The 72089-nt window shown below is 42.0% G+C and overlaps 2 protein-coding genes and 1 pseudogene across 2 annotated transcripts in view; 1 reads left to right on the top strand and 2 right to left on the bottom strand.

Annotated features, from left to right (window-relative positions):
• Positions 1-90, bottom strand: part of LOC109950837 (uncharacterized mitochondrial protein AtMg00810-like) — a 1269-nt gene extending 1179 nt beyond the window's left edge. The window contains exon 1 of the mRNA XM_020570978.1: positions 1-90. This exon is cut by the window's left edge and continues 1179 nt beyond it. Within this exon, the coding sequence (XP_020426567.1) occupies positions 1-90 (90 nt within the window).
• LOC109950836 lies at positions 29836-32434 on the top strand. Its single transcript, XM_020570976.1, has 4 exons — positions 29836-30113; positions 30433-30607; positions 30954-31245; positions 31605-32434. The coding sequence occupies exons 1-4, from the start codon at positions 29836-29838 to the stop codon at positions 32432-32434; spliced, it is 1575 nt and encodes a 524-aa protein (XP_020426565.1).
• LOC18768839 lies at positions 55326-60372 on the bottom strand (annotated as a pseudogene).

Raw genomic sequence — 72089 nt, 5'->3', positions numbered from 1 at the left:
ACCATGAAGAAAAGCATTGTTGACATCAAGCTGATGAAGGGACCAATTACGGGCGGCAGCAAGAGCGAGAAGGCAGCGGATAGTGGGCATTATGGCGCATTAAAAATACCCAAGTAAAGCGAGAAAAATCATCAACTATTGTAAGAAAATAATGGGCACCAGAAATTGACGAATGCTTATAAGGGCCCCAAATATCACAATGAATTAAATCAAATGGTTTGACAGATGAGATTGAACTTGTTCCGAAAGGGAGACGACTCTGCTTTGCCAAGGGACAAACATGACAAGCGTTATTAGAGACAAAAGGGAAATCTAGTAGATGCTTAGACATAAAATGTAATTTGGAGGAAGAAACATGGCCAAGACGACGATGCCAAAGGTCGGTAGTGGTGACAGTGTGATTGCAGGATGGACGGTGAGCGGGATTTTGGTGGGTTGTGTTGGGGGTTGTCTCCGCCAATAGTGCCACCAAGTAATAAAGCCCGTCATGTTGCTTACCCAAACCAATCGTCTTCCTCGTAGCAAGGTCCTGCAAAACGCAATAATATGGGAAAAAAGTCACTGAACAATTCAAATTTTGTGTAAGCTTACTCACAGACATCAAATCTACTGTCAAAGTAGGTACACATAGCACATCACGCAAAGTATAAGTAGAATTGAGAGGGAATGATCCTGTTGTAGTAATTGAAGCCTTCTCCCCACTAGGCATACGAACCGGTTGCACAGAATGATCAATATTACGATGAACCAACAATTTTGGAGAAGAAACAATGTGGTCAGTCGCGCCACTGTCGATAATCCAGCGCTGAAATTTTAATTTTGACAAACCTGTGTTGGTGGCAGCTGCATGGACCTGGGATTTCTTGTCAGAAACTGATTTGTCATGCATGATAGCCAACATCTGCTGAATTTGAAGGTCCGAAAGGCCGGACATAACAGACTGCATCGTATCCTTGGTTGGGCCTTCCGAAACATGATTGGAAGATGGACCATCATGCTTTTTCTTAGGTTTGTGGCGTGGATGACCTTCTGGATACCCATGAAGCTTCCAGCAGGTATCAATACGATGGCCATCGTCATCACAATGGGTGCAATGGGGTCGGTTTCTTGAAGATCCAGCGCGGCGATCATCACGGGTGGAGGTCTGGGAACGATTTTGGTCTGTCCTGTCAATGCTACGATCCTCACGATTGGTGGATCGATTCTGATTAGGACGTCCAGTTCGAACAGCCATGGCAGCAGTATCGGAAGTTCCAGCAGCAGCTCGTGAGGCTCCAAGCGTGCGTTGCTTTTCTTCTTGGCTGATGGAGGCATATGCTTGCCTAACAGACGGCAAGGGATTCATCAAGAGAATTTGACCACGAACAGCACTATAAGACTCGTTCAATCCCATAAGGAATTGCATGAGTTTGTTGCGATCACCATGGGTTGCACAGGTACATGTAGAAGAATCAGTGTAGGAAGCAAGTTCATCCCAAAGACCTTTCAACTTGGTGTAATAGGCAGCAACTGACAATTGATCTTGTGTCAAATATGAAGTCTCCCGTTGAAGTTGGAAGATACGAGGAGCGTTGCTTTGAGAGAATCGTTCACGGAGATCCTCCCAAATCTCGCGGGCCGTGGTACAATATATGACACTATCGCTAATTTCGGGATCAAGAGTGTTGACAATCCAGGAGAAAACCATGTCGTTGCAGCGCATCCATACCGCGTGTTCATCAGGAGTGGATTCCGATGACGGCTTTTTGAGAGTTCCATCAACGAAACCCAATTTATTCTTTGCGTTCAATGAAATAGTCATGAATCTGCGCCACGTTGCATAATTATCTCCATTCAAAGGCTTTGGTACAATTACCAAACCTGGATGATCTGAATTATTGATGTAGTAAGGACTTGAAGGTTCAACCTTGAATGTGCCAGAGGAATCACTCATGGTTTCCGGCAGCTGAAGTTATGCGGCACGAGAAGGTAAGGTGCCGTAGGAAAAGAAATATGAAGAGCTAGGGTTTGATGTCCTGCTCTGATACCATGTAAATATGATATTGGAAGAGAATGATTTTCATTGATAGGTACAATTGGTTTTATACAAGAGAGTTCTAAGTATACTAGGAAACGTGTCCTCTATTCTAGGGAACTTACTAGGAAAGTAAATCCTAATTACAACAGTATTGATATTAATTGATATTATACAAACTGATTTCCTACATCTCTCTCTCTCTCTCTCTCTCTCTCTCTCTCTCTCTCTCTCTCTCTCTCTCTCTTCCCAAAGTTAAAATGTTGATATTACATAACGAATTCACATGCAGGCAGGCAGCAGCAGTTTCTACAACAACATGGTAATATCTACCTTCAACAAATTCCTGTCTGAATTGCTCAAAATTACTGGACTTAATTGTCTTCCTTACTGAGCGGAATAATCCTAGATAATGGTGAGTACTATGTCTGCAAAATCAAAGGACAATTTGATGATGATGATGACAACTATGGATGATGATAACAAAGATGAATAATGATGATGACATACATTTCTAGTAGAGTCTGAGCGACATTGAGCAGGTGAGTGATTTAAGCTTTTGTATGATTCTTGCATGTATAGCAGTTACAATTTTCGACAATTGGTGACATATCTTCCCTAAAAAAGCAAAACATGTTGCAAAGATAGTGGGTGGAGCCCACATATTGGATTCTTTGTCAGCCACGTTTTGGAGGAATTTTCTACACATCCACATGAAGCTTGGCTGCTTCCATTGAGTTAGTCTATGAATAGGCCATCCTCACTACTTGCAAAGACAAAAAAAACACTATCAGAGAAGAAAATGAGAGCCCTGGAAGGGAGGAAGGAATAAGGAAAGGAGAGTGAGAGGAGAGAAAAGATAGCATAGAGAAATTCTCCAAGAGAGAAAAATCAATGAGTCAGAGAGATTGTAAACACCAAAATTGTAGTCCTATTTTTTTTATATAGTGGAAAAGTTACTGCTGCTACTCCTGGAGGATGTAGGCATGGCTGAATCTCATTAAATATTGTGTCTCATTTACTTTACATGCAGCACAATATTCCGCATATACCGTTTATATTACAACACGTTATTAGCACGAGAAGTTCTCAAGAAGAAAAGTAGAGAAGCTGTGGTCTACTAGAGAGAGGGAACTGCTGACTTTTACAGGAGACAGATATATGAGCAAAGCCACCAAAAAATGATAAGCTCTATGTCTTTTTACCTTATTCATTTATTTTATTGATATTCTATACTATTCAATACCATTTCCTCATGCTTGACCATACAAAGAGAGTTTGTACTAGTGGCAGGTGAGAAAGCAATAGGATTGGAAGCATGCGCATATGCACAAAGACTATTTCCATATATAATATTATTATAGTATGATATTAAAGCATACATCTTATTTTATATAAGGACTTCGGTGGTGGTTTTATTCCCATATTTACTTTATTTATAGTATGGTGTAGGTTTATTACCCATATAACAGTATTTATTTGTGGCACAGGTTTATCGTCCACACAACTCCTTTTACTTTTTATTTAAAGTATGGAGTAGAATTTGTACTCATATAAGCACATTTACTTTATTATTTAAAGTATGGTGTGGAATTAACGTCCATCAGCAAGCAATTTAATTTATGAATTTATTTTACTTCACATTTACCTTTATTTAAAGTATGGTGCGTGTTTATCGTCCACACCAACAATTTATTTACAAAAAATTTATAGCAATTTATTTTATGAATTAATTGTGTGTTATGATCAGTTTTATAGCATACTGAGATTAGGACCAGAAGTTCCTTGATCCTCATCATACAACTACATCAGGACCTGAAGATCCTTGATGATGATAATGATATGAGAGCTGTTAGTCACTCTAATACTATATTTGTAAACAAGTGATTGGATATGAAGATCCTTGATCCTTGACATGTAAATAAGGACCTGAAGTTCCTTGATAATGTAATAGTACTGTATACGTGAAAAGTGCTGTACACATGAATACATGAAGTTTTGGGTATATAGTAGTTAATGCTCTTCACTACTAGTTAATGCTCTTCACTACTATATTACAATATTATGGCTTTTCCCTCAATTTATATTTCATGCCCATTTGAAAAAGGCAATTAAATTATGAGGTTGTGTTTAACGCGAGCTAGAAGTTCCGGACTCATATGCATTGAAATATATAATTTGAGAGAATTTATGTAGTTATTTGAACTTATAAGGAACCAGGTTCTAAACCGTCATTTTGAAAAGATGTGCAAACCCCATGGGAAAGTTTAAGAATTTGCGTAATTATTATGACAGGAAAAGAACATAAAACAAATATATTCTTTTCACATGCAGGGAATGAGTATGGTTTGTAAAATCTATAAAATTTCATTATGATTTGGAAGACTCTAGAGAAAGAGAGCGATGCCTCTGGAACCTAGCCATGAGCCTCTCTTGGTCTTCCAGAATCTTTTCATTTGAAATCTATAGCATGTCAAGCCTTTTCTGCGTGTATATGGAGTATGAACTCACCAGTTTCAATAAAGCCTTATTTTCATTTTTAAGGTTTTCAACCTCTTGCTGTGAATCATAAAGTATTCTCCGAAGAGATGAATTTTCAGAGCTCAGCTCCTAAATCTCGATTGCTCTGGCAAGCAAATGATGAGCCATGTTAGAAACATAAGCAACACTCTGAATGTTAAAAACCACTAAGTCATCAATAGCCTTTTCTTCAGACCTTCTTGTTAATAATATTTCATCCATAGGAGTAAGGAAATTCCTAGCTACTATGATAGCAGTTGTATCATTCATCAACACAGAATCATTAATCGTAAGATGACAATTTTGGGATACAATGGATGGATGCTAGACTTTGGTGTCATGAGTTGTTTTAGGAGCAACATTTAAATCCAAATGGAAATATGGCAACATTTCCAGGATCCCAATATAATCTCGGATCCCAATATTTCCTTTTTCTTTTCCAGATTTCAAAACTTCACATGGCCTTCATTAAAGTCTGTCGACAATTCAGGGGTCATAAGGACAATTATTGTCAACCGATTATTATCCTTAGGGATTTCACGGAGTCACTTTTCCAAAAGTCTCTTGAGAACATTAGAAGTTTCTATAGTTAATTTGAGATTCACCAGAACAAACTATTCCTCTAACTTGTGTATAAATATGTTACTAACAAAACTTCTTTGCAGAAAACATCCAGTTTTCTCCCTATCTAGTGATGCAATATCCACTCGTTTTTCCTCTCAGTGAGCGCTTGATATGCTTGAGAGGCAAGACTATCTTTGATCATTTCTTTAGGAAGCAAGACTAGGGACTGTAGGGCAGGCAAGGATGAGCACATCGCTCTAATCTCCTGAAGTTCTCGTAGGCTAGGAGAAATGAGAGTTTGTTGTCTATTAGCTCACCAGTTTCCTTCCCTGATTGCTTACCTACCTTACAATCAATATAATAATTCTTTGTATTTTTTCTTTCTTTTTATAACTCTCTGTTCCTAAGGGATTTTGTTTCTTTAGAACCTTCATTTGATGAATAAATCCATGTTTGAACCTAACACTTAGGGATATTTTTTGACAGAGACAAAAGAATTGTGATTTTTGCTCTGTAGGATATAACTAGATCATCAAGCGTTTCATTATATTGGCTGCGCCGATACGAGCTTGAATGATACTTGAGCAAAGTTTCTCTCACCTAAGGATGTAAGCAATACTTGTGTTATTTCATGCTTGTACTCTTATTAGTATTTTGATATTTTGTACGATATCTTTAGTGGTAACCAAATAGGGAGATATGGCCATTCCAAAAGAACATCTTGCAAAGGACCATTCCTGAAGAATGATTTTCATTATAGATTGTTCCAGAAGAATGACTTGTATTATGACCATTCTAGAAGAATGACTTGTATTATGACCATTCCAGAAGAATGGATTGTATCAACCTTGTTGATGCTCTTTTTGGGAGGGTCAACTTAGAGATGTGTAGGATCTTTAGCAGGGAAGAAGGTGAGGACCTTTGAAGTTTGAAGAACCTGCAGAAGACAAGGAAGAAGAAGTAGTCGTCAAACTTTGGGCACCGGTGTGGTGCCTGCCTAAGGCTCTCCGATGCTTAAGTCAGCTATATGTGGTAATTTTGGCAGAGCAACAGTAAAGGTGAGAAAATAGTTACCCTTTTTACTCGAGTACTGCTCCCCAGGGAAGTGAAAATAGGAGTCTTGCACAAAGTTTCGATGTGGGACTCCATGCAAGTCGTTGTGGTGGTGACACGTGTCCCTGGAGATTAGGTTCGGTAGTCGGGAGCTTCAGCAGGTGGCTGCCGCTTCAAAAGAGTATCTTCTTTCGGCATGTCGGAAGGTGGTGATGTCAGTCACTTTCTAGGGATTTGTTTGCGTGTCCCTTTGGGGTATTTCAGTAGAATAGAAGGCGTGTCTGCCTTGGTGCCAGTCGTTTTGACGCTGGATATGCTCGGTTGATTATGGTGTAAACAGTAGTCCTCCAAGTTCGCGGTCAAAAAGTAACTTATGGGTTGGGAATTTCTGAGATTTTTGTGTAATCATGACCAAGCATTCTTGGTTTGGTAGAGGCCGTAGGGCATTCCCTAGTCCCCCAAGTTGGCAAGCTAGAAGTTGCGCCAATCTTTTGAAGGCATGGTAGGAGTTGTGTGAGCCCACTAAGCCTTTGGCAAAGGCCATGATGTTCGACAAGAGCCCATGTGGGCTTAGGGCCTGGCATGAACCTTTGACAAGAGAGAATTGTTGTGAGGCCTCTGGGCCTTCAACATCAACCCTACCATTCGGCAAGGGGTCGAGGTTTGTTTGGGCTAGGCATGAGTATTGGCCATTGAGAGCAAGTTTGCGGGTCTTTTACACGACCCTTGCTATTCGGCAAGGGGTCGATATGTGAATTAGGTTGGGCTGTTAAAATACCTTTGGCAAGTCTTGGTTGTAGTTTGGGCTAGCGGAAGAGCGTCTCGACTTGGGCCTCTTGGGTCTGGGCATGAGAGTGGGTCTGGGCCTAAAAAGATTCGGCAAGGGTCCTAAAAGGAGTTCGCGAGCATACCCCCGATATTGGTATGGCCCTTGCCGTTCGGCAAGGGTGTTTTGGAAAAGATTCTTTCGCGAGCCCACCAAGTCTTCATCTCAAGTCTTGCCGTTCAGCGAGGTAGATTTGAAGGGTTTTTGGTATGGGACTTTTAAGATTTCGGCAAGATCTTTTGGGTTTGTCCTTCGGCAAGGAAAGAGTTGTATGCGGCTTGGAGCTAGGGCTCTTGGATTTTGGCATATTCTTGGATAAGGCGCTAGGGTTTTTGGAAGGAGGGCTGCGAGCCCCTTGAGGAAGGAGGCTATACAAGCGCGAGCACCTCCTTAGCTTTTGTACAGCCCTTGTCGTTCGGCAAGGGTGTGTTGGGGGAAAAATTTGAAGCGTAGGGCTGCACCTATCCATAGCTTCGGGCATTCGGCAAGGCTGATTGGGAGCAAGTTATGTGAGACCTAGTTTGTGGTAGGTGCGTTTTCGAGTGCGATCTTCTTGTAGCACAGCCCTTGCCATTCGAGAAGGGTGTCTGAAAGTTCTAGATTTAAGTTTGGCAAGGGGTAGCTGGGAGCTAGGGACCCTCTTGGCAGTTTCAGTAGGAATTGTTTCGTAACCGCCATCTTTGCCTCTTGGTTCAGCACGGTAGGGTGGTTGGGGGATCTTCGGGGAGGATTTTTCGTGGGCACGCCTGGTTTTCAACACGGCCCTTGCCGTTTGGCAGGGCTTGGAGCGATTACGGTAGCGACTTTGGTACTCGAGATTTGGTTTGTAGTGATCCGATGCTGGGCCTCAGTGATGTCGGCGAGGGGTGGCACGGTGGGATTTGAGGATTTTGAGAGTACGCGAGGTGTTCCTTCAGTAAAAGTGATTCGGAGTCTTCCGCACGCGAGTACGCTCCGGTTTTCAGCAAACCTTGTCGTTCGGCAAGGCAGGTTCGAAACCCCGTTTCTTTTTTTTTTCTTTTTTTTTTAATGTTGAATTTTGAATTTTGAATTTTTGGTGCAGGTACACGAAATTCGAGACAGAAGGTGAAACGGTGCTAGGGTTTGTAAATAGGGTCTTTGGTGAAGAAGGCAACACACTTGAGACTTTTGAGAGAAAATTTTGGGAAAAGTGAGGAGGAGAAAAGGAGATTTCCGTCTTGGTACTCGTGGTGGTGCGATTTCTGACATCCTTTCCGTGGTGGTGCAAACAAGGTTAGAGTTCATTTCTCTTGAAATTTTGGATTGGAATGTCCTTTTTGGTACGAACATGTTGAATATTGGGATGAACATATTGATTATGGATATGAACTTGTTAAATGTCGTTCGTAGGGCAAAGAGCATGTAGGTGTGCCATCCTTTTTTTTTTTTTTTTGTTATTGTGTTTCGATCCTTCTTGCATGTGGATTAGTTTATTTTTCTTGTTTCTGCATATTGTAGATGTCTGAGAGTTCTGGTAGAGAAAGTCAGGACTCCCCTGCTTTTGGGGGGGAAGAGACTGAAAGTGATGAGCCGAGCTTGTATGTATGTTCTGAAGGTGAGAGTTCCCAGCTAGAGTATGTGGTAGAAGGTATGATAGAGAGTAGGATGGTAGGGCTTGAGGGTAAGAGGAGGGGAGCCATAAGTGGATTCTCGAGAGGCTGAGTATAGGGAGATGCACAGGAATTATAGTGTGCTAGAGGCTATGGCTGATCGGGTTCTGGCCATCCCTTAGATACCAGAGGTGAGCTAGAGCAATTAGGCAGGACTATCAGGGTCAGTGGAGGTAGCCGTGGCTTCTGCTTCAGAGGGGTTGGAAGTACGAGTTGGTGTCCCCTTGACAAGGAAGAATACGCTGACAGAGGTAAACCTAGAGGAAATTCGGTCAGATTTTAGTGTCCCACCTTTCGGTGGGTTTGAGGCTACCCACGACGGCAGATGTGGTTAGATATCCTCCAGAAGGATGTGTGCTTATTTTTACAGATATGTATAACCATGGCTTTAGACTACCGCTTCATCCATGGGTGCAGATGATGTTGGCCAAGCTGGGGTATGCGTCAGGGCAATATAATCCCAACTTCTGGATTCTACTACATGGGGTATATATTGTCTGGTGGTTGGCAGGATTGGGAGAGCCGAAGTTTGAGTAGTTCATGTATCTTTACTCAGTTTCTAGGCAGTAGGGAAACTTTAGCTGGGTGCAAGCCAATTGTCGAAAGGCAAAAGAGAGAGGTTACTTCAGTAGTCACTTGCCTTCTTCTTAGAAATCTTGGAGGAACAGGTGGTGTCTGGCCTATGGTGACTGGAAGTGTCCATCGGGGAAGACCGTCTCCAAACACGATCCTAGCCATTTCTAGTCTGTAGGTCCTTGGTCCCCTCCTTCAAGATTGACTGTTGTTTTGTTGTGTTTTAACTGTTTTCATTCTTGGTTCTCCAATGTTGTTTGCTATTGCAAGTACAAAGGTTTGAGTGGTATATTAACTCTGTTGCAAGTTCGGTGAAGTAGAGGCCTACCTCAAAGGAGAAGGAAGACGAGGTTGGGAAGGTGAGATCATTGCTTTCAGAGACTGATTGGGAGTACTGAAACTTAGTTACACCGAAGAATCTACTGGAGTCCGGACTCTTGCAAGGGAGTAAGTATTTGAGTTACTGTTGTTGTTTGTCTTCTTTTTCCTTTTGGGGTTATGACTAACTTGGCTTTTGATGTGCAGTGGCAGGTGTCATAAAAGGATCGACGAAGGTGGTCGGGCACATTGATGAAGCGCCATTGAGATGATGATGAGGGGCTTGTCATTGAATCCTTGGCGAGGAAGAGGAAGGCTTTGGAGAAAGCCCATCATAGTGTGATGGGGACAGGACCGAGGCTTTCCCTTTGATTTGCAGGCACTGCCAAAGCTTCCCTTTGGTATGGAGGAGGTTTTTGCTGAGGGGATGAAGAGGGTTGACTTCGGCGGGCTGCGTTGGCACGAGGTACCCTTGGTCAACATCTTTCTGGAAGGCATCAAGAGTGACCTCGATGCCTTGGCGAGGATGCAGACCTCCTCCTTTGTAGAGCGGGCACAAAAGACAATCCTTACGTCTACCTATGTAAGTTATGTATGTTTAAGAATTTCTTCTTGTCATTTTGGTTTTGCTTTGACTGACGATGCTTTGTTTTGCATGCCTTTGGCTAGATATATGTCAATCTAGCTAAGGCAGATAAAAAGATCTAGAGGATAAAGAGGCGTGAGGAGATGGCCAACGACAAGATAACATCGGCGCAAGAGGCTATCCGAGAGTGGAATGCCCTGCTTTTGCAGAAGGCGGTGCTTGCCAATGAGGTGAATGAGCTGAAGGAGAAGATGGCGTCTTCTGAGCGGGCATTTGTAGAGGCGAAATAGAAGAAGGCAGAAGAGATAGCTGCTACCCAAGCCAAAGCAGTGGAGTCATACTGAACTTCGGAGGAGTTGAACAGTTATATCCTGAACCGGTTGGTGGATGAGTAAATCCAATAGGAGGAGACCTTTGCAAAGTTCAACCATTCGCTTGAGATTAACTTCGATACGAGTGGTGTGCCACCTTCAATTATTACTGCTGCCGATGTCATTGCAGTTGCCTCGCCAGTTAAAGAGACTGCCATCACTGCTCCAGAGCCTGCCACCATAGGTATGCCGCCTGCCGAGGCCTGAAGTCGTTTCCTGCCTTACATATTTTGTTTATTTTTGGAACAGCTATATGTAATCTTTGTTTTGTATAAACATTCTGCCTTGCCATGGGGTAAGGTTGCCTTTATTTTCTACGATATTAGACTTGTTTTCTTTGGTATCCATTGTGTTGGCAGAAATGATACATGTGATGATATAACGAAGCCGAAGTTAGGTGTTTCATTAGATAGATGCCGAAAGGAAAAAAGTGCATAGTGTGTTAGCCTGAGGCCTAAGATAGTGCCGAGGCATGAGGAAACAAAGAACCTTACTTGGACACAAAACAAGAAGCGTCTCGTGATCACTTGTGGTAGTACTTAAGGTGATCTGCGTTCCATGTATGAGGCAAAGTCTTGCCATTGGGATCAAGGAGATGATAAGTGCCTAGGAGGCAGACCTTGGTAACCTCATAAGGGTCTTCCCATATAGGTCCCAGGGTACCCTCGGTAGAGTTTTTGGTGGCCAAGGACACCCTGCGCATGACCCAGTCGCCCATCCTAAAGGCACGAGGTTTCACCCGGGAGTCGTAGTACCTGGCAACACGTTGTTTGTAGGAGGCGTTGCGCATGCTTGCCTGGTCACGAAGTTCTTTGATGAGGTCAAGGTTTAAGGCCAACTGCCCGTCGTTGGCTTCAGCATCATAAGTGGAGGCTTGGTATGTGGGCTAGCCAATCTCTACCGAGGCAACGGCTTCAGTACCAAAGAAAATGGAGAAAGGTGTTTCTCATGTGGAGGTATGAAAGGTGGTGCGGTAGGACCAGAAAACCTCTGGGAGTAATTCTGGCCAGCAACCATTGGCATTGTCAAATTGTCGACTGTTGTCTGTGACATTGGTGTGGGGGATGCCGAAGCGACATACGATAATTTGCCAGACGAATGTTTCGATGCGAGTTGCGATGATGGTAGCTAAGACTTTGGTCTCAGCCAATTTGGTGAAGTAATCTACGACGAAAATTGCGTATTTTAATTGGCCTTTGCCCTCAAGCATAGGTCCGATGAGGTTCAGTCCTCATTGGGCAAATGGCCAAGGACTGACTATGGCAGTCAATGGTTCTGCTATGAGCTGTGGGATCTTGGCGAACCGTTAGCATTTGTCGCACTTCTAGGTGAAGTGAGGGCCAGAAGTACCTTTGCCGAATGACGTTGTGTGCTAGTGAGCGAGCGCCTGAATGGTTACTGCAGATGCCCTCATGGATCTCCCGAAGGACATAGTTACCTTCCTCTGGGGTCAGACACCGAAGGTAGGGGAGGCTGAAGCCGTGTTTGTATAGAGCGCCATTGATGATTAGGTGGGGTTGTGGTCAATGGTACAAATGGTTGATATCTGAATGCTTGGCTGGTCCAGGAACTCCATGTAGATGTTGCGACCAATGCCCTGCTCTACGGCCTAAGCTAGTCTTGCCAAAGCATCCGCATGGCTGTCTTCATATTGTCTTCGGCAGGTGCCCGTGCTCAGTGCTGAAGACCTGATGTGCTTAAGAAGAGCAGACATAGTTCTTGATGAAGTTATTGGAGGTCCCGACCAATGTAGGACCACCACTGATGGTGGAAATCATGTTGATCTACCGTTGGTGAGGATTCAGGGGAGGTGAAAGGTTGTGCACATACTTGTCTAGTTTCCCCTCACGAATGAGACCTTCAATGATGTTGCGTAGTGCTATGTAGGATTCTGTATCATGGCCAGTAAACTGGTGAAAACTGCAGAACATGCCTGTGTTCGGCATAGGCTTGTTGGTCGGTTTCCAGGGGAGGTTTGGGTATAATGAGTGCCTTATAGACCAAGACATTTTCATAAGTGGTGTTGAGGGTGGTGAATACTTTAAACCTGGGCTTGGGCTCGATGGGGAATGGGGCACAACCATTTGTCCTTGAAGGGTTGTTGCCGCCGGACTAATGGTGGCTGCCGTGTCGGCCGCACTTCCCATTGCTGAATGTGTGCTAGTAGCAATCCTTCCTCTTGGGATGCTGGGTACCCTGATTATCGAGGGTAGGCAGAGAATGGTGAGGTTTGGCTGGGGTGGGTGCTGAAGCAGGCGGGGGATGACCAAAAGTGCTCTGTGACGAGTTTGCTGGGCCACGCTTGGAGTTAAAGTATTCGGCTTTCGTATGGACTGCTGCCTGCTTCATGAGTTCGGCGTAAGTGTTCCACGGGTTGCTATGGATGAGATAGTGGAAGTTGGACTCGCAAAGACCACTTTTGAAAGCAACGAAAGCATCTCGGTTATCTATCGCTGGGCAGCGGGAATACTTGTGGCTGAAGCGGGCGGTATACTCCCGAAGGGGTTTTTCCTTACCCTACCGAAGCATATACAAATCGTCTGCAGAGTACAAGCGATTAGTCTGGATCATAAAATGGTCTAGGAAGGTTTGCTTCAAGCTATCGAATGAGTTAATAGTTTGGGGGTTCAGCCAATAGAACTAGTTCAGAGCAGCGCAACTGAGTGTAGAAGGGAAAAAGAGGCACATGCCTTCATCACTGAGACCCTTGCATCCGAGGGCGGACAGAAAAGAGTGGATATGGGTGAGGGGATCCTCCATCCGGAGCGACTGAATGTCCTTCTCTTGACGATAGTTGAGGATACGTTCAGTGAAGGGGCCAGGGCGTGGTTTCGTCCGGAGGGGCTGATGGCTGCGGCGCTGTTCACTCTCAAGGCGTATGACTTTCTCAAAGAAAAGCCTCATGGCTGGGTCGGCATAAGGAAGAACACCGGGTGCTGAAAGCTTGGGGTGTGGGTGGGTAAGGGTTGGGTAAGCTTCCAACTCCTCGAACCCTTTGGTATGGTAAGACTCCCAGTCTTCAGGGTGATAAGGTTCCCAGTCATCGGAGTCCCCCGCACCTTCCCCGGTAGATAAGTGGGTGGGCTTCGGAAAGAGGCCTAGGTGTGCGACCTGTGGGTTGTCGAGGTTGACTGGGATAGGGATAGGCTCTGGCTGAAGCTCCAAGATACGGTGCTTGCATTCTTTGTAGATCTTGGTAGGGATATGGGGCAGATCCTTCGGTGGGGAAATGTGGAGAAGCCGTGATTTGGTCGTCTCTGGATGAAGGTGGCCTTTGCCTTTGCCGAGCCTCACCTAGATCGGGGCGCTATGACAGGAGATCACTGGCTGGTTCGGCTGGGTGTGTTCAACATCCTAGGTAAGGTCTTGATGGGCGCCTTGGTGGTGAGTATTCTCCCAGTTACGCTTCAGGGCGCAACAATCATGCTCCAGCTCAACATTCTTTGTACAAAGGTGTTCATAGGTCTCCGTCATCTTGGCCATACTAGCGCAAAGGTGCTCCACCTCTACCTAGAGATTCCCCTCCACCGAAGGTTTCTTTCGAGAGTAATCCCCACAAGGGGTGTGGCACTGGGTATCGAGGCTGGCCTCGCTCAGTATAGTAGAGTGTGACGAGAAGTATAGGCTATAGGGCTTGATGGGGAAGGGAGCCAGCGGGGCTGGTAGAAGGAAGTGGGATTCAAAAGTTGTTTTCCACAGATGGCGCCAAATTGTTGATGCTCTTTTTATGAGGGTCAACTTAGAGAAGTGTAGGATCTTTAGCAAGGAAGAAGGTGAGGACCTTCGAAGTTTGAAGAACCTGCAGAAGACAAGGAAAAAGAAGCAGTCGTCAAGCTTCATACACCAGTGTGGTGCCTGCCGAAGGCTCTCTGATGCTTAAGTCGGCTATATGTGGTAATTTTGGCAGAGTAACAGTAAATGTGAGAAAATAGTTACCCTTTTTACTCGGGTACTGTTCCCCATTTATAGGGAAGTGAAAATAGGAGTCTTGAACAAAGTTTCGATGTGGGACTCTGTGCAAGTCGCTGTGGTGATGACACGTGTCCCTAGAGATTATGTTTGGTAGTTAGGAGCTTCGGCAAGTGGCTGCCGTTTCAAAAGAGTATCTTCCTTCAGCACGTCGGACGGTGGTGACGTCAGTCACTTTCTAGGGATTTGTCTGTGTGTCCCTTTGGGGTATTTCAATAGGGGAGAAGGTGTGTCTACCTTGGTGCCAGTCGTTTTGATGCTGGATATGCTCGGTTGATTATGGTGTAAACAGTAGTCCCCAAGTTCGCGGTCAAGAAGTAACTTATGGGTTAGGAGCTTGTGAGATTTTTGCGTAATCATGACCGAGCATTCTTGGTTTGCGTAAAAAATGTATTATCAATGTATTCAACCGAGCATTATTAATGCAAATTTTATAGATTGCAAGTTGAATACATTGATAATACACTGCATAGATTAAAGACTCAGAAGGACAAAACATGGGCATAGCAGTGATCAATGCGATGCATGCCTACTGCGCAAATGAAATGGCATGAGGTCCCAAAAGGACAATCCATTAACATGTCAATTTATATGGTTTAAAGTCATAAAAGGACAATTTATTGACATGTCTGTATTAATCTGTGGCATGCTTGTAGCATGACAGATATATGAGTTTTAAATATTCGAACTCCCTGAATGGAGATTACCCAGGCCCTATTATAAAAAAAAGCTCCATTGGAAGTTATGATTCAAATTCTCACATAATTCATCTTACAAGAGATGTCTGCCTGGAAAGAGACAAGAATGGCCCCTAAAGTGGCTTCGGTACCCAAAAGCAAAGAAATACTTATAATTGATGCGCAATACACATGAGAATGGTGGAATCACGAATTAATGAATGATAATTTTTAGTTTTAGAGTAGCTACTCAAATCATCAATGCGCTGTATTGATTGGAACCACGTCCTATTATTAAATGTAGACAAAATCAATCACCAAAAAGGATAAAGGTAATTCCATTACAGATGAAAAAAGGTAATTCCATTACAAACCCATAGTACGAACCCCGAAAATATGTTCAGAATAAAGAGGAATATACTCACTTTATATGACATAACGTTTTTGGTAGAAATAAGGAATGTTGAGGTTCTCTAGATTTTCGGATGCAATCACGCATTCTTGTTGCACATTTACGGCCGCCAACATGCTATCTTTAAGGGTTATTGAAGGAAACATGCATCTATTGCTTAGGAAATGAACTTTAGTAATAACGTATATAACAAAACATTCTAAATGGCGGATTCATTTTGTTTATACTAGTTGAGCTAAACCTCTTTCATTTTAAACCAAGTATCTTAACACCCTGCCCCCGGCTCCTAGAAATACGTGCACTCATTTTAAAGTTACTCTTATGCCCACATTAGCTTTTTAGACAGTTAGAACGACCTTAAGAGACCCGAAGCCTTACTAAGCGATATACTGCCAGATCGACCGATCCCGGACCCCGTGGGTCCACGGTCTCCGATGGCCAATCTGGGCTCCAGTGAAGGTTCCTTACAGAGAAGGAACCATGTTCTGCGAGTTTGGTCCGAAACGGACGGTCGGATTAGCCAAAATCGCGTTATCGCTTAAAATCCAAACCCTAGCCCCAGGGTTCGCGATTTCGGAGTATCCGGGACTCCGATTCGCAATCCGTCGAATCCTACACGATCCTGAAATCATGTAGACCGACATATCCGAAATTCAGCGTGATCCGACGATTTGACGACACTGCACCCAAGGATCGCGCGATATGGAAAATCCGTTCGGGGCTCAAACGGACTCCGAATCGAGATCCGCGAAATCCTACGCGCTCGTGATGACACGAGGATCTCAAAACTGCCCAGAGTTACTCCACCCCCTCGTCCACGCGCCCCAGCACGCGCGGGCAGATTCGGGTGTCTAAAGCGATACCGAGTGGCCGAAAAATCTCGGAACCAAGACTCCAAACTCCTATCCTAGGTAAAACACCCCATTTGGAGTCACTTTTGTTCTTGGACATACCCCAAAAAGTGATCGAAAACAGTAGATCACGGCGGCCGAAGTTTCGGCCAATTTTCAAGTCGAAAAATCGAACCCTTTAGAGCTAAACTCGATCGAAACCCATACATCCATTAGCTAGAACACGAAAAGGAGCTGAGAAACCATACCTTACTCGATCGATTTGGTGGAGAATTGAAGGAGAAAATCGAGCTCAAAGTTCAAATTGGAAATCCGGCGAAAATGGAGTTTTCCGGCGAGCTCCGGCCACGGAAACTCCGGCGAAGGGTCAAGAAACGTCGGCGGTCGAGTGGTGGATCGTTTGGTACCAACGGCGGAGATCGGTTCCAAGTGTGGCGGCCGTGGCGTCAAGGAGAAGGAGGAAAGGTCGGGCGGCTAGAGCAAAAATCGGGAGGAGAGAGAAATGAGGAGAGAGAGAAGGAAAAAGGGTTAAAAATCTGACTTTTGGCCAAATTACCATTTTGCCCTTCACGGTATTTTGATCGTATCTTCTTCGTTACAACTCCGATTCGGGTCTACTCCGTGTCTACGGACTCCTCTCGCCGTGCTCTACGCAACGGTGTATGTGGAATTGTCAAATTCCTTTTCGGTCAAAAAGTCAACTTTGAGTTCATAATTTAGTCAAAGGGCAAAATTGTCTTTCCGCATAATAAATTACTAATTACATGTGAATTTTAGGTTTGGGTCATTACAACCTACCCCCCTTATACAAATTTCGTCCTCGAAATTTACGCACCTGTCACTCGGAGAGGTGAAGGTACTGTTCCCGCATTTGGTCTTCAGGTTCCCATGTAGCCTCTTCTACAGTATGACTCCTCCATAAAACTTTCACAAGTGGAATCTCTCTCGATCGCAACACTTGCGTCTTCCAATCCAAAATCTGAACTGGTTGCTCCACATAGGTGAAATCAGCCTCCAATTCTACTGGTTGCTCCTCTAATACATGGGAAGGGTCGGAAATATACTTTCGGAGCATGGAGATATGGAAAACATCATGCAATCGAGCTAGATCTGAAGGCAAGGCAAGCCTGTACGCTACTGGACCCACACGCTTTATAATCTCATAGGGTCCAATGTAGCGAGGACTTAGTTTCCCTCGCTTCCCAAATCTCACGACACCTTTCCAAGGTGATAATTTCAAAAATACCCAGTCTCCAACTTCAAACTGAAGATCTTTTCTTCTATTGTCCGCATAGCTCTTTTGTCGGTCCTGGGCTGTCTTGAGTCGTTCTCTAATGATTTGCACTTGTTTCTTGGTCAGTTCAACATCCTCAGATACGACCAATCTGTGTTCACCCACTTCATCCCAATAGAATGGAGTTCTACACTGTCTCCCATACAAAGCATCAAATGGAGACATTCCGATACTTACTTGATAACTGTTATTATATGCAAACTCCATAAGTGGTAACTTCTCATCCCAATCACCCCGAAATTGAAGTGCACAAGCTCTCAACATATCTTCTAGTGTCTGAATGGTCCTCTCAGACTGACCATTCATTTAACTTTGTCCAAAACCGGGATGTAAACCGTGGGTCTCGATCTGAAACAATGGATACTGGTACTCCATGAAGTCTCACGATCTCATCTATAAAAATCTTCGCTAGTTTATTCAAACTATAATTTGCTCTCACCGGCAGAAAATGAGCGGACTTGGTGAGTCGATCCACGATAACCCATACTCCATCATGCTTACTTTGTGTTCGGGGCAGCTTGAACACAAAATCCATCGTAATCCGCTCCCACTTCCACTCAGGAATTGGAAGTGGTTGCAATAGCCCTGATGGTTTCTGTCGCTTAGCTTTCACTTGCTGACAAATTAAGCATCTTCTGACATACTCTGCTATTTCTTTCTTCATAAAAGGCCACCAGTAGTGCTCTCACAGAGTATGGTACATTTTTGTGCTTCTAGGGTGCATTGCAAACGCTGATTCATGGGCCTCCTCAAGAATCTCCCTTTTTAAAGCTTCATTAGGGACATATAACCTGTTACCTACCATTAACGCTCCATCATTTCTTACAGAACAATCAGTTCTGTCGCCATTTGCAACCTCTACTCGCAGTGTGCAAATCAAAGGATCCTGAGATTGAGCTGCGAGTATTCGTTCTACTAGCACTGGTCTCACATGGAGAGTAGCTAACAGTGCTCTCTGATTATCCACATCTAGCCCAACTCTGAGCTTCCTCATTTCCACCATCAATGGTAAATATCTCCCTCGAAGATAAGCTATAGATCCTGAAGATTTTCTACTGAGTGCATCAGCAACAACATTAGCTCTTCCTGGGTGATGCTCGATGGTACATTCATAATCTTTTAGCAACTCTAACCATCTTCTTTGCCTCAAATTTAATTCCTTCTGAGTGAATAAATACTTTAAACTCTTGTGATCTGTAAAGATCTGGCATGTTTCCCCATAAAGATAATGCCGCCAAATCTTTAAGGCAAACACTACTGCAGCAAGTTCCAAATCATGAACAGGATAATTCAGCTCATGCTTCTTCAGTTGTCTAGAAGCATAGGCGATCACCCTACCATGCTGCATCAGTACACACCCAAGTCCGTGTTGAGACGCATCACTGTAGATCACAAAGTTCCCACTATCATCTGGAAGTGCTAAAACCGGAGCAGTGGTCAGCTTGGTCTTGAGTTCAATGAAACTCTCCTCACACTTATCTGACCACACAAACTTAACTCCTTTCCGTGTCAAATAGGTGAGAGGTGCCGCTATGGTGGAGAACCTTTCCACGAAGCGACGGTAATACCCGGCTAACCCCAGAAAACTTCGTATCTCAGTAACACTGGTTGGTCGTAGCCAATTTACTACTGCGTCAATCTTTTGAGGATCAACATAAATGCCCTCTGCAGAGATCACGTGTCCCAAGAAACTCACTCTGTCTAACCAGAATTGACACTTGCTGAATTTGGCATAAAGTTGCCTCTTTCTCAGAGTTCTCAACACAAGGTTTAAATGCTTCATATGTGCCTTCTGACTCTTTGAATACACCAGAATATCATCTATGAACACAATCACAAAGCGATCCAAGTAACGTCGAAACACTCTGTTCATGAGGTCCATAAATGCAGCTGGCGCATTCGTTAATCCAAATGGCATCACCAGGAACTCATAGTGCCCATACCTCGTTCGAAACGCAGTTTTAGGCACATCCTCTTCTCTAACCCGTAACTGATGATATCCAGACCTCAGGTCAATCTTAGAAAAGACCTTGGCACCCTTCAGCTGATCAAACAAGTCATCAATGCGAGGCAAGGGATATCTATTCCGCACTGTGATCTTGTTCAGCTGTCTGTAGTCAACGCATAACCTCATGGTGCCATCCTTTTTCTTAACAAATAAAACTGGAGCACCCATGGAGAAAAACTGGGGCGGATGAAACCCTTATCTACCAGCTCCTGCAACTGAGTCTTTAATTCCCTCAACTCTGCTGGTGCCATTCTATATGGTGCTTGAGAAATAGGATTTGTTCCTGGAGCGAGCTCAATAACAAACTCAATCTCCCGCTGAGGAGGTACTCCAGGAAGATCCTCAGGAAATACATCTGGAAAGTCCTGTACGACTGGAATATCCTCCAATCGCAGCCCATTATCTCTGGTATCAATGACATGTGCTATGTATCCTGAGAACCTTTTTCTCAGCAACCGTTTTGCCGTCATAGCTGAAATAAGGCAAGATGGAAGCACTCGGCGTTCGCCATAAAAAGTTACTTCAGGTCGTCCGGGACTACGGAATACAACTTCTTTCCTGAAGCAATCTACTGAGGCACGATGTCTGGCTAACCAATCCATCCCTAAGATGACATCCAAGTCAACCATGCCCAAGGGAATTAAATCTGCCTCCAAAAACACATTTCCCACCAGCACTGTACTATCGCGATACACGGTACCTACCCTAAAAATCTCTCCTATAGGTACTGCGATCGCCAGTTCAGTCTGCAGAGCCGAAAGTCTAACGTTGGCATTATGGGCAAAACTAGGTGTGACAAACGAGTGCGTAGCCCCAGGGTCAATCAAAACTCTAGCAGGAATGCCAAAGACCGGTAAAATACCTGTAATTACGTCAGGCGATGCATGTGCTTCCTGCTGGGACATGTTATATACTCTGCCTGTGGCTCTGGAACGTCCACCACGTCCCCTCTGCTGACTACTACCTCGACTGGCCACACTGGTTTGGGCACCACCACTGGACGAAGCCTCCACAAACGGTGGTATCTCCTGTGATCGACCCTGCATAACTGTCCCTGGAATTGGCGCATCTGTGGTCTCTCTAGTCTGCAGGAACAAAGGGGAATCCTTCCGAAAATGTCCAGGTTGTCCACAGTAATAACATCTAGTAGTACCCTGCTGGCAAGGCCCAGAATGGTACCTACCACATCTAGCGCATTGGGGGCGACTCCTCCTGCCAGATCCTGACAGCAACTGTCTTCCAGCACCTCTTGCACTACCCCCAGAGCGGTTTCCAGAACTGCCACTTTGGTTGGAACCTCCGCTGGAGCTGAATCCAGGTCGGTAACCTCCATAGCTGCGACCACTGGATGATCCCGAACTGTAACTGCCTCTCTTAGATGATCCCTGGCTAGGACCGCCTATTTCAAACTGCTGCCTATGGAGTTCACCCCGTGGTTTGGCCATCATCTGGCTGCTTTCAATCAGCGAAGCCGACATCACCACATCACTAAAGTTGGTCAACCGCTGACTGATCACAATATCTCTGATAGAGGCCTTTAATCCCATAGTGAACAGCTGACACTTCTTACTTTCATCCTCCACCAGTGGAAGACAATACTTAGACAGGTCATGAAACCTCTTCTCATACTTTAATACAGTCATCATCCCCTGTTCTAGCTGCAAAAACTCTTGTATCTTCAAATTCTGGTACGCTTGTGGGTAATACTGACTGTCAAATGCAGCTCTGAAGGCTTGCCACGTAATAGCTAAAGGATCCCTGTATCGCCTCTTGACTGAATCCCACCAATGTCTGGCATATGTCTGGCATTTTTGATCAAGAAGAAGGTGGCCAAAGTAACCCTACTGTTCTGTGGAACAGCCATGACCTCCATGATCCGCTCCATCTTTTCAATCCACTCCTCAGCTACTGCTGGGGTACCATCACCATCAAAGTCAGTGGCCCCTATCCTCTTCGCTTGATCAGCATATCCCAGGGAGGGATCTCTGGGCTGCCCAGTTCTGGCTAAAGCCTGCGTCAGCAACTCTAAGGTCTGCTGAAAGTGGGGATCTCCCTGCATAGGAGGCATAGCAGGTACGGATCCTGACGAACCTCCAACAACAGATTGCTCTACCGGTTCAGGTACCGGTGCAGGAACAGGAACGTCCTCCTGCCCGAGCTGGGGATCCTGTCCCCTCTGTCGGGACGACTGTCTAGTCCCTCTACGGACACCACCACGTTTAGGGCCCATGTTTCTGTCACAAGAAACAGATGTTCAGGAAAACAAGGATGCACAAAGTGCGAAGTCTACAGGAAATTAAACCTAATGCTCTGATACCAAGTTGACAGGACCCGATCCAAATTCCACTTTGGAATCCGAGCCAGACCCTGTGTGTGTCCGACACCTGGCAAATGTCGGGCACAAATGACCTATTTTCCCTACTAAACAAAACACGATAAAAATAATAAGGTTGACTTCTACCGAAAAACCGGCAGAGTTTCCCTTGTATCTGGCTCAATACCAAAATCTTTACACCTGTCAAAACAAGTATATATATACAACCAACTGCTAGCATATGTATATATACATTCCAAGAGATCAAAACTCAGTCTAGGGCAAAACATCAGAGCGACTGCTAAGAATTTACAAAAGAGTGAATCTTTGTACAAAATACAAATCCTACATCAAAGAAAGGCGCGGAAGATGGGAAGTGGCCCGGTGGTGGATTCCTATGCACGTCTACTGCCTGGGGGCGCAAAACAACAAGAAGGGTGAGTGGACCCAAAACAAAGCGTAGAAAATAATATATGAACATACTAACCCCACTGTAAAAACAGTTATACAAACTAACTTATTTTCTTTATTTCTGAAATCAATGCATGTATAAAACTATACATTTGAAAACAGTTGAAAACTATCACCTAGGTGTACCCCTATTTCCGTCAAATCCTTATATCCGTCAATTCCTTGCATCACCATGGGTGACACATACTCGCAGGTCTCAGTGACACGAAGTCAGTCTGAGCAGCAACTCGCAGGATTCAGGGAACCGTAGTCCACCTTTATCCGCATTACTCGCTCCACACGAGTTTGAGTATCAAGGAACTCGTGGGGCAACTGTCAAGCATGCTGACTAAACCGAAGGTAACAAATATAAACCGAAGGCAACATTTAATAACTGGGTACAAGGTGATTTAAGAAAATATAAAGTTTCTGAAGAAAAGTTGTTGAAGAATTAACTTTCTGTAACCTTTAAAATTCTGCTGCCATTTATCTGATAATTAACGAGAATATCTGTTCATACAAGCTTTAAAGGAAATTGCACTCGGCAGCATGCAACATAAAATAGTTAACAGCATAAAACAGCTTATAACTGAACTGCTTAAATTCATTTATTAAAACAAAGAGTCCACTCACTGATGGTCCGAGCTAATTGGACCCTTCGAACGTCCTTCCTGCAGGTCGACTGGACCTCTGGTGCCTGATTATCCATGAATAATAAATCAATAAACTGCTGAATAAAAAGAATCAAATTAAACACCCTGCCCCCGGCTCCTAGAAATACGTGCACTCATTTTAAAGTTACTCTTATGCCCACATTAGCTTTTTAGACAGTTAGAACGACCTTAAGAGACCCGAAGCCTTACTAAGCGATATACTGCCAGATCGACCGATCCCGGACCCCGTGGGTCCACGGTCTCCGATGGCCAATCTGGGCTCCTGTGAAGGTTCCTTACAGAGAAGGAACCATGTTCTGCGAGTTTGGTCCGAAACGGACGGTCGGATTAGCCAAAATCGCGTTATCGCTTAAAATCCAAACCCTAGCCCCAGGGTTCGCGATTTCGGAGTATCCGGGACTCCGATTCGCAATCCGTCGAATCCTACACGATCCTGAAATCATGTAGACCGACATATCCGAAATTCAGCGCGATCCGACGCGCTCGTGATGTGGAAAATCCGTTCGGGGCTCAAACGGACTCCGAATCGAGATCCGCGAAATCCTACGCGCTCGTGATGACACGAGGATCTCAAAACTGCCCAGAGTTACTCCACCACTCTCACCCACGCGCCCCAGCACGCGCGGGCAGATTCGGGTGTCTAAAGCGATACCGAGTGGCCGAAAAATCTCGGAACCAAGACTCCAAACTCCTATCCTAGGTAAAACACCCCATTTGGAGTCACTTTTGTTCTTGGACATACCCCAAAAAGTGATCGAAAACAGTAGATCACGGCGGCCGAAGTTTCGGCCAATTTTCAAGTCGAAAAATCGAACCCTTTAGAGCTAAAATCAATCGAAACCCATACATCCATTAGCTAGAACACGAAAAGGAGCTGAGAAACCATACCTTACTCGATCGATTTGGTGGAGAATTGAAGGAGAAAATTGAGCTCAAAGTTCAAACTGGAAATCTGGCGAAAATGGAGTTTTCCGGCGAGCTCCGGCCACGGAAACTCCGGCGAAGGGTCAAGAAACGTCGGCGGTCGAGTGGTGGTTCGTTTGGTACCAACGGCGGAGATCGGTTCCAAGTGTGGCGGCCGTGGTGTCAAGGAGAAGGAGGAAAGGTCGGGCGGCTGGAGCAAAAATCGGGAGGAGAGAGAAATGAGGAGAGAGAGAAGGAAAAAGGGTTAAAAATCTGACTTTTTGGCCAAATTACCATTTTGCCCTTCACGGTATTTTGATCGTATCTTCTTCGTTACAACTCCGATTCGGGTCTACTCCGTGTCTACGGACTCCTCTCGCCGTGCTCTACGCAACGGTGTATGTGGAATTGTCAAATTCCTTTTCGGTCAAAAAGTCAACTTTGAGTTCATAATTTAGTCAAAGGGCAAAATTGTCTTTCCGCATAATAAATTACTAATTACATGTGAATTTTAGGTTTGGGTCATTACAAAAGGTACCCCTTGCCGAAGGTCCACAACCCTCTAGTCCTACTGAAGACTCCATACTTCTTCTATCTAAGTTGAACCCAATTTTGGACATCAACAGTTTGGCTCCGTTTGTGGGAATTGACTTCTAAATGTCACATTTCTATTAGCCCTGCTGGCTATTTCACCTATCAGACCTCATCGCCTCTTTAGTCTATCACACCATGTCACGTTGAGCGAAGCTTTCCTTGGCATTCAGCATCACACCTCCATGTGGAATCCACCAAAAGGAAACCTTTAATTGATGTGCATCTTCAGGCCGAAGTGGAGTGACTTCGTGCCGATGTTGCCATAATGACAGAGAACTACGACTACCTCCGCACAAAAAAAGTCAAGTTGGAACATGACTCCTGAACCTTGAAGCACAACTGGGAGAACACTTGCCACCAATTAACCCAGCACGATGTCACCCAAGGTGTCAAGCATACCCTACCGCATCAGCCAGCTATCTCCCTTCACAATGCTCCAATGCAGCCTTGGCTTGACAAAGGCAAAGGCTACTTTCATCTTGAGGCAGCCAAGTCACGACCTCTCCAAATTTCCCCACACAAGGACCAGCCTTATGCCCCAATCAAGGTATATAAGGATTGTAGGGATCTCATCTCTGAGCTTTAGCCAAAACCTATTCAGATTCCAGTAGATCTCGAAGACCTACCTGTCGCTCAACTTAGCCCTCTGTCGAAGCCCACACATCTCCCTGCCCAGGCAAAGGTTGGTGATTTTGAAGATTAGGAACCTTATAATCCTGAGGACTGGGAGCCTTACCATTCCGAAGCCTTCGAGGAATGGGAAACTTATCCGCCACTACCCCTTCGACACCACCAATCTTTAGCACCCAACACCCTTCCTCACACCAATTCAGACATGAGACTTTTTTTTAAGGAGGTTCTTCCCCTAGAGGATGAGCAACAACGAAGTCATTAGCCTCTTTGGATGAAGCCACTCCCTGACCCCTTTACTGAGCAAATCCTTACCTATCGGCAGGAAAAAGACATTAAGCCACTTTGCATCGTCTTCTATACTGGTAAGGAAGACCCCTTGACCCACATCCACTCCTTCCAGTCTGCCCTAAGGTGCAAGGGTCTTAGTGATGAAGGCATGTGCCTTCTCTTTCCCTCCACCCTTACTGGAGTTGCCTGGAACTGGTTGTATCCAATGACTGGAACCATCAACTCTTTCGACTGCCTGAAGCAGATTTTCTTGGATTATTTCATGATTCAGACCAATCGTTTGTATTCAACGGACGATCTATACATGATTCGGCACGGTGAAGATGAACCCATTCGAGAGTATGTTGCCTATTTTAGTCATAAGTATTCCCGCTGCCCAGAGATTGATGACTGTGCAGCCTTCGGTGTGTTTGAAAGTGGCCTTTGTGAATCCAACTTGCTATACTTGGTTCACAATAACCTGTGGAACACCTATGCTAAATTAATGAAGCAACCTGCCATCCACACCAAGGCCGAATACTTCAACTCCAAGCTTAACTCTGTTAACCAGTCATCGATTGCCTTCGGTAAACTGCAGCAAGCTTCGACACTCGCTGATCCCTTATACGCTCCTTATTTTGTGATGAATTATCCCAAGCTCATCTGTTACACTCCTACAAACGAAACCCAGGGTGGAAAGCTTTTCAAAAGGAAGGATTGCTACCAGTGACCCTTAGACAATAGCAAACGAAGCAAGCAGTTTGAGAACTATCGTTCTACCGACACCAACCCTTATAAGACAAACGATTGTGTCCCCCTCCCTCTTGAGCATAGTCCAAAGTTTGAGGTCTTCATGATTCTGAACACAACTTACAAGCATGGTTTGGTTGATTAAACATCCATCATACCAAGCCTTTTGCCCAAAGGCCCAACAATAAGCCTATGTCGAACACTTGTATCTTTTGCTGATTCCATCAATTCAATGACCATGACACTGAATCTTGCATCGCCTTGGGAAATATCATTGACAACTTAGAGAAGTAAGTGCACAACACTCCAAATCCACTAAACCATCATCAGCGCCAAATCAACAGGATCTCTATTATCAGTGGTGGTCCTACTTTCGTTGGCACATACAACAACTCTATCAAGCACTATGTTCGGTCTTCCTATGCACACCAAGTTTTCAAACTAAGCATAGACGCATGTCAAAGATGCCCATGGCTGGTTAGGAGCCTATTACCTTCAATGAAGAGGAGGAGTGAGGTGTCATTTTTCCCCATGATGATCCGTTGATCATTCGGGCATATATTTTGCAACTTCGATTTTGGTTATATCCTTGTTGACACTAGTAGCTCAATAAGTGTTATGTTTGTCGAAGCCTTCAGGTCCCTGACAACCTGCTCAACCAAAGCATCATGCCTCTGGTGAGTTTCTCAGTTGACGTTGACCAACCCATCAAATGTATTTACTTGCTGAGTGCCATCAGTTCGACACCCCAGAAGGCTATGCTCACCAACTCATTTCTAATTGTAGACTGCCCTACGACATACAATGTTATCTTGGGACGCCCAACCTTGGCCCAAATGAGGGTATTCATTTCTACTCATATTGCTCATGCTGAAGTTTCCTACCCCTTCATGGAATGGGCACTATGTGAGGTGACCAACTTGATGCTTGAAGTTGTTACGCTTTGGCATTCAAATCCACCTACTAGGCCCCACGATGTGAAGCCCTTTCGGTAGCCACGACTCTACCTCTTCCCCTACCATTACCGAATGACCCGAAGATCTCTAAGAGGAATCGGTTACCCCTCAAGCCGAACCAGTGGAAGATGTTGAACTTGTAAGCCTTCACGAAGAGTTCCTAGATCGTCATGTGAAAATTGGCACTTCCCTTCTCTCTGATATCTGTTCAGAACTCATTGCCTTCCTCCATCAAAATTCTAAAGTCTTTGCCTGGTCTTATAACAACATGTGTGGCATCTCTCCCGAGGTTATCTCTTATAGATTGGGCATTGATCCTAACATACGTCCCGTTCGACAGAAGCGTCGTGCCTATGACCTCGAGAGATACGAAGCCATGAAGACTAAAGTTGAGAAGCTGAGCAGCATTAGCTTCATTAAGGAAGTTGATTATCCCCCATGGTTGGTGAAAGTGGTCATGGTTCACAAGCCCAAGTGTGGTTGGCGCATGTGTGTTGACTACACCAATCTCAATCGTGCTTATCCCAAGGATAGCTTCCTTCTCTCTCAAATCGACTAGCTTGTTAACGTAACGGGAGGCCCTGAGCTTCTCAGCTTCATGAATGCTCATTCCGGGTACAACCAAATCTTCAAGAATCCTGATGACTAAGCTCACACCTCTTTCATCATAGATCGGGGACTATATTGCTACAAGGTGATGCCTTTCAGCCTAAAAAATGTTGGAGCAACTTACCAGCACATTGTCAACCAACTCTTCGCCTCGTAGCTCGGACACATCATGGAGGTATACGTTGACAACATGTTAGTCAAGAGTCGCACGACTGATCAACATATCACTAACTTATCTACTATGTTTGACGTGCTAAAGCATTACAACATGCGCCTCAATCCCACAAAATAGGACTTCGGCGTTGCTTTAGGGAAGTTCCTTAGCTTCATCATCAGCCATAAAAGCATTGAGGCTAACCATGAGAAAATCCAAGCTATCTTGATATGAAGGTGTTGAAGACAGTCAAACATATACAGAGCCTTATTGGACTTGTGGCAGCCTGACCAGGTTCATCTTCAAGGCTGCAGATTGCTGTGCACCCTTCTTCAAGGCCCTAAAGTGCAACAAACATAACATCATCTGGAATCCTAAATGTGACAAAGATTTCACCAAGCTGAAGGAGTGTATAAGCCAGGCACATTTCCTGTCCACATTTGAGCCTGGTGAGATCCTTATGATTTACAGTATCCTCCACTGCAGTTAGTTCGGTGTTGATTTGGCAACCATCTGAGGCTAAACACGTTGTTTACTATGTCAGTAAAGCACTATAAGACGTTGAGGCTAGTCACTCTGACATTGAGAAACTTGCCCTCGCCTTGGTTGTTTCAGCTCAACGGCTTTGGCCATATTTTGCAAGCCCACACCATTCATACCCTCACTAATCAACCTTTGAGACAAGTTTTGAAGAAGCTTGAGACGTCTGGCAGGCTGATTAAGTGAGCGATCGAACTTGGAGAATTTGATATCCACTTCAAGCCATGACCATTTAATAAGGGGCAGGCCGTTGCTGATTTCATCTCAGAGTTCACTGAAGCCATACCTTTGGCCTCTTCTTAAATTATTGCTGAACTTACGCCAACCTCGAATCTCGTCCACCTTGATGTTGTAGGCAACTTTGACCTCAATGAGCTATTATGGACCCTCCATGATGATGGATCTTCAAACTTCCAAGGCTATGGGAAAGCATTGGTCCTCACTTCTCCAGATAAGGTGGTTCTTGAGTACGTCATTTGCTTCAACTTTTAAATCACAAAAAACGTGGCAGAATATGAAGCAATATTTGCCAGTCTACGACTAGCCAAAGAGATGGGAGACACCAACATGAACGACAAGCCTTATGAGTAGAAGACATTGAGAAGCTTGTGAACGACCGACTCTGAGATCTCAAGGTTAAAAGAGACTTAGAAAATACCCTATGTAAGGAGGTAGACCAAGTAAACTCCTCTCATTTCACTAATGAGATCGAACCAGGCTGCTCTCTTGACGTAGTTCTCAACACTGTCCTTTACACCATTCAAAGGGGATTCTGATCTCGAGAGTCATCTTAAACATTTCAAGAGCGCCATGATCCTTTATAAACATGAAGATGTGTTGATGTGCAAGGTCATGGTGTTTGCAATGACCTTACGATGAGAAGCCCAGGACTGGTTTCACACCTTACCATTTGGGTAGATCAACAGCTTCAAGGAGCTGACCTTTGTCTTCACTAAAGAGTGCACCTCCTGTATGACAGTAAATAAAAAATAAGTTGACTGCCTGTTTAACCTGTGCAAGAAGCCTGATGAGTCCATCTAAGACTACATCAAGAGATGACTGAATGACGTCCTCTACTTTCTAGAAAGGCTTGCCAACCAAGCACGACCTATATTGCAAGTTGACTGTCACTCCCAGCTAAACACTCGTAGAGGTTTCGCAACAATGGAAAGCTAAGAGCTTTGGGATGACGATTGAGTCACCGCGAAAAAGGCTGCCAAGTAAGTCAATGAACCCACCAAGCAAGCGGGTCAGATGAATGATAGGTTCAGCATCAAGAACAACGTCAAGCGCAAGGAGTGACCCCAAGAAGGAGCACCGACAAATGAAAACTACACAAAGTTCACCATCCCAATACATTAGATCCTGGCTTGGTGAAAGAAAAACTCTGATTGAGGAGCCTCCGCCTTTGAAAGGGGATCCTGATAAGAGGAATACCAACAAGTACTACACCTTTCATGGAATGCACAGACATGAAATGGTCAACTGCCAAGCCTTAAAAATGCACCATGAAGAGCTGGTGAGAGAATGCCACAGCACAGAATTCGTAGCAAAGAAGGCCATCCAGCAAATCAAGGACCGCGATGCAGCTAAGGAACCTCCGTAGAAGGTCATACAGATTAACACAATCCTGATCGACTTTGAGGAAAAGAAGAGGAAGATTAAACATGCCACTGTTATCACCCAAGTCTTAACCAGCTGCCCAACAATAGAAGACAATCCCGTGATCGGCTTCTAGAAGAAATACCTGATCAGACTTGCCTAAGACATGATCGACCGAATCCATGTAGATGAGGGCAGCGCATCTAGCATTCTACAGCTGTTGGTTATCCAGCAAGTGGGCATGTAGGCAAGATCAACAAGTTAGTCAGATCACTAGCTGATTTCAATGGCGTGACTTCGGTTACTGTGGGCACGATAGGTTTCAACGTCTACTCTCCACAAGTGATCAGCTCGCAAACTTTTATGATCATTCACGAAGCCTCCCTTACAATGGCATCCTAGGCAGGCCATGGATTAGCGAGATCGACACCATTACTTCCGCCACATATTACCTAATTATTGGGGGCGGTGTCAGGCAGATCAACAATAATCAGGTAATGGCAAGAAAATGCTCAGCCCAAGGGTTGAAGAGAAGCAAGCAGGCCCAGTTCATACATGTAAGCAGGATAGAACAAGCAGGGGAGGAAGAAGATTGGAAGGGAAAGGGAAAAGCCATCCCCCAATAGTAATCAAAGTGCCAGTTCGGAGGCTTTTCCTGAAGAATGATGGAGGCCTGAAGAGGATATTGAATTAGTACACCTTGATCTTGACAAGCCAAAGAGAATAACCCGGATTAGCTCGCGCCTAGGCCCAGAAGAGGTGGAGATGACCACCTTCCTCTAGAGAAACAAAGACATATTCACATGATCACCGTCTGACATGCCTGAAATTGACCTGCAGACCATCTACCAAAGGCTACATGTCAACCTAGCCAACAATTCAGTAGTGCAGAAGAGACACAACTTTTCTCCCAAACAAGTTGCAATCATTGAAGCCGAGATTGATAAGCTCATAGTTGCCGGCTTTATTGAAGAAGTCTCTTTCGTAGAGTGGCTAGACAACATTTTTCTGGTGGCAAAGAAAGACCAAGACAAGTGGAGAGTTTGCGTCGACTACATTGACCTCAACAAGGCATGTCCAAAGGACAAATTTCCACTGCCAAGAGTTGCTCAACTCGTAGATTCTACTTTTGGTAATCAGCTGCTCAACTTCATGGACGCCTACTCCGGCTAGAATCAAATTATGATGCATGAAGACGACAAAGCAAAGACTTCTTTTATAATCAAAAGAGGCACATACTGCTACAAAGTCATGCTCTTTGGGCTGAAGAACACCTGAGCAACCTACCAGAGGCCAGTAAATAAGATTTTCAAGGAGTAGATAGGCAAAACCATGGAAGACTATGTCGATATGCTAGCTAGAGCTCTCGAAAGAGCATATCACATCTAAAACCTTGCCAAATCCTTCAGCCTACTTCGAAAATATTGCATGAAGTTGAATCTGAGCAAGTGCACATTTGGAGTCTCATTCGGTATTTTTTGTGATACTTAGTCACCCAAAAGGGCATCGAGGCTCCTCCAAATCAATTCAAGGCCATCCTCAACATGAAGTCACCTGCCACCATGAAGAAGATCCGGAGTTTGATAGGTAGAGCAGCCACTCTCAACCGATTCCTTTCGAGATCTACCAAAAAGTGCAGGTTATTCTTCAAAGCCTTGAAGAAAGGACAAAGAGACAAGTGGGATGAAAAATGCGAAGTAGCTTTTCAAAACTTGAAGACCTACCTCACTTTACTTCCCTTGCTCTCGAAACCTATACCAGGAGAAGATTTGTTCATCTACATGGTGGTGTCCAACTCAAACATCAGCTCAGCTCTTATCAGAAAAGTGTTGGGGGCCCAACATTTGGTATTCTACACCTCAAAAGCTCTCCTCAATGCAGAGACTCGCTACTCCAAAATGGAGAAGCTTATTTTGGCCCTTGTAGTTTTCGCAAGAAAGTTAAGAACCTACTATCAAGCTCACCAGATCATTGTCATAGCTGACTTTCCTTTGAGATCGATTCTCCATAGCCCCGGCGCTTCTCAGCGACTCGAGAAATGGGCTATAGAATTGAGTCAATACAAACTCCTCTACCGGTTGATGACTCTTATAAAAGCCCAGGCTTTAGTAGATTTCGTTACACAGTTCACTTCATCAGCCGAAGAAGTGAAGCTAGTCATCAAAAATAAGGAAACTCCAAAAAACAAGAACTCCTCAGCCGATCCTGACCTGCCCAAAGAGATGTGGCAGTTGCTCATAGACGAAGTGTCAAATCACAAGGGAGCTGGAGTAGGCATTAACATAATCATCGAGACGGAACCTTGTCGATTAAGAGGTTGACCATCTATTCAGACTCCCAGCTGATCACTAATCAAGCCTCAGGATAGTACATGACAAAACACCAAAGAATGATCCAGTATCTAGACAATGTCCAAAAACGTTTGAAGGCATTCCCTACCTTCACCATCCAACAATTTCCTTAGGTAGAGAACAGTCATGCAGATGCATTGGCAAGCCTAGGATCAACGCTGGACACCCAGTTAAGGCGCTTCATCCCCATCTAGTACCTTGATCAGCCAAGCATTAATGAGGCAGAGTAGATAGATTCATTGCGGATCGAAAAGGACCCCAGTTGGCAAGACCCCATCATCGACTACCAAGTGAACACAAATTTGCCAAAGGACAAGTACGAAGCTAGGAAGATCCAGTAAAAAGTCATGAGGCACTACATGAAGGACAACCAACTTATTGGTAAATCATATTATGGTCCACATCTCACATGCATTAAGTACCCTTAAACCTTAGAGGTGCTCTACAAAATCAATGACAATGAGACACTCACTGAGAAAGCTCTGAGCATAGGCTACTTTTGGCCTACCATGCTCCACGACTCTACAAAGTACGTTAAAAAATGTGATTGATCCCAACAATGCAAGCCGGTTCCTAGCTTACCTACTGAGGTGTACCATCCACAGAACAGCCCATGTCCATCCATGCAATGGGCAATTGACTTAGTGGGTCCCATGCTACCAGTACCTGCCAAGAAAGACATGATGATCGTTGCCACCAACTACTTTACTAAATGGATCGAGGCTGAAGCTCTATGTTCTACTAAAAAGCCAATGTGGAGCGATTCATCTGGAAGAACATTATCTGTTAGTTTGTCTACCAATAGTTGTTGGTCACAGAAAATGGGTCGCAGTTCATTGGCAAAAAAATCATAGGATTCTTTGCGAAGTATGGCATCAAGCAACACTTGTCTACTCGAAGATATCCACAAGCCAATGGCCAAGTAGAGGCATCCAACAAAATTGTGATGGACTGTCTAAAGAAAGACTAGAAGAGGCTAAGAGGAAATGGGTAGATGAGCTCCTTAGAGTTCTATGGGCATATCGTACTTTGGAAAAGAGATCATTGGCTTATGGAACAGAGGCGATCATTCCGCCTCACGTCACTAGCCCCCTCCATAAGCATTCAGGTGGGTAGCATTGACCAGAATTTCGAACAGATAAAGGTCAACCTTGACCTACTCGAAAAAGAGCACGAAAAGACCATTGTCCAAGTTACAATCTTATAAGCAACAATTAAAGTCTTACTACAACGATAAAGCCAAGATCAAACAATTCCAACCTTAAACATGAACACTCATTTATAGGCCCAAACGGGCATGTACATCGGATTGCAGACCCAACCTTGTGTGCACATTGGTATTGGGACCTAGCCTCGAATGGAGACTAGATCTAGTTTAGTCTGGGCTTACAGATGCTTGTGACATGCATGGGTGCTGAGCAGCACGCTTTTGTCCTTCTCTTGCCTGCTTGCTCCTACTCAACCTGTCTGGGACCTCTTGAACTACCTACCCGTGCACTCATCCATCCTTCTCTCTTTGCCTTGGGATCCAAGGACAAGGTCTCGGACTAAGGCTGATCCCACAGTTAGCCTCCACTTTCAAACCTACCAACTTGCGCAAAAAGAAGAATGGTAGCTGCAACTGCTGACGTAGCTCTGACTCAACCACCAGCATGCGGCTTGGTCTTACCGCAACCACCAGCCAGCTGGTTCTGACCTCAAATAGCAAAAAAAAAAAAAAAAAAAAAAACACATGTTCAAGTCATCCACCACAGTAGCCACCGTGACAACCACCGATGTCTGCCACCTCCGTCGCGTCACAACGACAACTTGCTAGGCTAGCCAGCTAGTCCTCGTCGAGAAGAAAAATCAAAGATAAATACAAAAAAACCAAGTGTGACCTACCTTGGTGTGCATGCCAACTCCTCTCCTTGACAATAGTACAATCCTCCAAGGTCTCTCTCACAAGCTAGAAAGTAGAGGAAAATAAGTTTGCAATATGAAAAGGAGTGAAGAGAAGCCCTGTATTTATATTGGTTGGGCATCCTTCGACAAGAAAGAATCCTACTCCAATTAAGAGCCCAACTCCAAAAAGAAATTAAAAGCCTCATCCAGTCAGGAGGCCAGCTTATAAAAGGAAGTCCAGACGCAGTTGGAAAGCCCGATAAAAATTTCTCATCTCCTCCATGTCACGCATGTGCCATGGAGAAGTTGTGGGGTATTTGTGGAAGTAAATATTTCGACAACCATTCACAAAGCGCCATGTGGGCAATGAAAATATTTCTTAGGTCAACAATTGTGCTCAATTTAATTGGCCAATTGTTTAGACTTAAGATAGGGATAATACCATAAATTAGGGATTTGATTTTCATTAAATCTCTAATTGATCCAATCTCTCCATTTAAGGGATAGAATAATTCAATTCCATATGGGAATTATTGTCTGAAAAACCCTAGAAGGCAAGAGCACTATAAATATATGGTTACACCACATACATGAGGTAATTCGAAAAACCCGAAGAACTCTCTCTCTTTCTCTCTCGCCACACCCTTACTATCTCTCTCTCACGGCCCTAGCTCTCTAGTACGGTAGAGAAAACTTCGACCCTCTTTGTTATTTTCGTATCTTCCTCAAGAGCATCTAACTGACTTAGATATCTGAGGGCCTTTGGCCAACACCCAGTGGCAGATCTATGAATTTTTTCGGAAATGGAAAATTTTAAAAGGCTAAAAGCTCAATATGAAAAAATTTAAAAGGCTAAAAGCTCCATAAAATTATTTAGACAATATCAAATACCCTTGAATTTAAACAATACTAATGTCATTCATAAATCATAGAAAAAATAACATTACAAACAAATCTTCAATGAACTTGCTTTTAATATCTAAAGTGGGAGAGAATATCTCCTATTCTCAAATATCTAAAGAGATCTCATCAACTTGCTTTTAATTTGTTTGGCTATGCTTGGAGTTTTTTAAGTCTAAAGTGACAATATTTTGAAAGGCGAGGTATAGAGGGTAGGCATTTTTGGTCCCTTAAAGTGAGGCATAAGCCTTGAGACGTTGAGGCGTAAACCTTTTGAACTTGAATTATTTTAAAAAGGAATATATAAAAAGATATGTTACCCATCTATTTAACACTACAACATGTAGATGACATAACTATTAAAAATAAAAAATAGAGATGACCTTTTTTTTATTTTTTTTTATTTAGAAAAGAGATGGCTTATTAACAAGTATTAGATATGCTATCAAGTGGTACATATAATAAAGTGAAAAGACCAGCAATGAAAGACTACTATATTGACAGAGAAGAGAACAGAGTGGGAAAAAAGGAAAAAAAAATATTCCACAATAATCAGACGACAGTTTTTACAAAATAATCGTCGCATAACATAGATTAAGACGATGGCCTGTATATTTACCATCGTCTTTAAGCAAATAACAATATATTTGTTTTCTTTTTGAAGAACAAGTCTGGGTTATGGTCGCAACAACAATGGTGGTAGTAAATAAAAACCGACGTATAATAAACATGTAGACGACGATTGGTTTGGTGGGAACCAACCGTCGTCGTGGTTTACAAAAAACCAAAGCCTAATTATTCCATCCCCATTCCATTTCAAAGAACCCTTAACAGAATGCAAACATCAAAACATAAAAAAACCAACATATAGCTCCCAATCAAGAACCCATAGCTCCCAAAACATAAAAGAACTAAAGCTGAGAGAATATACAAACTAACAGAATATTTAGAGAGATCTAAGAGAATATACAAACTAAGAGAGTGCTGAGAAAATATATACAAACTAATAAGAAAATATTGAGAGAGAGCTGAGAGAATGTACTTACATGGATATTGAGAGAGAGCCAAGAGAAAATATCAAATGCTTGAGAGAGCTCAAAGAATATACCCAATGCTTTGAGAGAGAGCAAAAACTTTAAGACAAATTTACGTTGAAGAGAGAGAATAAAATACTTTAGAGTTAAAGGGAAATTATGAAAATTTTAAATCCCGGTAAAAAATTTCAAAGAATCGCATTTATTAAAGACGACAGTAAATACAACACAATAGTCGTTTAATTTCAAATTTACAACGATGGTTATGTTACAATTACGCCGTTCTATAACGTTTTGACGTCGCTCATACAAAAATCGACGTCTAAAATATTACATAATTAGCTTTGGTGTGCGTTTCCTGGGATTCGAATGCGAGTATTGACCAAAAAGAGCGAAAGCAAACCGGCGTCGATTCAATAAAACCAAAACCCTAAACCCTAAACCCTAAATTTTTCAAAAATTATATAAAAAATACAGAAGTATGAGAAAAATGAACCGAAAATTGCTACAGACTCCTTACAACAATGCCTTCTATATTAGTAGGCTAAAATCTATATTGAAGAATTTTCAATTTTATGACCACCAATGGATCACATAACCTTAGGGTTATGTTATGGAAAGTATAATGACTATTGTGCTTTATCTCTAAATCTTTTTCACTTTTGTTATTACTTGTAATTTTGAAATCAAAAATTAAATTTTCAGGCTTGAAGGGGATAGATATTGTCTCCATGAGTGCATAGAATTTGTCGGTTTATTTTTCGGATTTTTTTTGAATATATTATGAATATTAGTAATTAAATAGAAATAAAAATATTTTATAAAGATTTAGGGGAGATAAAATTTTCAATGAGTGCATAGTAGTTGTCAGTTTATTTTATGAAATTGGTTTGAAATTATTATGAATATTTGGAATAAAATAAAAAAGTCATAAAAAAAATTAAATGACAAATATAGATAACTGACGTTGCATCATTTTACAACGACGTTAAATAAAACATAACGTCGTCCTAGAAAGCATTAGACGTCGCAATGTAATCACCAACACGGTTAGAAAGTTACAATGTCAATCGTATTTCAATAACCGACGTGGGTATAGTTTACACTGTCGATTATTTGTAAATAAACGTCGTTGTTTATAAATACAACGTCATATTTAACCTGAAACAGACGTTGTATGTCTCTACAACTATTTTCGTAGATTACAGTTTTATAAATTAACTGACATGTATATTAACCTTAAATGACGTTTTTGAGATATGCAGTCGATGTTTTCTTTCCCACTATATAAGACGGCGGTTTTCTATATATATGAGATGTGTAAATAAAAACAAGACGTCGGTTTTTTTAGAACAATTTAAATTTTTATGATTTATTTTCATTATGAATATTTGTAATTAAATACAAATAAAAATATTTTTAACATTAAATTTTTTAAAGATTTATAGGACATAAAAATTTTCAATGAGTGCATAGTAGTTGTTAGTTTATTTTATGGAATTTGTTTTGAAATTATTATGAATATTAGGAAAAAAATATAAAAGTCAGTAACCGACGTTGCATCAGTTTACAACAACGTTAAATAACACACGACGTCGTCCTAGATATCATTATATGTCGCAATGTATCACCACCGGGGTTAGGGAGTTACAACGTCAACCTTTTCTCAATAACCGCCGTGCGTATAATTTACACCGTCGAGTATTATGTTGATAACGACGTTGTTTATAAATGCAACGTCATATTTTAACCTATAACGAACGTTGTATGTCTCTACAACTATTTTCGTAGATTTCGGTTTTATAATTTAACCGACGTGTATATTAATCTTAAATGACGTTTTTGAGAAATGTCGTCGATGTTTTCTTACCGTTATAGTAAGACGGCGGTTTTTTTTTTATATATGAGACAAATAAATTAGAATGAGACGTCGGTTTTTCGGAATTAATTTAAATTATTAAGATTTATTTTCATTTTATTTCATTCCACGACATAAATATTTTTCACAAAAAAAACACTAGAAACAAAAATATATTTCATTTGATTTTTTTGATGAATGTTTAGTTAATTACCAAAAATATGTTTATATACATTATCAAAAAATTAAAATAAACCTAAACATTTTAAAAATAAATATATACATTATCACTTATATATTGTTCTGTAATTGCTTGTTCATGAATTCTGCCCATTCCAGCCTGACTTCGTCAATATGTTCTTGAGTATAGACAACTGGTTCATTTTTCTTTTCAAACTGCAAATAAAGAACAAAAATCGACGTGTTACAAGTAATAAAACGACGGTTTTGAAAGAAAACGTCGTGGTATTAAATAAAGAAATTATATCTTAAATTTTATCTTCTTCTCTCATGAAATGCATCACGTAATAGCCACACTCTACATTTGTTGGTTGGCTAGGAGTGCCTTGTAGATTTTTCCATATGGGTGATTTACGTGATGATTGTTTTCTTGTGTGAGAGTTATACATTTTCATTTAACTGTTTCAAGAAAACAAAATGTAATGACCCAAACTCAAAATTCATATTTAATTAGTAATTTATTATGAGGAAAGACAATTTTGCCCTTGGAATAATTTCTTAATGAAAAGTTGACTTTTTGACCGAAATGGAATTTGACTATTTCACATACATCGTTGCGTAGAGCATGACGAAATGATTTCATAGACATGAAGTGGGCTCGAATCGGAGCATTAACGAAGAAAATACGATTAAAATATCATGAGGGGCAAAATGATAATCTGACAAAATCATGTTAAAACCTAATCTCTCTCGTTCTTTCTCTCTCTCTCTCTCTCTCTCTCTCTCTCTCTCCAGTCGACATTGCTCCAGCCGTCATCTTCCAATCGCCAGAACTCCCGCCACCGACCACCCCTGCCCCTGCCGTCGGTGCCAAAAGGACCAGCTCGGTTCCGTCTTCAAGCCCTGACCACTCCCCGTCGCGGTCAGCAACTCCAGTCGCCGGAATTTGCAGAAATCCAGTGGTTTTTCCTGAAACTTCAAACTGTTCGTTCTCCTTCAATTCTGCTCCAAATTTGTCGAGTAAGGCATGGATTTCTATCTATTTTCCATGCTCTAGCTGATGGTTGGGTAGGTTTGCATCGATTTTGACCGTAACTAGCTCGGTTTTCAAATTGAAATTTGGCCGGTTTTCGACCTCCGTGTTCGGCCACTTCCGGTCAGTTTTTGGGGTAGGTTCAAGAATAAAAATGGTTCCAAATATGGTGTTATACTTAGGGTAGGAGTTTGGAGCCGTGGTTTTGAGATTTTCCTGCGATGCGTAATCGCTTTGGACACTCATCGCTGCCAGCGCATGCGGCGGTGCGTGGGCGAGGGTAGTGTAGTGGCACTGTGTCTTCATACGATCCTTAGGTTGTCACGAGCGCGTAGAAATTCGCGGATCTCAATTTGGATACCATTTGAGCCTCGAACAGATTTTCCATATTGTGCGATTTCTGGGTTTAATACAGTTGAGCCGTTGGATCGTAATCTTTTTCAGATATGTTACTCTAGATAATTTCAGAATCGTGTAGGATTCGACGAATTGTGAATCGGAGTCCCGGATACTCCGAAAACGCGAACCCTAGGGCTAGGGTTTAGAAATTATGCGATTACACGATCGTGATCAATCCGACTGTCCGATCGACACCAATACCCTCTGGACATGTATCCTAGACATATTGGACATTCTAGCGGCTTCCGGATCATATTGGGAGGTCAGAGACCCGCAGGGTCCCAGATTGACTTTTTAGACTTTAGCGCTTTTTGAATCCCAAGATACTGCTAAACTGGAAGGAAAGCTTTTATGGGCATATGGATAACTTTAAGTTGACTCACGTACTTTTAGGAGCCGGGGGTCAGGGTTTTTAAGTTAATACTATATTGTATTAATAGAATATTATGGTCCTTGAATCAGGCACTTGGGTACCAGTTGACCCGCAGGAGGGACCTTCAAGAGGTCCAGCGAGCTCGGACTACCAGTGAGTGGACTCTTTGTTTTTATAAATGAATTTAAACAGTTCAATTTCAGTAATAAGCTGTTACATGTTTTTAAATATGTTATTTTGCACGTTGCCGAGTGAAATCTCTTTTAAAGAATATATGAAAAGATATTCTCATTAATTATCAGATAAATGGCAGCAACATTTTAAAGGTTACAGAAAGTTAAGTATTCAACAGCTTTGCTTCAGAAACTTTATATTTTTTTAAACCACCTTGTACCCAGCTATTAAATGTTGCCTCCGGATTATATTGGTTGCCTTCGGTTTAGTCAGCATGCTTGACAGTTGCCCCACGAGTTCCTTGGTACTCGAACTCGTGTGGAGCGAGTAATGCGGATAAAGGTGGACTACGGTCCCCTGAATCCTGCGAGTTGAGGCTCGGATTGACCTCATGTTACTGAGACCTGCGAATATGTGTTACCCATGGTGATGCAAGGAATTAACGGATATAAGGAATTGACGGATATAAGGAATTGGTTTATATACCTGTATAATTATATACGTGCATTGATTTCAGAAATAAAGAGAATAAGTTAGTTTGTATAACTGTTTTTACAGTGGGATTAGTATGTTCATATATTATTTTCTAAATTTTGTTTTGGGTCCACTCACCCTTTTTGTTGTTTTGCGCCCCCAGGCAGTAGACGTGCACAGGAATCCACCACAGGGCCGTTTTCCATCTTCCGCGCCTTTTCTTTGATGTAGGATTTTTGTTTTGTAAAAGGATTAACTCCTTTGTAAATTCTTAGCAGTTGCTCTGATGTTTTGCCCTAGACTGAGAATTGAACTGTTGACATGTATATATACGTATGCTGGCAGTTGGTTGTATATATATATATATATACTTGTTTGGCAGGTTTAAATGTGTTGGTATTGAGCCAGTTACAAGGGAAACTCTGCCGATTTTCGGTAGACGTCAACCTTGTTATTTTATCATGTTCTGTATAAAAGGGCAAATAGGTCATTTGTGCCCGACATTCGCCAGGTGTCGGACACGCACAGGGTCCGGCTCGGATTCCAAAGTGGAATTTGGATCGGGTCCTGTCACAAAAAGTGTTAATGACAAAACTAAAAATCAGCATAAAAAAACATTAACCGTTGTTGTGTATCATTCTAACGTCGGTGACGAAGAAAAACGACGTATAACCAAAGTTGTTTTTAAATGAAAGTTGAACAGGAAAAATTAAAACGTCCTAAAATGAAAAACACAAACGACGTGGTTTTTCAATGAAGACGACGGTTTCAAGAAAATACTGACGTTGTAAATGATTTCAAATGTCGGTTATAATATACCGTCGTCTTGTTTTTACTACAATGTCGGTATTTGAAAAAGCCGTTGTATCATTCAAATGCAGAAATAAAAAATCTTAGACTTTTATAAATAAACTTACGTATTCACTATATTTCTTATGTCCTCGTCAACAGAGCTGTTTGGCAATGAATCCATGTAATGGACAGTCTCCTTAGTTGGTCTCACAATTATTAACACCCAATGACCCCTACATAAAATGATCCATATAGAAGGGGACTAACCCTGGATTATAAGGCAGCAAGTAAAATTGATCCCCATCTGCATTTTTTAGGCGGTCTGAGATATATTTTGAACGGTGAGATAACGTTCTAGATTGAGAGTTGACTTGTCCAGGGTCCACGAGGCCAACAAGGTTTACCATATTTGCCATTTTTAAATAGTCAAATAGGTACCTAATTAAATATATGAAATTCAATTAAATTATATTTGAATTTAAAAGAAAGGAAATGTGAAAAAAAAAAAAAACAAAATTGGATTTCTAGAATTACCTCATGTATACTGTAATCACTGTAGATCCAATCTCAACCATGGAAGCAAACTGTAAAACGTCTTCACACAAGAGCCAAGTATCATGCTCAGTGCCAAAAATTTCCTCTGGCATGTGAATTGTAATGGTCTCGTTAGCAGGCTTCAACTTGGTCTTGACATATGGGCATAGGGCTAACAGAGGAGTTGGCATGTCAAGCTTTGAGAGATCCTGTAACAAGAAATATAAATAAAGAAATAAAGTTGGTTTGTACATGAAGTAAAATAGACGACTCCAATAAATAAACAAAACCGACGTGGTATATAATATCAACGACGTTTTCTAGAACATACTGAAGGGGTAAATGTTATAGACGACGGTAAATACATAACCGTCGTGGTGTAAAGGTTATAACGTCGCTACACAATAGAAAGTCATCTAGGTTAAAATAGACGACGGATGATAAATTTAAACCCGACGTCTATTTAAAATTTAAAAATCTGAAGAAAAAAAATCAAATGTTAGAGATTTTACTGTTTCATCTTGACGGTTTTCAACAGCATCAGCATCAACATCATTCGTGGGATTGTCTTCCTCCAATTGGACATCAGAGCAGCCTGCTTTGTCAGACATTGGATTTTTTGGGCTTTGCTCCAATTGAGGAATTGGAGGTATTGGAGTAATTGGAGTCATTGGTGTAGTTAGAGTTTTACGGAGCAAGTTGAGATCAAAGTTGTGAATTAGTTGACTGAATTGTTTCAACAAAATTTCCCTATCTGCTCTGATTGCCTCCAAAACACTTTGCTTTGCCCTGGCCTCCATCTTTTTTGGTTTCCTCTCTCACTGCTTCCATAACACTTTCCTTCAATTTGTCAGCAAATTTTACTCTTTGCTGTCTCGGCATATTGAAGAATTGAGTTGGGGAAACCCTTGCTCCAACACCTCTGACCCTCCAACCATGCTCAGGGGTTCCCAAAGCCAAGGTCAAAACATCATTGCTCCCAGAGACAGTCAGAGTGCCCTTGGAGACTTGTTTTTTCAAATCATCCTAAAAGTGAGAGAGAGAGAGAGAGAGAGAGAGAGAGAGAAGGTTAGTGAGTGAACAGATTGTAAAACTAATTAAATAAATTAATTAATAAAAATAATAACCGATGTGGTAAATAGGTTACGACGACGGTTTATTTCACAAATAGACGCAGAAAATTATTTAATACGTCGGTCCAAAACTACCATCGTTTTATGTATATTAAAACGTCGGTCAATGAAATAACCGTCGTTTATTTGACATCAGAAATAAAAACCCAACCAAAATATTCATTGATCCAAAAATAGTGTACAAACCAATTGCAGAGAAATAGAGAGGGAGAGAGTGTGTGTGCGTGTGAATATGAAGAAAGTTCAAAATTTAATTTTGAAAACCTAACACAAAAACAAAAAACCGTCGTCGTAATTTAATACAGACGTCAGTTTTATAAAAATACTGACGTTATATCTTTTTTAAAAGGCGGTAAATAAAAACCGTCGTGGGGTTTCATTTATAACGATGGTTAATAAAAAGATCGACGTCTGAATGAAAAATTAAACCTCTGTTTTATAGGTTTAGAATAGAATCAGTGAGACTTATGATTAATTTTGCCTTCTCTGCAACCTTTGGATCAGGGATGTTTCCCTGTTTATCTTCTCTTGCCTTCTTCCATAGCAGAGATCGATCGATCTCTTCACCGGGCATGGTTTCTTCCAATTGATCCTCTAAACCAATGTATCTTTTTCAAGACAACCTATGGTTGTACTCGCATTTCTCCTTTCTCTGTGACTGCTCAGAATGCATAGCCTCAAAATCTTGGGATAACCTTGAAACTACAAAGGCATCCCAGTGAGATTTCTCATGAAGTTATAAAGCTGAGGGGGCTCTTTTAACTTCTCCTTCTCGTTTGCGAATGGAAGGATAAACTGCCTAGTTAAGGTAGACTTAAAATCCTTCCATTTTTTGGCTACAGACGACAGCACAATCTTCTTGCCCCCTTCCCTAACAGCATAAGCCATTTAAACAGCTTCCCAAATCTGCTCCTTCAGATCCTTGTGCAATTGAGTCCATTTCTTGTCCACAAAAGGGACTCTGGTGCATGCCAAAACACCAATGTAACTCTGCATCTCAATAGCAGCCTTGCCATGTGGTCTGCCACTTTTATTGTACTCAACCACAGGTTTAATCTTCTGGATTTTTCTCTTCACAACACGGCTCATTATGTTCATACCGCGAGTCTATTTCGTCACTTCATCAAATGTCGTAGAGCTTGGGTCTTTCTCAGAAGATGAAGTAAATCTCATCTTCTTTGTGGGATTGCTCGGAACAAATTTGGATTCACCTATTTGTGCCTTTGAAACTACAGCGTGACAGGACCCGATCCAAATTCCACTTTGGAATCCGAGTCGGACCCTGTGTGTGTCCGACACCTAGCGGATGTCGGGCACGAATGACCTATTTGCCCTTCTATGCAAAGCATGATAAAATAACAAGGTTGACTTCTACTGAAAAACCGGCAGAGTTGTAACTGGCTCAATACCAAAATATTTTCGCCTGCCAAACAAGTATATATATGTACAACCAACTGCCAGCATACGTACTATATATACATTTCAACAGTTCAATTCTCAGTCTATGGCAAAACATTAGAGCAACTACTAAGAATTTACAAAGGAGTTAATCCTTTTACAAAACAAAAATCCTACATCAAACGAAAGGCGCGGAAGATGGAAAACGGCCCGGTGGTGGATTCCTGTGCACGTCTACTGCCTGGGGGCACAAAACAACAAAAAGGGTGAGTGGACCCAAAACAAAGTTTAGAAAATAGCATATGAACATACTAACCCCACTGTAAAAACAATTATACAAACTAACTTATTCTCTTTATTTCTAAAATCAATGCACGTATATAATTATACATGTATATAAACCAATCATATTCATGGTCAACATTACTTTTGAAAACAGTTTAAAACTACCACCTAGGTGTACCCTTTATTTCCGTCAATTCCTTATATCCGTCAATTCCTTGCATCACCATGGGTGACACATACTCGCAGGTCTTAGTGACACGAGGTCAGTCCGAGCCGCATCTCGCAGGATTCAGGGGACCGTGGTCCACCTGATCCGCATTACTCGCTCCACACAAGTTCGAGTACCAAGGAACTCGTGGGGCAACTGTCAAGTATGCTGACTAAACCGAAGGCAACCAATATAATCCGTAGGCAACATTTAATCTCTGGGTGCAAGATGATTTAGGAAAATATAACATTTCTGTAACCTTTCAAATTCTGCTGTCATTCATCTGATAATTAACTAGAATTTCTTTTCCTATATCCTTTAAAGGAGATTTCACTCGGCAGCATGCAAAATAAAATATTTAAAAGCATATAACAGCTTGAATAGAACTTATTCAAGATCAAAAACTGTAATTGAACTGATTAAATTCATTTATAAAAACAAAGAGTTCACTCACTGATAGTCTGAGCTCGCTGGACCTCTTGAAGGTCCCTCCTGCGAGTCAACTGGTGCCCGGGTGCCTGATTCAATGACCATAATATTCTATTAATACAATATAGTATTAATTTAAAAATCCTGACCCCCAGCTCCTAAAATTATGTGTGTAAAATTAAAGTTATTCCTATGCTCATAAAATCTTTCCTTCCAGTTTAGCAGTATCTTAGGACTCAAAAAGCGTTAAAGTCCCAAAAAATCAACCCGGAACCTCACGGGTCCGTAACCTCACAATATGATCCGGAAGCCACTAGAAGGTCCAATATATCTAGGACACATGTCTCGAGGGTTTGGTCTCGATCGAACGGTCGGATTGATCACGATCGTGCAATCGCATAATTTCTAAACCCTAGCCCTAGGGTTCGCGATTTCGGAGTATCCGGGACTCGGATTCACAATCCGTCAAATACTACACGATTCTGAAATTATCTAGAGTAACATATCTGAAATTGATTACGATCCAACGGCTCAACAGTGTTGAACTCGGAAATCGCACAATATGAAAAATCCGTTCGAGGCTCAAACGGTATCCAAATTGAGATCCGCGAATTTCTACGTGCTCGTGACAACCTAAGGATCACATCAAGATACAGTGCCACTTCACTACCTTCGCGCACAAGCCGCCGCCAACGCCGGCAGCGTTGGGTGTCCAAAGCGATTACACATCGCCAGAAAATCTCAAAACCACGGCTCCAAACTCCTACCCTAGGTATAACACCATATTTGGAACCACTTTTGTTCTTGGACCTACCCCAAAAACTGACCGGAAGTGGTCGAACACGGAGGCCGAATACCGGCTGAATTCCAATTTGAAAACCGAGCTAGTTACGGTCAAAATCGATGCAAACGTACCCAACCATCAGCTAGAGCATGGAAAATAGGTAGAAATCCATACCTTACTCGACAAATTTGGAGAAGAATTGAGGGAGAACAAGCGGTTGCAAAACTGTGCAAAACCGGCTCGATTTTTACAGTTTTCGGCGGCTGAACGGCGGCGGCTGGCAGCGGGCTGGGCGGGGTGTGGTGGTGGCGTGGCGCCGGTCATTTTGGCTCCGGTCTTGCTGCTTGGGGTGGCCGGTGGCGTCAGGTATGGGAGTTTGGAGGGCGACGGGAAGGAGGACAGCGGGAGAGAGAGAGAGAGAGAGAGAGAGAGAGAGAGAGAGAGAGAGAGAGGACAACTGAGGGAAGAGAGAGAAATGAGGTTTAAAAATCTGAGTTTTTTCCAAATTATCATTTTGCCCCTCGTGATATTTTAACCGTATTTTCTTCGTTAAATCTCCGATTCAAGTCCACTTTGTGTCTACGAACTCGTTTCGTCGTGCTCTACACAACGGTGTTTGTGGAATTGTCAAATTCCTTTCTGGTCGAAAAGTCAACTTTTCGTTAATAAATTATTCCAATGGCAAAATTGTCTTTCCTCATAATAAATTACTAATTAAATATGAATTTTAGGTTTGGGTCATTACACAATGTCCTTGCCTTGAACGTTTGACGCTTAAGCCTCCTTACTTTGAGATTTCGAAACCATGTTTAGAGGGAATTACAAACTGCAAGGAAAACAACGATGGTTAGGTAAACTACAGACATAAAATGAAAGTTCAGACGACGGCAAAACAAAATAACCGTCGTGCTAGCCCATAGAAACGTGGATGTGCTAATACGACGTGGTCATTAACTTAACACGACAGTAATTAAATAAATCGTCATTGTATTATAAGTTCATAAATACAAAAACCGCCCAGTTTTCTCTCTCCCACATTATCAGACGATGGTTTTCTCTTCAAATGTCGTATTTATTAACACACCACGTCGGTTAGTACGAACAGTCGTGCTATTGAAATAGCACGAATTTAATTACCGTCGTGGTGTGTCAACAAAAACATCAAATTCGAGAAAAACCCGTCGTCCTCACATGACCTGTGAGTGATAACAGTGATTGGTTTGGCAATTTCAAACCGCCTTCTTGTCTCAAACATCAATGGGACTCGTTCTTTAAAAAAAAAACTTCAACTGATAAGGAAAGTAAAGAAAAAAAAAGGAGTGAGAAAGTTGTCAAACCTTTGGCTTGCAAAGAAAGTTTTCTTCAGAATCAAATTTTGGAGACGAAGACGAGGAAGAACGTAAAAATTGAGAATCAGAAACGTAGCTTTTAGGAAATGAGAGGGAAACTGAGAGAAAACTGAAAATTTTAGAGAGAACGTAAAAGTTTAGGTCAGGTGACCTAAAAGTTTATATAGTGTCCCAATGATAAATACAACGACGGTAGTCATTGAAACCGCCCTAGTAAGTATTTATTACAACAGTAAAATAACATTAACCGACGTGGTTAGTAAAAAAGCTTTTTGACTTTTTGTATTCTGAAAACGACGTGGTTAGTTGGGCACTACACGACAAAAGTTTACTTTTGAATACGTGAAATTACAAGTTACCACGTCGTTTTTTTATATGGACCGACATTGTTTGCCGAAACCTCGTTGCCTGTATATTAATGACCGACGTTGTTTACTAACCGACGTTGATTCCTTCTGTTAAACGTCTTTAGGGTGTTTATAAAACCGAAGTGGATATGAATTTTTTTTTTTTTAATAAATTGAGTTTTTTTCCATGATTTCTTTCAGTTTCAGTTTTCAATTAGGGTTTCAGTTTCAGTCTCACCTCTTAGGAGGCAGTTGTTTGGATGTTGGTGTGTGTGTATATTTGTGTATCTGATTCACAAACATACACACATCACCAACGTTCAAAAAAAATTATCTCTTAATGAATATCTGTTGCTGCCGTTGGCAATTGTTTGGATGTTGATGTGTGTGTGCGTTTGTGTATCTGAAGGACACAAATACACACACATCATCAACTTCCAAAAAATTGTCTGTCTGACTTCAAATCTGAGGCTGGCGTCATCAAATTTTAGAGGCAAATTTTTGGATGTTGATGTGTTTGTGCCTTTGTGTATCCCAAAGACACAAAGACACAAACATCATCAATTTCTAAAACATTGTCTTTCTGTGGTCTGATTATGATGAGGAACAGAGTTCCATCTGGTAAGATTTCGAAACTCTTGGGATCTCAGGAAAAATCTGATTATGTTGGTGGTTTTCTATATAAACCATCGTGGTTATTTTCAATTCTTGTCATTAATTTGATCTACCGACGTAGGACACAAAAATACTAGAAGTAAATAATAATAAAAAATTACAATTAAGACAACGGTTTAGATATAAGTTGAGATGTATAAATTGAATAAATACGCAGTCTCATAAAATTGATTATGTCAGCGGTTTTCTATATAAACCGTCGTGGTTATTCTCAATTATTGTCATTAAGTTGGTCTACCGTCGTAGGATACCAAAATCCAATAAATAAATAGTAAAAAAAATTATATTAATAAGACGACGGTTTATATATAAGGGTGGACGTATAAAGTTAATAAATACGACCGTAATTTTAACTTTACGATGTGGTAAATTTTATTATACAAGTTAATTAAACAAACCAACGTGGTTAGTGTTAAAGATACCGTCGTAGTACACTTGAAGAAATAAGTCGATAAATTTATCTTTATCGTCGTTGTACATGCATTTAATACGGCGGTAGTTTGTAATTTACCACCATGGATTGTTTTGAAAATATACGGCGCCGGACACGAAAACTTGGTCATGTTTATTACGGAATAAAAACGGCGGCTGTATTTTAAAACCGTCGTCTTTACTTTTTAAGTTCGTGGATTCATACATTCTGCCGTTGTTTGTTTTCTCCGAGTTTACTTTGAGGAAAAACTTTTTCAATAAGACGTCGCTTTTTTAATTAGATGTGTCGTGTTTTAAAAACAGCAATTGGAATCTCCCTTTTTTAGATGTTTAAGTTAATCATACACGGCTGTGTTATAAAACCGTCGTCTTTTCAAACACAACGACAGTTTTCCGTCAAACGGTCATTTTTTTTTTGTCGTCTTTTTCACTTTTTATAGTAGTGTTGATCTCTGGCAAACTTAGATGTGCTTCTCCAAATAGAATGTAAGAAAAATATGAAGTTTTATTTGTTTGTTGAAAAATAAGTTACATTTTTTACGGTTGGATATTGGGTATATATAACTGTTTGCGGCTTCAAACACAACAGTTAGAAACCTGTTCTAATTTAAATTCAAATTGAAACGATAATTAAACATGTTCTACTGTGCAAAAACAAAAAATTAATGGACAAACTATACAAAACCCCCCAACCTATAGGGTCATTTTCAAGTTCAGACCCAATTTTAGGGACACTTACGAGTACATACTCAACGTCACGGAAACCCTACAAATTGCCCTCTCCGTTACCTAAACTATTTGTTGAAGGAAAATGTGATCCTCCTAATATAATTTCACCACCACTAATTAAATAACGGGGTTTTATTATTTTAGGTTCGACCCATTCGAGACGCAAGTCTCTTAATTACAATCCCTTGCTTCAAGGGAATACCCTTTGATTCCATCATAAAGAAACAGAACGTGTGTGTTTGATTTTGCAACTGCTCCCAAGCCCAACCTCAGGATGCCTACGTATCCCTTGCGGGAATCAAGCCACTCGTAGTTCAAAGATTCACAATGAATAAATGACTCATCGCAAAATGAGGAATTTGAATGAATTTGATTAAGGAGTGTTTGGGTGAATTTAGCTAAATAAACTAGGGATTCGATATGAAATTGTGTTTGGGATGGTTGCATCTAGATTGAATCTCTAGGTTGCCTACGTACCCTTTCAAAGGGATCAAACCAACGTAGTTCGAAATTTAGAAATTAACGGGTAAGTGTGGCCCACTAATTGAGAATTTCTGTTTGAGAGACTTGGATTTAATCTCATTAGAGTTTTCATGGGTAGATGACCCATGGAAAATTGGGTAGTTTTGTACCACTTTCTTTGTTGTCAATGTCCAAGAAGAATAATGAGTAATTTTAATTATCCCATTAATTTTTCCTAAACATTGACAATTGTGTTTGGGAAAGTGTTTTGGCAAAACTTTGTTAAGATAAACCAGATATTTAAATTTGATTGCGGTTGCGTCTATTGGGATGTTAGACTGCCTACGTACCCTTGACGGGATCAAACCGACGTAGTTCCAAATTGATTTGGAAATTAATGGGTAAGTGTGGCCCACTAATTGAGAATTTGCGTTTAAGATATTTGAATTTAATCTCATTTGAGTTTTCATGGGTAGATGACCCATGGAAAATTGGATGGTTTTATACCATTTTTCTTTTTGTCAATGTCCAAGAAAAATAATGAGCAATTTTGATGAACCCACTAATTCTCTACAATTGACATTTGCATTTGTATCCATGCATGATTTGGAGGATTTGAGATTAATGGGCTTTTGTGGTTGACAAGCCTGTTATTCCATATTGATGCTCCTTTGGCATCTTTTGAGTGTGAGCTGGATGCTCGTAGCACGGCCAATCATTTATCTGGAGTGGAGTCATGGACACAGTATGGTCGAGTCGCTTGGCACTCCTTTTTGAATAGCTTCTTTGCCACAGTGATTGATTCCCATATTTCTTGTTGAGATTTTGTGGGCATGTTTGGTAGCCATCTTGTATTTGAGAATTGAGGCAGATAGACCCGAATGACGTAAGCATTTTATTGAGCCTTCTTGACCGTCAATTGATTTAGTTCTCGTGAACCTTTGCTGACACTTTTGTGCTTTTACTTGCATAGCTTGGTACTGCAAGTAGCGAACTCACGTCTTCATCCCTTGGAATACAAAGGAGTACAAGTGCCTGGACACTTTGTTTTCATTTGTTGCAGTCACCAAAAGTGATGTGAGGGACTTGAAACACTTCATGAGTCTTGGTCCAAGTAGGACTTGCACAATGACAGTTGAGGATAAAACTTGGAGCAAATCATTGGTCCTTTTTAAGTGGACTTGTAAGCAAAGCGTGAGGCACTTCTGTTTTGCCTTGAGCTTTTATGCTTTCTTCATCACTAAACTCCTTCTTGAGCATTTGGTTTGTTCTGTTTCACAAGCCCCCCCTTTTTTTTTACAGCCTCACGGCTGCCTTTCCCCTTTTATTGTCCTTTCGTTGTTGTTGCTATGTATTGCTGAAGGCATCCTGGGATGGAAGCATTCGAGCAGCCAAGCCATATGACAATCTTTCTTGCCGTTTGAGATGCTTGAAGGCATAGTAGAGAGACCCAATGGTCTTGCTTGCTGTTTGGAGTGATGCAACCGTGAAGGGAAAGTGGCCCTGCTTTGCTCCAGCTGGTCCCTCATAGCTTGGTGCCATTAACAAGTGTCTTCTAATTTGATTAAGACACCCAAGGATAAAAGTCCTGTCCAAGTAAAATCTGAATTGACCTCCTTCATGATTTGGAACCCCTGGATCTTCCAGGAAAGCAAACCCCTTGTCCATATAGGATTGGGCTATATGTATTTCTTTTATATAAAGAAAGACATGTGCCCCACAAATTAAGATCACCAGCAAAAAGAATGCTTTTGATATTCTTTCTTTGTTTGCTTCTCCAGACCAGCACATAGCCTTGCTCAAAGCCACCTGTTGCACCATCAAAGAGAAGAGGATTTCACGTGGTAACCCGCATGCCATTCCTTAGTTCTTCACTTTAATCTTACTTATTTTATTTATTGATTGAACTAACTAGGATTTTTTTTTTTTGGCATGGGCAGCAATAGCAGTAGCAATTGAAGAGCCTCCAATTAATTGGATGCTTCCGGGCTGACTTGGAACCAAAAGAGACAACTTCTCTTATTGTCCTTTGTGTGCTGTAACCTTCCCAAGGTCAATAACCCAAGACAAAGGGAAAGAGAAATCATCTTGCCTTTCACGTGGTAACCCACCCCATGAACTCCTTTTTTTTTTCTTTTGATTTTTCTTTTGTCTGTTTCCATGCTTCTGACCTCTTGTCTTCTCTTTTGTATGTAGAGACTGTGCTGCCAGCTTGAAGGCTTTGGAGTTTGGTGGAGGAAACCATCTGTCATTTTGCTTCAGAAACCCAAGAAAGAACTTGTGGTACTTGCTTTGCCAGCTCCTCTTTTTTTGTTTGCTATTGCTGTACTTTTACCATTGCTCATATCCATTTCTTTTACTCAATTTCCAGTCATAATAAACCAAAGAAACATTCAAGAGGGGGAGAAGGAGCTGTGCGATACAGCCCCCCTTTTTTTTTATTCCATTACTTTTTTTTTATGTCCCTTGTTTTGTCTTTTACAAACAAAACACAACACACAGAACCCCTTTTTTTCTTTTGCTGCATTCTTCCTCCGCTGGCTTTTTCGTTGGCTTGCAGGCAGCTAACACTCATGAGGAGGCAATTCAATTTCCATGCGCCCCTTTTGGTTTCGGATGCTTCATACAGGGATTTTACACAGGGACTTGTAATTACAAGCTTTCGCTCTTTTGATTTTGATCCCATGGTGGGTTCATCTCTACATCCATGATTTGAGGGATTCTTTGCTCCTGGAAGAGCTTATTTGGTGGTGCATGATAGAATAGACTATGCCATAAAACATGATGATTGAAATCATCATGGAAGGCAAACTTGAAAACACAGCTGGAGTTCTTTGAGCGGAGCCAAGCCTCGGAGAGATTCTTAACCTTGGTTATGATGATTTCAATCATCATAGCCAAGAATTTCTGTGGATTGATCAAACAAACTGCTGGGTGCGGATCGTATCCTCGGAATTACTTGAGCGGAGCTGTCCCTTAGAGAGATTACTGACCCTTTTTATGATGATAGAAATCATCATGGCCAGGAACCCTTGAGTTGAATGGAACCTGAAATCTTGAGCAAAAAATCAGAAAATTGTGCCATGGAACTAATCTTTTACCTTGAAATGGCTCTTTCCTTTCTCAAGTCTGCTTGCTAATTTTTCTTCTTGCTATGACTGTTCTCTTTTCTGCTCTTTTTCTGTCCTCCTGCTGTTTTCTTTTTTCATTCCTCCCCTCGTGTCATGCCTCTTATAGAGGCTATCTTATGATGAGTTTGAATTCAAGCTGATGACCACTTCTCAACGTAGATACTTATCTCTTGGTGTTTCAAAACCACTGAAATACATCTATTTTATTTTTATATGTTTTTCTTGATAAGATTGCAGGGACAAAACAAATTCAATTCTAGCCCAAGTCAAATTCTTGGCTAACTGCTTTTGTGAAAATTTTCCGTTCAACACTATTAGTGAATCTGTTAAATGTTGATGTGCCAAATGTGAAACCCATTTTGTGATGACGTGGACTTCCAAGTGGATAGAAAATTAATAAAAATTTATTTTATTGTTTAAATTATTTATTATTGTTAAATTAATTCAAATTTTAAAAATAAAAAATAAAAAATAAAAATAAAAAATGGCAAATTTCTTCCCCCCACGTAGATTCTCTCTCTCTCTCTCTCCCCCAATTTCTTCCCCCTTCCTCCCCATTTCTTCCCCCCCGCCTCCCCAAGATTTCTTCCCCCACGCAATTTCTTCTCCCCCACTACACCCAGATCAAGAATATCATTTGAAACTGGATCCTGTAAGCTGCCCCTATCGCATCTAGAAATCTTCCACTTGCTTGTTCGAATGTCACGACCTACCGAAACCATCTCCATTCCTTTCTATTATACCCTCCATGAGGTAGCCATTGGCAATCCTCATTGGTGAAACCAAATTGTCCTCAGACATATGTCTAGGAAAGATTGGTTGATGGGAAAAATTTGAGGCCGTTGAATATACACCACACCGCAATTTATCTACTATACACAAACCCTAGATATCCTAAACACACACACTCTCTCTCTCTCTCTCTTGGTTTTCTCTGGAAAGAAACAAGGGAAAGATCTAACAAGCAAACCCTCAATTTCTGATGGCAAACTAAAACGACGCCCAAAAATTTCACGAAATTTCTTGAGAAGAACCTTAAAGCAGCTAGAAGGAAACGAAAATAAAAACAAAGGTACCGAAATTTATCTACAGGATAAGAATCAAAGAATTTACTCTTTTTTTAAATTTGGGTGAGGCAGAAGAAATTAGGTGGGGGAAAGAAATTTGGGGTTTAAGAAATCTGGGGAGGGGGGAGAAATTGGGAGGAAGGGGGAAGAAATCGGGAGAGAGAAAGAGAGAGAATCTTGGTAGGGTTTTAAATTTTTTTAAAATATTTAATTTAAAATATTGAATTTTTTAAAATAATTAAAATAATAAAAAATTTATAAGTTTTTTGTCCACGTGGAACCCCACTTCAATTAAAAAAATAGGTCCCACGAATGCCACATCAGCATTTAACAGATTAACTAATGGTTTGGCTAAACAGAGGGGTTAAATTGTATGGTTTCCATGACGTTGAGTATGTACTCGTAAATGTCCCTAAAATTGGGTATGAACTTGAAATGACCTTATAGGTTGGGGGTTTTGTGTGGTTTGTCCAAAAATAATTAAATTATTTTTCGGGCCCAACTCTCAAATAAAATCAGCTTGAGTACTTTTTGTTAGAGAAAACCAGCTTGAGTGCTTTTTTTTAAGAAATATCCAGCTCAAGCACTTTCTGTTAGAGAAAACCCGCTTGAGCATGTTTTGTTAAAGACACTTGCAAAACTGTAAAAATTCATTGTGCGACAAAAATACTTCATTTGCTTTCAAACTCCAACAAGTATCCTAATCAAGTCTTCGTTGATATATTGGCCTTTTGAGCTTTTGTTTTTTGTTTTGTTTTGAGAGATGCCTTTTGATCTTTCGATACACTAAACAAGGAAGAAAAAATGCAACTCAAATGCCAAAACAATTATTGTAGATGGCAATACTTGCCACTGATTTATAAGTACGGGAAGCACACACTACTTTTCTATAAAACAAATTGCAAAGTTCAAAGCCCTTAGCCATTGATAAAAAATGAAAAACAAAAACAAAAACATAAGCTGAGGTGTGAGAAAATAACAACATAGAACCCCCTGGATCAGGGTTGATTATCTCTCTAGCTACTAGGGTTTTAATGGCTGCAGCAGTACATCTTTAACCAACTTCTCCACATTCAGTAATGAAGAACCCCTTGGACCAGTAGCTTCCTCTGCCTTTCGCTTCCACTCCATGGCGTTCTTTCTCATCTCTTTCCCTTTCTCACCCGACATTAATTCTCTCACAAGCTTCTCCACTTCACTCCTCTTCACATTGCTATCAATCTCCAAGCCAACTCCCCACTGAGTGCACGAGAACCAACAGTTCGTCTGCCGGTCCGCGAAGAACGGCCATATAACCATTGGCACTCCAGCACTCAAGCTCTCAATGGTGGAGTTCCAGCCACCGTGTGTCAAGAATCCTCCTATAGATGGGTGGTTCAGAACTTCCTCTTGTGGTGCCCAACTGACCAACAAACCTCTTTGTTTCGTTTCTTGGGCAAATTCCGATGGGAGAATAGCAGCGTCACCCTTCACAAGGTCAGGCCTAATAGTTCACAAAAAGGGCTTTTTGCTATTAGCAAGACCCCAAGCAAACTCAACAAGCTGTTGGGGTGTCATAACAGTAATGCTCCCAAAATTAACATAATCCACCGACTCGGGTTCCTTGGAATCCAGCCATTGTAGGCACTCAGGCTCTTCTTTCCAAAGGCTGGAACCGATCGATGACGATATAGCATTCTGGGGAACAATCTTGTTCACAAGCAAGTGATTGGGGCCAATGGTGCAAATTGGAGGAAACATTGAAGAAAGAGCCTCCAACACTTTATATTCCAATGTGTCATAAGTGTTTACGATGACAGTAGAAGCTCTTTCTACCTCTTCCATGGCGAAGCTTAGCATCATGTCTTCTGCATCTGTGGTACGTACAAAGCTTGGGAGATCTTTCGGACGAATCCTTCATTCCTGGAATCCAGTCTATCGTGGTGTCCAAATACCCGTTTGTTAGAGAAGCCTCTCCTGAAAAAGCATATATAGAATTTGTCATAGCTGCTTACCATTTCTATATCCCAAATTAAATAACAAAGATATAAGAATTCTTTCTTATAGGCTTAATATTTAGCTTATTATCACAAAACATCCTTAAGATTTACAAAACTATTAGAATGCATCCTTAATATATTTTTGTGTCATTCGTGGTCCTCAAGGTTAGTATGTGTAATCACAAATAGTCCCTGCCATTAGGTTCCGTCAAAAACTCCGTTAGTTTGATAACATAACATACATATATATATATATATATACAGTCCCCTTCTACTGAGGGATCCCTCAAATAATTTTATTTGAGGGACGCCCTTTAGGGTACTCTATAATTTTTTTTCCAATGATCCAAATCATCTATTTTTTAGGTCTTCATTCATAGATCATCCTTACAAAAAATTAGACAAATCAGAAACCGTTTCAACATCCAATTGTGTCCTACAAAATCAATGAACACGGTGCTTCAAGAAAGTACTAAAATTTCAATAACTCAATAGAATGGTCAAATTATATCGGATTCAAGTGATTTTTTGTAGAGATGATCTTTGAATATGTATATACAAAATAGACGGTTTGGAGAAGATCAAAACCTAAATGTGCCAGGGGTTGATCATCGAAGCCAGGGACGATGAAGGAATTTGAGCGCTTTTTGAGGGATTCCTTAATGGAAGCTCTCTGTATATATATATCACAAAACATCCCTGAGGTTCACCCACCTATCACAAATGGCCACTACGAAATTTTTTAATTTTTTATATTTAAAATTCATAAAATTTTGGTTTTCTTTTTCAAATTTTATTTTAAATTATTTATAAATACATATTATATTTTAAATACATGTGACACTATATTATTGTAGATGTGGGCTCCATATATATGCCACATCAACAAACTAATGGAATTTTTTTAAAATAATTTAAAATTCATAAAATTTAAAAATGAAAAAACTAAGGGTTTCCGGTTCATAAATGATCCTCAAGATTAAAATCCTTCTATGAATGGTTTTTTCATTTATAAATAATTTTAAAAAGAAAACTAAAATTTGAATTTGAAATGAAAAAATTTTAAAAATTCGTAGGGACCATTTGTGATAAGTGTGTGAACCTCAGGGATATTTCGTGATATATATGTATGTCGTGTGTCACGGATCGCATATAAACAAGTGCTACCATGACTCCGTTGGGACATCTATGCGTTTATGAGGCAGTCTAAGTGTGGACGGGTGAGAGCTTAAGAGCTAGAATGGTTGGTGTTAGGTGGGTTGCACTTGTGAAGGGTATTTTAGGTATTTCTGAAGGTTACAGGAGGATCTTGGGGCAACCAATAATACCAAATGTTCGTGATGTTGAGACGAAGGAAACGCAACTGACGGTTCGCCATTCGGAGTTCGTACGAAGGAGTTATGCCCAATTATGACTCCTCGTACATAGGTGATGTTCTCTCCTTGCAGAATGCTAAATGTATAAAATGCTATATAGGGGATGACATGGTGTCATGCTCTCCACCGCCCCTGGTGCTTACACCCTTGTGGCACTAAGCAAGCATCCTTATGACATTGGACGTAGTCATAAAGGCAGGCATAAGATTGTTGAAGGATAATCTGTGTCTCCGAGGGAAAGGAATTCCCGAGGACAATACGATCACGCGAGGCCGTTCGTATTGCGCATCGTTGGAAAGAGTGAGGTCAACATATGGCATTCGCTATGCCATCGGCTAGCGAGACATTTGACAATACTCGATGGACTTGGCTTGGATTCGGCCTTGTCTAATATTGAAGGAAGATATTCAGATGTCAGTACGCATGGGTTGCGACCCCATGCAATGCATAGATGGTTATGTGGGACATTCGAAATACATATGTTGCCAAGGCTTAGGCGACATGCAAGCATAAGAACTTGCGTGTATAGCTTGAGGATGTGGGCTATCGTGGACGCTAAAGAAATGACCGACAGAAGTGTGGGTAAATCAATGGTGTGTTGGATCGCTATGTCTTGACTTGGACATGAGCGAGACATGAGTAAAGCATGCGACGTGGTCGATGCAGTTGGCGTGTCTTATGCAACGCTTGATGTATGGGCGTCAAGGGTTCATTGCCGGATGCGGAGTGATTGTATTGTCACAAGGTAGTGTGACTCGTTGTCTAGTGGAAGATGACACTTGAAGGTGAACCTCTCGCGGAGTTGTGAGAGTCATGCATATCATGAAGTGGGAGAAGGCTGACTGGGATCCGAAAGGGATTCTGGGCCTCACAGGTATGCTTTGAGTGGTGAAATGTGTGTTTCGCTTCCGCCGCACCGTGTCGCTCAATCATCCAGTGACACATGTCAATAAACTAATGGAATTTTTTACGGAACCTAACGGCAGAGACCATTTGTGATGACACATACTAACCTTGTGGACCACGAGTGACAAAAAAAAAAATTAAGGATGCAATCTAATAGTTTTGTAAACCTTATTGTAATGGCCATCTTTCCCATCAAATTACCGACGTGGGCTTCAGAGCATCACATAATTTGTTAGATGAGAACCATATCACTTCCGAAGTTAACAAGAAAACAATAAAAGCAATATATATAATATACAGAGAGTTTCTATTGAGAGATCCCTCAAATTAGCTTATTTGAGGGATACCCTCGTAGGGCTCACTCCATATTATATTTCACTAATCCCAACTATCTATTTTGTAGATACTTATTTAAAGATCATCTTTACAAAAAAATCACTTGAATCCGATATCATCCGTCTATTCAAGAATGATTGAAATTTTAGTACTTTCTTGAGCACCGTGTTCATTGATTTTGTAGGACACAATTGTATACAGAAACGGTTCTGATTTGTCTAATTTTTTGCAAGGATGATCTATGAATGTAGACTTGAAAAATAGATTGTTTGGACCGTTGAAATTTTTTTTGTAGGGAACCCTAAAGGATGTCTCTCAAATAAAATTATTTGAGTGGTCCTTGAATAGAAGGGGACTGTATATATTATATATATACAGTTCTTCTATCATCCGGATCCGTATGTTATTACCGTGAGGATGCCAATATAAATAAGGAGGAAAACAGAGAGGAGTAGTATTAAGTTTTCAATCTCATTTTCATAAGGCTTTTGGGAATGAAAATTGCATGGATAAAAGAGATGAAAAATAATTAAAAAAATAAAGTGGGGTGAACCTTCTTTTTTTTTCTGGGTCGTAAGGAGGGTGAATGATGAATATAATAGTTTGCCAGTCCCTTAATTTTAATTGCTTTTCATATATCAACCAAACCAATACAAATAATAATATCACAAAATTTCAATTTTACTGTATTAATTCGTGCCCTTTATTTTTCATGTAACATAACATGTACCTCTGAGTGGTGTAAGACCTTTGTCAATAAGTTGGCGGTACTGCGTGTAGCCCATGAAGCCGCATGAACTTGCAGTCCAGAACAGAGCCACCGGAATTCCAAGATCTTCATCAGCTTTCATGGCAAATGACATGACACCATTGGAGACAATACAGGTCACCGTTGGGAGAGCCTTGTGAAGACTAAGGTTAGCCAGCAGGTTGCGAAATGGTCCTAAGCAAGTCTTGCTTGTGGAGTCGCAAAGAGACGGGATGTCTTGCGTAGCGTTAGCGTCTGTAGGGGGCAGACCATCGGGGATGGCTTCAAAACTGAAGTCCTGGGAGACGTGGAGGGGGGACGGGCCTCGGGATTTGAGAATGCGTTTGTGGTTGTCCTCACTGTTGACAAAGGTTATGTGAAAGCCTCTGTGATGTAGGAGCTTTGCTAACTTCATCATTGGGCTTATGTGACCTTGAGCTGGGAATGGGAGACACACAGCATGAGGCCTCTTGCTAACTTCTACTCCAACGCCATCCATTTTCTATTTCTCTCTCTTTTCTATCTTAATTCCTAGCTCTTAGGGTACTGTGTGTGATTCAAAATACTACGAGAGATATAAACTTTATAGCAAATCTAGATCTACATTACATCTGTTCTCTTGGCAGTATACATATATAATATTCGAGATATTTTTACCACCATGATCTAGTTTTAACTTCTGTTGGTAGTTTTATTGTTCCCATCTAAATTATTGGATTGGACTCAATGGCCCTGAGTTCCAAGAGATATCGAGGAAATTTCATGTGCCTTCATTTTCAGAGATATCACGTCCACAAATATATCTTTCTACAGTCCCACATCAAAAATCTACACAACTTGCACACCTCCTAAGGTTTATAAAAGAAGCACAATTCCCCAAAATGGAGGTAATCAGAACTAACGGTATACTGCCTATTGATCTGTCAGTTCAATCTTGCTAAATCCGTACTTACTTAAGCATCGGAGAGCCTTCGACCGGTACCACACCGGTACCTAAAGGTCTTACCGAGCATGTGTTATCTTGCAGATCACGTGCTTTACCGAGGTCCAAAAGTATATCGAAGGCCCAACATCACTAAGTTGAGCAGAAAAGTACCGAACCATTTTTAAGCATCAACAGTTTGGCGTCGTTTGTGTGAAGCGAAGAAGATCTGAATCAGCCCACCACCCTAGAACACATGGGGACCACTTCAGTACCAGTATTTCCGCCCGAAGAGGGGTTACCATTCGGAATGCAGGGTGGAGCTAGCCCAGCGCTGCCCCCATGCACTCTGTTCGGCAATTCGCCCATTATGCAACTCACCGCCGAAGCCGAGCTTCTGGCCCAAATCACTTCTCTTCGGCAGAACATGGCTAAGTTGCAAGAACATAACAACCACATATCGTCCAAAGTGGAATAAACCCAGCAGTTGCTCAATCAACAGCAAACGCAGAATATCCAAACCACCCAATCGTCCCAGAGTCTGCAGACTCCTAGTCGGCAGAAGAAGGGCAGGAAGGGGCAAAGGCAACGTCTGCTTCCTCCAACCAGTTGGTAGTTCCGACACCCAGAGATCAGCCCCATCTACCGAATAAAGTTTATGCCGATTACCGTCATCGTCTTAACGACAAGGAGGTCGGCAGACAACGATCTCCGATCAGAGTCAATGCTCGACTCCAAGAATCACGATTGAAGGTTTTGGGAGGCAAGCCACCGATTCGGAAAGTTCGAGGCTTACAATCCACCCCCGAATCAGAATCTAAGTATGTCCCTTCCAATACCAGCAAGCCTACCTACCGTTCGGCAACGCCAACGAGGTATTCGGAGGCCAGGCCGGTAAGCCCACAGAGACGTTCGGAGGACTATGGCTCCCAGGAAATACCTGGTCGAGATCCCGTCGTCTGACTCCTTTTTCAGAAAGTCCAGAAGATGCAAAAAGACCGAGTTCTTTCTCAGGAACCGGACTGGGGAAAGCTTCAGCCAGGACCATTTACCGAATGAATCAAGCGCTCACAGCAGGACAAAGACATACAGCCTCTACGTATACCGTTCTACACTGAGGTGGAAGATCCCTTAATGCATCTCTATTACTTCCAATCGGCAACAGGATGCAAGGGACTCAGCGACGAAGGGCAATGCATGTTGTTTCCGTCCGCGCTTACGGGGGCGGCATTGAATTGGTTCTACCGTCTAGAGCCAGGAATGGTAGACTCCTTCGACGAGTTAAAGTAGATTTTCCTTAACCACTTTATGATTCAGACGGACTGTCTGTATTCTGGGATGATCTGTACACGATTTAGCAAAGAGAAGATGAGCCCCTGAGAGAATATGCTGCAGGCTTCAGTCATGAGTACTCGAGGTGTCCAAAAACGGACGACAGGGCAGCCTACGGAACCTTCAAGAATGACCTTCGGTCCTCACACTTTCGGTACCTCGTGCACAGTAGCAACTGGCACACCTATGATGAGCTGATGAAGTAAGCGGCAATTCATGCCAAGGCCGAGTGTTTCAACTCAAAGTCTGGGCCTTCGGCTCGGTAGGAAGAACCGGCGTTGAAGAGTTACCCAGGGCAAGAATCTCCATACGCCCCTAGAAGAACTGGCGAATCCTCCTCATGGCACAAATGGAAAGATGACTGAGACGCTCGGCAGGGGCACTCAAAGAAAGGGAAAGGAAAATAAAGTTACACAACCACCGGACGCCCTTATTGAATTAGGACCACAGTCAGGAAGTATTTACCCTGCTGAATACCACCTACGAGGCCGTTTTGATGAACGAAAATGAGATAATACCCAAGCCGAACCATCGAAAGCCGAATCGGCAGGACAATCGGGATATTGGCAAATTCTGCTGATACCACCAGCACAACAGTCATAACACTGAGGAGTGCATAAGCCTAAGGAAAATCGTCGAACGTTTAATTCGGGAAGGGAAGCTAGATCAGTACATCGCCAGACCGCCACAGGCACCGGTCCCAAAAGCAAATCGACAGATTAATATGATCAGCACCATCAGCGGAGGTCCCACACTAGAGGTTATGTCCAATCAATCGGTAAAGCAATATGTACGAGCTGCGCACTACCCTCAAGTCTTCGGCATAGAAGCTGATCGGCACCACAAGGTTCCAAAGGTAGGGTGGGAACCCATCACATTTTGTGAAGAAGATGAAGAAGGGATCCTTTACCCCATGATGACCTCATAATTATTTGAGCTGAAATCACTGACTATGATATAGGACAGGTATTGACCGACACTGGAAGTTCGGTAAATGTAATTTTTGCCGATGCTTTCAGAGGAATGGGAATAGCCGATAGCTGGGTCAATCGGCAGATAACACCACTACTTAGTTTCTCCGGGGATCTGGTCCAGCCAGTCAGTAGTGTCAGTCTACCCATCGCCTTCGGCGTTGCCCCTTGAAAATCAATGACCTATGACCAATTTCTTATCGTCGATGGCCCGACGGCATATAACGTCATAGTCGGACGAACGGCACTTATCGAAATCAAAGCGCACCTGTCGCCCCATATGCTGCTGATGAAATTACCAACGTACAACGGCACAGGGGCTATCCGAGGAGACCAACTCAGTGCACAGACGTTCTATGCGACAGCACTAAAGTTAGTAGCCACTAAACCTCCCAAGGAGACCATGTCTGTCTTGGGGGCACCGAACGATAACGGGCCCATTGACGACCCAAGGGACGAAACCCCAACACCGCAGGCACAACCCGCCGAAGAACTAGAAACGGTGATACTGGACAAAGAGCAACCTGATCGGTGCATCAAGATCAGCATCACACTCGCCCCGTCTCTCTGGATGCAGTTTATCAAGTTCCTGCGGCACCATGCCGAGGTTTATGCCTAGTCTTATGATGACATGCCAGGCACATCCCCTGAGGTCATCAGCCACAAGCTCAGCATCTCCCTTGCCTACAAACCTGTGAGGCAGAAGCGCCGTTTGTACGATGTCAAACCGTAAAAATCCACGAGTACCGAGGCTAATAAACTAAAATCCATCGGCTTTATCAGGGAAGCAACGTACTCTATTTGGCTAGCAAACTCGGTAATAGTACGCAAGGCGAAAGGCGGGTGGCGAATGTGCTAAGACTATACTGAACTGAACAAAGCCTGTTCGAAGGATAGCTTCCCGTTGCTCCGGATCGACCAGCTCGTGAACACAACTACCGGTCACGAGCTGCTGAGCTTCATGGACGCCTATTCGGGATACAACTAGATATTCATAACCCTGCCGATAGTGAGCATACGGCATTCATCGCTGACCGTGGATTGTATTGTTACAATGTCATGCCGTTTGGCCTGAAGAACGCGTGGGCAACATACCAAAGACTTGTTAACCGAATTTTTGCTAAACATATCGGCAGCATCATGGAAGTGTATGTCGATGATATGTTGGTAAAAAGCCAAATGGCAGGGGAGCACCTAGACAACTTAGCCCTAATGTTCGATATACTAAAGGACTACCGAATGAGACTAAACCCAACGAAGTGCGCCTTCGGTGTGTCTTCGAGTAGGTTTCTCGGTTTCAGGATGAGTCAGAGAGGGATCGAACCAAATCCTAAGAAAATCAAGGCCATAATCGATATGGAAATGCCGAAGACACAGAAGGACATTCAAAGCCTTACCGGGCGAGTCACGGCATTAACACGCTTTATTTCCAAGGCTACAGATAAGCGTGTACCATTCCTTAAAGCCTTGAAAAGGGGCAAACAACATATCACATGGACTGCCGAATGCGACAAAACATTTCAAGACTTAAAGAACTACATGAGCAGGGCACCGCTATTGTCAAAACCACTTCCTGGGGAAGTTCTATTTCTCTACTTTTCGGTATCCAGCACTGCTGTCAGCTCGGTCTTGATGCGGAAGCCAGAGAAGGCAGAATTACCGATTTTCTACGTCAATAAGGCACTCCAGAGCACAGAGCTTTGGTATCCTCCCCTGGAACAGTTAGCCTTGGCTCTCGTAGTCTCAGCTCAAAGACTTCGCCCATACTTCTAAGCGCACGAAATTACAGTCTTAACCAACCAACCGCTTCAGCAAGTACTCTAGAAACCAGAAACATTCGATCGATTAATCAAATGGGCAATTGAGTTAGAAGAGTTTGACATACAGTTCAAACCAAGACCCGTGGAGAAAGGGCAGGCCGTCGCTGACTTAATCTTTGAGCTTACACCTTCGGTGGCACCGGAGCCAGCCAGTTCAGACGCTGATGCCGGGGAACCAGGCAAGCAGAATGCTGAACACTTCGACCCTTCCGTTCCCGTATGGATTCTGCATGTCGATGGCTCAGCAAGCCAACAATGTTGTGGGGCTGGTCTGGTGTTAACTACTCCAGATGGAGCCAAGGTCGAATATGCCCTTCGATTTAATTTCAGAGCCTCCAACAACGAGGCCGAGTATGAAGCTCTTTTGGCCGTCCTTCTGCTCGCCAAGAGCATGAGAGCAAAACAAATCAGCATTCATAGTGACTCCCAGCTCATAGTGAATCAAATAACGGCAGACTTCGCAGCTAGGGATGCCTCCATGATAGCCTACCTATCAACCACAAACCGACTCCTCGAAGCATTTCAGGCTTACGAGATTCGGCAGATCCCCAGGACGAAAAACAATCATGCCGATGCACTGGCACGACTAGCTTCGGCAATCAATGACAAGGTCGGCAGAAAAGTGCTAGTGGAGATCCTATCTCAAGCTAGCACGGCAACTTTCGAGGTATGTACCGTACGGTACGAAAACACGTGGATGTCTCCCATCTACGGTTTCCTAACAAACGGTACACTGCCCTCTGACAAGTCACAAGCCCGAAAGCTATGGTACTGATCAACAAGATACACAGTTATCAACGACGTCCTCTACAAACGCGTCTATACTACACCGTATTTGAAATGCATCATCACCAAAAAAGGGGACTATGCCCTTCGAGAAATCCACGGGGGCTTATTTGGTAATCATTCTGGATCCCAATCGCTCGCACATAAGACCTTTCGGCAAGGGTATTATTGGCCGACTATGCACCAGGACACAAACACATTAGTAAAGAGATGCGACAAAATGCTAACGCTTCGGCAACATATCTCACGTCCCTGCTGAGCCTTTAACACCGATCGTAAGCTCATGGCCTTTCACCCAATGGGGACTAGATTTGATCTGTCCAATGCCGCAAGGCAAAGGCCAAGTCAAGTATATTGTGGTTGCTGTGGATTATTTCACCAAATGGGTGGAGGCCGAAGCTCTGGCAATCATAACAGCACCTATGCTGGAAGACTTCATCTAGACTCACATTTGCTGCCGATTTGGTATCCACTATGCAATCATCACCAATAATGGCACACAGTTCGACTCGAACAGCTGCCTTTGCCTCATCGACAACCCCCGCCACTGATACTGCGGCCTCCAGAACCACTCTCATCTCTGTCAGCTTAGCCTCCGAAGCTTTAACTTGCCGTTCGGTAGCTTGCTTGTCCTTTAGCAGGTGAGCATGGTCCTGGAGAGCCTTGCCTACCTCAGCAACCTTCGCACGACCATCCTCGTAAGCCTTCTTGGCGCGCTCGGCAGTAGTGATGACCTGCTTCAAGTACAGCCACATGTCCATCGATGCTTGAAAAACAAAGTAAAGGTCAGAAAAAGTCTGAAAGCGAACGGCGGCCACACATGGGGATTAGGAAACTTACCAAGGCCTGGAGACGGAAGGCACAGCCGGCTTCTTCCCGAAGGAGCTTCTTTGGCAGCACCTCCATCTTCGACAATTCCATTTGGAAACCAAGGATCATATGGCTCACAAACTGGATCGTCTTCAAAGGGCAGGCAATGTTGATAGGCTCAGCAAGGCCCTCGTCATCTTCAACGAAAAAGATAGCCTTCAGCATGTCCGATTGCAGACCACGCTTGGGCATAGGCTCGGCATCAAGGTCCATCGTGAATGGCCGCTTCCCGACCGCCTTCAAGGCCGTGTCCTCAGTAGCTGCCCACACTTTGGTGTTAAGTCAGCCCCGACAGTTTTCTTCTGCATAGGCTCTCCGTTCAACTGCCGCAGCTGCTCGGCAAGAGTCTGCTCCTCGGGATCGACGTCCGTCGCCTGTACAAGAGTCGCCTCCTTGAAGATTCGTTCATCCTCTTGGATTTGGCAGCTCTGCTGGCATCCGTCACTGTACAAAAATGAACATTCGATAACCAACCAACATGATATAAGCGAACATACAAGGCAAGTGAAGTGCACTTACTCTCGACAGGGCTGACAAGGTTGGAGGTTCCCGGTAAAGAGGAACTGAGGGTACACCCTGTCAGCAGCAGGAGCTTTCAGTCTCACCCTATCGATCTGTCGAATCTCTGATTGAGTGGGGCTCAGTTGCTTCAGCTTGCCTGCACATAAAAGAAAAACCAAACAAAAACAAAACAAGGTTAAGACCTCTAAGGAAAGGCACAACAATCGACCTACCGATCGGCATGTTGACCTACCGGCTATTTGGAAGGTGGTAGGGACGTGGAAACGGACGGGCCGTCCCGATGGCGACTCCCAATCGCCAGATAGGAGCACCCTTCGATTCCTCCAGGACTTCTAAGAAGTCGGCATGGCACTAACAAAATGCCCCCGCTCTGAAGCCCTAAGACAATTAGCCTGGACCCAACCTCCGTGATTGGCACTCTTGGACTTGGTAACGCTATACAGATAGGAGAATAGCTCGTAGGAAGGCTTTCCTTCCCCAACGATGCCTAATGCCGTGACCACCCCCATCAATGCCACCCAAAAGTTGGGGTTGTACTGGCCTGGAGCATTCCCAATTTGGGCGAGGATCTTATGCATTGGAGGTTGCAACTGCAACTGGACCCCCTGCAGAAGAATATCCGTGAAAAAGACGACCTCGCCGTTGTCAGGGTTGCTGAGGGATTCGGTAGGGCCCAGGATCCTCATCTTTATCGAATACGGGATGCAGTACTCAGCACGATACTGGGCTATCTCCCGTTCGATAATCTTATTGGGCTCTAAATAATCTACACCAAATAGATTCTCCTTCGGGACACCCATAAGCACCCTAGGGTTCCCCCTATGAACTATGGTAACTTTCGGCCGGGATGCGGGTTCGGCAGATGGCTCTCCACGACCAGATGTGTAGGCCTCTGATTGATGACTGGTATGCTCCTCTGGCACCTGAGTGTCCCCCACCTGGAACTCGCAGTGTAGCCCATGCTCAAATGACTACCGTCACGGTATACCACAGCCAACGGCACTGGCTGCCTTGTCATAAGCCCTTTCCCGATGTCGTGGGTAGGAACGGAGCTTGGGCATTCGCCGAGTATTTCGACATCGGTATCTTCTCTACCCTCGGCATCGAGGCTCACGGCCTCGCTATTTGTATCAAACAGATCGTCTGATGACTCCCCGTCGAACACATTGGGCTCACTCTCGAATAGTGACTCACTATCAGACATCTACAAAACACAGAAAAGGAAACTAAGGGCCATACAAAAGACTAGCCTACCGATCCCTACATCACTACCTATGGCAACGAGACTACCGAACGGAACCTACTTAAAGGTCAGTCTAGTTCATGCCAAGGAGAGACGTGCATAGAGTAATAGTATCAAATAAGAGGACTGCCGATCACCTTCGTCGAAAATCGCCTTAGCTGCCAATTGACTTTGTCGGAAATTGCCTTGACTACCAACTGTTTGCTCAGAAATTGCCTTGGTTGCCGTTAGCTCTAGCCGGAAATCATCTAAGTAGAGCTCCTGCTTCACTCACAAATGCAAAGTGAGTTTCTCTTCCGGAGTCATCCCTATTTATAGGGCGAGGGTTCGCAACGGTACGCCTTGAAAAACTAAACGGCGCATTAATGAGCCGCTCCGCATAAGTGGATACGCCACGTGTCGTTTGCTCTGTGGATGATCTGACAGCACACAAGGCGCAGGAGACGAAGAGCCCTTCAATCCCATCACTCCTCGTTTGAAGCGACCTTCTGAATCCCCAGATGTCTACTTCCGAATGAAGATGCACGAAGGGACCAGGATTAAGCCCCTCCATCCACTAAATTACCGAACAATAGGACAACATTTTGATCACTGAAGAAAATATCTAGTCCCCACCCGAGAACTCTCAGATGAGAACTTGGGGGGACTCCTGTTTATACCAAAATGAACAGCCAATGAGGACCAGACACGTTTACAAGATTGGGCCTGACCATGGTCTGTCTTCGGCACTCTGCCTACCGATTCATCAATTAGGGCAACCTCCTTTCTCCGGACACGTGGCAGGCCCACAATCGTTGTCTACGGTCCCACATTGAAAATCTACACAACTTGCACACTTCCCAAGGTTTATAAAAAGAGCACAATTCCCCAAAATGGAGGTAATCAGAACGTACGGCATACTGTCTATTGATCTGTCAGTTCAATCCTGCTAAATCCGTACTTACTTAAGCATCGGAGAGCCTTTGGCCGGTACCACACCGATGCCCAAAGGTCTTACCGAGCGTGTGTTATCTTGCAGATCACGTGCTCTACTGAGGCCCAAAAGTATATCGAAGGCCCAACATCACTAAGTTGAGCACAAAAGTACCGAACCATTTTTAAGCATCAACAGGGTGCTTATTTTTCCACTTTTCTTTTATCCACTTACACTTCTTTTTATTTTTTTTAAAACTTTTTACTATAACATACAAGGGAGTGTAAGTAGACAAAAAAAGTGTGCGAACATACAATTTCCAACAAAAGGAAGTTTAAGTGAACAAAAGTGGAGTGGGAAAATTAGCTCCCTTAATATATTGGGCACAAAAGTTGCCAATACAAACTCGTGGATAATACAAGTTAACATTAAAATAAAGTGAAAATTTAGCAATGCCCCCCATGAACTATATAGACCTTATTCAACTTTGAAATTGGTTTTGAGTCCCTCTAATCTTTCAAAGCGTGTCAATGTGTCCACTTTCGTTAAGTTTGTTAATTCGTCTGTCAAATTCAAGAGCATTTCTATGCATTTAAGTTAGGATTTAGTTTGTGAGTCCTAAAGTAAAACTCCATAGAGGTGAGGAGGAAGAAGCGTCACTGCTCCTCCTCTTCTCTTCTCGTCCTTTTCTTTTGGGTTAGTGAATAAGTCCACTGAGGTGTTTTAAATAAGAAAGTAAAAACACTTTTCACCATTCAAACTCTCTTTAGAGAATATTTCATAAGCAAAGTTTAAATATATATATATATATATTCCCCTTCTGTTGAGGGATCCCTCAATTAATTTTATTTGAGAGACACCTTTGAGGGTTCTCTAAGAAATTTTTTTCAACAATTCAAACTATCTATTTTTTAAATCCACATTCATACATCATCCTTGAAAAACATTAGACAAATTGGAAACCTTTTTGACATCTAATTGTGTTCTACAAAATCAATAAACACAATGCTTTAAGAAAGTACTAAAATTTCAATAGTTCAATTGAGTGGTCAAATGATATCGGATTCAAGTGATTTTTTGTAGAGATGATCTTTGAATGAATATCTACAAAATAGATGGTTTGGATTAGTGAAATACAATTATAGAGTGGGCCCTACAAGGTTGTCCCTAAAATAAGCTTATTTGAAGGAATAATTTTATTTGAGAGATGCCTTTTAGGGTACCTTATGAATTTTTTTTCAATGATCCGAACAGTCTATTTTTCAAGTCTTCATTCATAAATCATCCTTGAAAAAAATTAAACAAATTAAAAATTATTAAAATATCTAATTAAGACCAACAAAATCAATAAACACGGTACTTCAAGAAAGTACTTAAATTTGGTTATTTTTTTTTTTTTTTAAACTTTGCTAGACGATTGAAGTATGCAAAAGTGTATATACCAAAAGTCTTATTGTATATATATATATATATATATATATATATATATTTAACATTGAAACAAACAAAAAACAAAAAAAGGGTTCAAAAGACCAACATGGAGGAAATCAGTGGAGAGTACAAATGGTAATAATACTTGGACGGATAATTCTTATCCAAGGTGTAGTGCAAGCAGAAGATGATTGTTTTCCTTCTCCTTTATTTCTCTCTCATGATTTTCTTTCACCATCTTCTTCGACCGATAAAATGAATTCATACTTACAAAGTTACATTACTTGGAAAAGTTAGCTCAAAAAGATATTTATTGCATGACAAAGATTGCTAGCCAATGTAAAATCCATCCAAATTTCAAGACATGTAAAGGTGCCGAGTCCAATGCTTTGTTAACTTAGGATCCTCAAATGAATATTATCTTCACTAAGTGCAGGTTGAAGTCCAAAAGACACCTACACATACTGCTTAGTATTATGTTACCCATATGTATATTTAGACTAACTTTTGTTATTATGAAATTTTGAAAACTTTGAAGGGGACTTGGTATTAAAACGTTTTTCAAAATTTTATTGTTTTCAATTGTTAATTAAATTTTGATTTTTTTGACCAAATTCCTCTTTATTTATTGTGGGGTTATAATATCTTAATTTTCAGCTAGTATTTTTATATTCAATGCTATAATTTTCTGTTTAAGGGGATTGGATGTTTGTAAAAGGCTATTCCTCCTTCATATTTGACACGCAACTAGAGTTTGATTCTCTGTACTTCTCTTCTACTACTTTCATATACATTCTATAATTTCTAATATTATTTTTGGACAGGTTCAGTGTCTTAGAGGCATATATTTGACTTTGAACGTATGTGCTCATAACACACCTTGATCGTCTATATTTGGGATCGTATCTTGGAGTCTTGTAGACCGTTAGTACTTCCACTCTTAGTATAGGCTGGCATAGCGGTCGCCTAGGGCCTCCAAATCGAAATGGCCGCCAACTTTTATAAACCTCTATATATACATATGTATGTTACTTTAAAAATTATACTATACTAATATTATATTACGCCCAAGTTCTATTTTTATTTTAAAGCCCAATTATTTACTCTAAAATTAAAAAATGAAAACTTAATAAGGGACCAATTTTTTTAAAGTTGAACCATTTTAATAAGTCAACCTAGTTCAATAGGTTAACCTAGCAGCATATACGTTAGATGGGAAAATCTGCTGTAATCAACACAAGAAAAAAAAACAAGCAATTTATTATTGAATATCTACTGCAAGAGGAAACGATCTTCGAGGCAGAAAAAGAAGGTAAAAACCCCCAAGACTATTCCTTATATTTTATATTGAAAAATACATGGTAGAACAAATTGAATATGCAAAGTTAATTGATACTTTGGCATTG

The sequence above is a fragment of the Prunus persica genome, chromosome G8 (genome assembly GCF_000346465.2).
Source record: "Prunus persica cultivar Lovell chromosome G8, Prunus_persica_NCBIv2, whole genome shotgun sequence".
In the NCBI taxonomy this organism is placed as follows: Eukaryota; Viridiplantae; Streptophyta; class Magnoliopsida; order Rosales; family Rosaceae; genus Prunus; species Prunus persica.
Note: the sequence above shows the minus strand (reverse complement) of the source record. Positions and strands in the feature narration are given on the sequence as shown.

Bases quoted from the DNA above. Each gene is read 5' to 3' on its own strand.
- LOC109950836 (XM_020570976.1), top strand. From the start codon at position 29,836: ATGAAAACTACACAAAGTTCACCATCCCAATACATTAGATCCTGGCTT. The intron at 30,608-30,953 runs GTAATGGCAAGA...ATTGACCTGCAG, and splicing joins GGCAGATCAACAATAATCAG to ACCATCTACCAAAGGCTACA. The intron at 31,246-31,604 runs GTAATCAGCTGC...TGTGATACTTAG, and splicing joins ACTCGTAGATTCTACTTTTG to TCACCCAAAAGGGCATCGAG.